Genomic DNA, 72,089 nt, shown 5'->3' on the forward strand with positions numbered 1-72,089 from the left:
GCTACTATGATATTGTTGGTTTTTCATCCCAAAAGAAAAAAAACCTAGCACACTTTTTGGTTATTTAACTAATTTACTGAATAATAATAGCATGTTCTTGTATAGCGCTGCTAGTTTTACGTAGCGCTTTACAGAGTCATTTTGCAAACACAGTCCATGCCCCGTGCAGCTTACAATCCATGTTGTTGGTGCCTGAGGCACAGGGAGATAAAGTTACTTGCCCAAGGTCACAAGGAGCAGACACAGGGAATTGAACCAGGTTCCCCTGCTTCAAACTCAGTGCCGGTCAGTGTCTTTACTCACTGAGCCACTCTTTCTCCCTATTACTTTTAAAATAATGTTCTTCGTTTCACACCTCCTGATATATAATGGGAAATAAGACTATACGATAGTGCTTTCACTCAGCGTGCCATCTCAAAGTCACAAACTTGCCTGTGTGTACACACGCACACATACACACATGTAGATTACATTTCCTAGTTACTACTTGTGTGGTATTTTGTCCAACTTTAAATAGGTCTTCTGATGTTTACTCAGGTATTTCAAACCATATACTGTACCCGTTTGTCTGTGGCCTTTCCACTCTCTGCTTTATTTGTGAACACCCGCAACTAGAGTATCATTTCTCTACACTGCCCTCCCTGCATGTATCCTCTTTTCTTTTTCATGGTCATATTGGATCTCTTAATCACCCAACCCATGTTTAGAGCACTTTTCTTTTTCTAGCAACATTTGCATTGACTATACAGTTAGGTAACCTATTTTTGAACATTTGTGATATCTCCCTTCTGTGTGATCTATTTTCATGGTGTGATATGTATCAAGCTCCAAATGTGGAGCATTCATTTGAGCTACAGGAGTTTAAAATATCTGCCATACTGGACAGGTAGAGGGCACTAGAGGATTAGAAGTATTTTTTCTGTATTTTCTGAATTTGATTGTTTAGTCTGTACGCTTCTTCTGAGGTTTTTTTTTTTAACATATATTAAATATCAAATTAAACCAGCGGTAATATCTCAGAATTTGGGGGGATTACAAGCAGACTAGACTAACTCACTGAACTCTGTTCATCTTAATATCTGTCAAATGACTGCAATAAAACTGCAGAAGTTTTTTTATTATAAAAAAAAATTAGTATAACCCATATGCCCCCTCCCAATCGCAGATAGGGTGCATGTGAGGAGAATCTATATGTATTACCCGGTGTGGTGCTTTACCTGTTAGGCTCACAGGAGGCCTGAGCCTCCGCCAGTGAGAGCCTTGGGTGTATCCTCTGGAACAATACTATATGGTACAGCGCCTCCACCTGCGATGGCTCCCAGCAGAACGGGAGTTGTTCCTCGCAGGACACATTCAAATGAACACATACACTAGATGTAAAATAGCAACGGTCTGTATTATAAACTCTTATCACTCTATAATAGTAAAGGCACAACTACCCAAAGCGCCAACGCAGAGCGCAATCCTCCACCGTGTCCCCATACCGTGTCCCCATACCATGTCCACTGTCCCACACCCAAACCCAAGTGTGTGGTGACCGCGCAGCCCACATGTATGAGGATGTTATAGATGGTGCACTTGAAATACGATACCTGCCCCAGTGCTCCAGCACCTGGGGCTGCAGACACTTCACAAAGGATCCGCTGCTCTGCGATCTCCTCGGCGACGTCCTGAAGCTCTGCCTGGCGGTGGGTGGCTCCCGCATGGAGTGATCCACGTTTGAAAAGTCTCTTATCTCTGCAGCCGCAGAGAGTGATTCACATTCACAGTAACACCAGGAGATTCTCGCTTCCTGGCTGGGACCCTCACTTGTCTGGGTTCTACAGGACCCTGTCCCAATCTAAGGGGGGTCCCTGTAGTAACCACAAGCTGAGTTGATTGGGGCCTAAGGGGGAATTGTAAAAAAGAAAATGTGAGGCGCTTCTAATAGAGGTGCAATAAAATGTGAATAATAAACCTTATAAAAACCTTTTATAAAAAAGTGCTCTTTAATTATAATGATAAATAATAAAAATATATATTAAAGTGAACTTTGCTGCTCAACCCTCTGTGGAGGAGATCCAATTCCTCCTGTTGTAGATTGTAGGGAGAAGCTTGTGAGGAGCGCAGATGTCACCATATGTGGGGAAAAATACATATACTGTGGTATGTTCTACAAATTCAACAGTCAATTCAAAGAATCACGATTGGGAACTCACATGTTCCCAGTCAGAAATCAGCAGTGGAGATAGTAATGAAGACTTGATCAGTGTGAAGTATCAGTAATCGGCAGCATAATCCCTCAATGTGAAGAGATAACACACTTAGTGCAGCATTGCATGTTCCAGTAAATTATTTATCAGAGGCAATAGGTATTGCACTTACATTAGGCACTATGTGCATAGACACGTAACAATAGTGATTTATTTGCAATTATTGCATTATATTTGTAAAACGCATATAATTTTTTATTTTTTTTTATTATTACAAGCAAAAATAAGGGGGGGAATAGCAGTTTTGTACATCAACAACAATGTATAAAATAAACTACAAATAAGTAATCTCTGTCAAAAAAAATATCTATTCAAGTGCCTGTGATTTTTGCCGGTAAAGATTGAAGTGGTTCAAACAAACTATTTTCATCTCTATTGGTATCTGTACTAGGATGGGACAGTATACTGTACAAGATTTGGTGTGGTTTTATTTTGTTTGTTTGTTTTTTTTCTCCCGTGGGTAAAAGCAGATGGTGCAGATAATTTCCCAATATTTTATTTTAATTGGGTTTAAATGTTATGATTCGATTAAAGTGATTATTTTATATAGAGAGAAGGACTGAGGACCCCTGCTGCTGAGAGAAGATCGTGTATCAGTAAGTCCCCAAATAACATGCACTCTGAAGCCGACACATTAATGCCAAGATGTAACTGCACAGATGCAGCGGTGATCGAATGATGAGCCTGGGGATTTATAATGAGAAATACCCAGAGTCAATATTTGTCCAGAAAATAGTCACGTTAAAATAGATCTTTATTTAAACAAATCATAAAATGAAAGGGGCTGTAATCACACCAATTTTTGTAAATAAAGTCTTTTTTTTTTTTTACCACAATTTCACAAGGAATTGAACTGGTTTCTAAGGGAATTCGTCCTTTTCTTCTCATGGAAAGTTTTTTTTTTTTTTTTTTTTTTTTTTTTTTTTAAAAGCTCTGTTCATTAATAATATAGGTGGAGTCAAAAACTTCCCTGACAGAGCAAAGACCCCCTCACAGCACAGTGCATGGACTAAAGAAAACAGTTCTTTAAAAAATAAAATAAAAAAAAGTAAGAAAAAACTGCTCATTTACTTAAATATACCACATCCACACAATTTAAACAGTATTTTTATGTACCCATGATGATCGTCTCAAAATCCGTTATCTGTGGCAAATTCACCCATCACACAAAAATACAAGAAGCTCTTCCTTCCTCCCTCTCACACACTCTCACATTTCCGCCCACTCTGCTATTACTCAATCACCCCTCTCTCACTAAATCAGCCCCCTCAACCATCCCTCCCCCCTTTCCTCCTGGCCACACACATTTCACCCTCCCTCCCATACCATTTCCTTACACAAACACACAAAATAATACCCTAAACGCTCTCTCTGTCTCTTTCTGTCTCTCTCTCTCTCTCTCTCTCTGTCTGTCTCTCTCTTTCACTCTCATACCCCAACCCCAAAAAATCCAACCAATAATGCACAGAGCCTTATCTTGGTGTGCTTTCAGGCCTCTGGTGTTCGTGGATGCCAAAGCTGAGATTAGCTTCTGTCGCGCTCTCTCCCCCTATCGGCGGCCCTGCCTGTCGGATCTGCAAATTCACTGCATCCTCTAAAATAAACTGAGTAGTATGCAAGTCCAGCATGAAATAGAACATGTCCTGGAAATTCAGCAGCACTGGGGATGGACACAGGCCTAATAAAATTGCTTCTTCTTGCATTATTCTAAAGCTATTTGTCGGCCTTACTTACGTATGACCGTTATGGAAACTTCCCTGGTTACATCTGAATTGAGCATACAGTATTTACTGGTGTCTTATTAACATATTTAACATTAACCAGAAGGCAAAGCAGTACTCTTAAAAACCTGCAAACCACTGAAACTAAGTGAGTTCCTGCCATTTAATAGATTGCAAAATGCAAAGTAAATATCAAATTTCAATGTCAACTTGACATTTGCAAAACCAATTTCAACTTAAAAATATTTACATATACATTAGAAGTCTCTTAAATGTAATTAAGGGTGTGTATTGCTGATGGTCTATTAAATGCTTTGTAAAATAGAACACAGGTAAAATAACTTCTTTGGATGTAAATGAGGTCATATCATACTGCATTTGCATTACTTAGACTAAAATTCTACATCAGTTATTAAAGCACTAATGTAGCCATGGCTGTTCCAGACTATCCTTTCTGCCTTCTGTCACATAAGTCCCAGTAGTTATAGGCAGTGGCAGGCTGTCCTGTGGGGTTTACCCCCCCCCCCCCCCACCACCACCCTCATGCAACTTCATTGAGTGGCAGGAGTGGAGGTGAGGCGTGATCAGCGAGTTACCCAATCTTGGTGCAGTAGTTACCCAAACGGCCAGTAGGAGCTACGCGTTTCGCCGAGACTTCTTGAGCCTGATGAAGCCGAAGTCTCGGCGAAACGTGTAGCTCCTACTGGCCGTTTGTTTTTGTCCAACGGGAGCCTCCGTAGCAGTCACTGGCAGCCGCACGTCATCACCATACTCCCCTGTCCTCCAGTCGTGGCGGCACGGACCTTCGCTGCAGGGCTTGCCACTCTATCACAGGTGCCGACCTGGAAGCTTGTTTTTATTGTGAGTGCATTGTTATTTGTACACCCTACCAATAAATATATCGATTTGTTGTTAACACGTCTGCCTCACCATCTTTATACCATCCCATGCGGGAGCTTGGAAAAGACTGACAGAATGAAGGTCTTCAACGACATATCATTGCCAGCCAGCAATCACGTTTCCCCCGCTGTTTGGATTGGGGAAGGATAGACGGATCATCACAGATACCCCTTGCTGTACCTGTACTTACACTTGGCCGTGTAAGTATTGTTTGATAATATATATATATATATATATATATATATATATATATATTTCCCCTCCTCCCTCCATTGTACCTGACCTCATTGTAGGTTAGGTATGTGTATTCTTTGTGTTATAGAACTCTGATTGTTATTGTTCCTTAAACCCTTGCTCCCCTTGTTCTATATAATGACGTACTGGAGGGGTGCGATCAGGGAATACATATTTGGAACATGAGAAATGAAGGAATCCCTTTTAGATGCACTCAACCTCCACTAGAAAAATAAATACACAGCATCGGGCAAAGCATCGGCCGCAGATCCTCTGCTCTCTCTGGATGGAGAGAAATTATAGGCCAGGAAGGGAGGAGCGTGACAGCCAAACCCTGACAGCCAAACCCTGACAGCTGGATCTTATTTAATAAATATCTGTCTGTCTGTCTGTCTGTCTGTCTGTCTGTGTGTGTATATATCTTAACTGCCCTATACCTACACTGAAATAACCTATACTGCTTTCTTCCAGATCTGACTATCAAGATACGCACGGGAGACATCGGAACCCTCCCCCCCCCCCCACCACTAAACTAGAAGACAGGTAAGGAACACCTCCCGTCCAACATATAAAATTGTGGGAATGGGGGTACCTGGACATTGAGGGACTGCGATCAGGTAAGATCCCTAATTCACTGAATACACCTGTGTTACCAAACTTCTCTTGAGTGCTGTCTCTTATTAGCTGACTTCGGAATGGTATCGTATACATATATTATTTATATGGGACAGGCACCTGCATTACAAGTGTGCCTACAGGTTTGCCTACTGCTTCGTTTGACTAATATATATATATGTCAAACGAAGCAGTAGGCAAACCTGTAGGCACACTTGTAATGCAGGTGCCTGTCCCATATAAATAATATATGTAATAATATATATATATATATATATATATAATCTTGACAAATCACCAAATATCTACTCGTTGAACCAAAAAATCTACTCGCCCCTATCCCCGCTTTTTAAATAAATTCCTAGTAAGAACTATTAACATTCGTTTTTGACGTAACAGTTTATTGTATTACATTTATACTTCACTACAATTAGTCGTGTGTGTGTGTGTGTGTGTCAGATGACCTCACTAATCTAGAAAAAAAAGCCAGATGTGAATGACTAGTTTCCTGAACCCCTTAACCAATGGGTCTGAATGCCCCCGCTTCACAATTTCTAAAGCAGCAATCTTACCTGATTCGCAGTCCCTCAATGTCCAGGTACCTCATTCCCACAATGTTATATATTGGAGGGGAGATGTTCCCTACCTGTCTTCTGGGTTAGAGGGGATTCCGATGTCTCCCGTGTGAAGCTTCAGTCAGATCTGGAAGAAAGCAGTATAGGTTATTTCGATGTAGGTATAGGACAGGTAAGATATATAGGGTAAATAAGATATCCAAATCAAGAGTGAGAGAGAGAGAGTGTGTGTATGTGTGTGACAGAGAGGGCGTGTGAGACAGAGAGAGCGTGTGAGACAGAGCGTGTGAGACAGAGGAGAGCATGTGAGACAGAGAACGCCAATGATCAACCCCTTGCAGAAGTTAGCATCCCTCCAGCAGCTCCTGAAATCAGCCGCAAAGTCCCCGATCCCCTGGTACTGGCCAGAGGAAAACTTATCCTCCATCTTCAGCAGTGACATGGGTCCTGGCACTGTGTTGTCTTGCCCTTCCACTGGATCTTCCACTCTTATGTCCTCTGCAGCTGGCACTAACGATTGACACCCCGGTACACTTCACCCCTTTTGCATTTGGACCCACACTCTCCCATCAGCAACCAAGTCTGTCTCCCTGATGTATTATTCATCATATAGCAATGGGCCTGCAGCCCCTGTCCTAAACACATCATTTATCAATCCCACATCACCTGCACCCTCCAAACCAGGCATCCCAAAACCTGGGAGAGTGGCGATTTCTGGTAAATCAAAATAATGGATGTAGAGAATAAATAGGCAATAAGATACCCTGTATGAGACGAATATCAAGAGGCAGCACTCCAGTGGATGGTCGAAAAAAAGCTTTGTATTGTTAAGACATCATAACCAATGGTTATGATGTCTTAACAATACAAAGCTTTTTTTGACCATCCACTGGAGTGCTGCCTCTTGATATTCGTCTCATACACGGTATCGTATTGCCTATATATAAAAAGAGAGAGAGAGAGAGAGAGTTTACTCACCATAACTTAACCAACGATATATATATATATATATATATATATTTATACGCACGCACACAGACTTTGCAAATGTGCCAGTATATATGGGATCGGCAGGCTGAGTTCTGAGGAGTCAATCAATTGTAAGGTTTTACAATTCCTTTAAAGTTGAAAATCACTGGTATAGATGGGGATCTCTAGACTAGACTTTCATTTAATCTAATTTATACGGTATGTAGCTAATATAATGTTTCTTCCCTCTAAAGAATTTTCTGTTTGCGGTAACTGTGATATGTTTCACAGCAATGTTACATTTCACAAATCACTGTTCCACACTTGCAAAGAAGATCTAGAGGAGAAACATGACAGGTTATAAAGAGCTCATGGAATTTGCCTGATGAACGGAATTTGAAAGTAAAGTCACAAAAAACTACCAAAAGTATTGTTTTTCATGTTTCCATGATGATATGTATATGCCATTCTACATGGGATTAATCTCACCATTGCTTAGTTAATGTAATGTAAACTTTATATAGCTAGAAATTAAAGGTAATGAGATGTTCTATGTATTTTGCAGTTACATTGTGCACCAATTGTTTTTGTATGTTAACGACTTCTGTCTATTGAGTAGCACTTGTGGACGACTGCTAAAGACGGGGTGCAATTCCAACTGGAGCATGGTCAACACGACTTGCTGGCCCTTTAAGGATTGTTTTTGAGATGCCAAAACATTACGTGTTATTTATCAGTGCTTAACTCCGGTGCCACATAGGTAAAAAATATTGTTGTGACTCCAAAGAAAATATTTAATAGTTAATATTTCAACGTTCTCAAACCGTTATTTCAGAGGTAACATTAAATTGAATCGGTTAACACTACATCATAAGCTCCTCTCTTTATATATTTTAACCATATATGTTATTAGAGATCAGTACATTTTTAATAACATTATTTGGGGGAGGGGGGGTGAAAGGGTAGCTTTGTAAAAAGAACACTTCCTTTGAAGTGGGTGAACCTGACTGAAGCTCAGTATCATCTCTCCATGTGACCTTGGGCAAGTCACTGTGCCTCAAGTACCAACATTATACAGGCAGTCCTCGTTTTACAACGCTTCGTTTTACAACGCTTCGTTTTACAACGAATGGCTTATCCAACGCTATGCAATGCATACCTATGTTCATTTTTACAACGCCAAAACGGCTTATCCAACACTTTGCAAAGTTGTTTGTGTATATAATATATATATTATACTGTATAATATATTATTATATTATATATACTGTATATAATACAGTATATACAGTACACTATATAATTTATGTGTGTGCTGCATATCCTATTGCCTGCGTAAAATATTTGGTGTATTTTAGTGTTAAAAATGCCTTCAGGAATGGAACCTTTCATTTAAACAGTGTTCCTATGGGAAATGTGTTTCGCTTTAAAACGTTTTCGCTATCCAACGCCATTTTGAGTAACGCATTTTGTCGGATAACCGAGGACTGCCTGTATGTTAAGCTCTTGTGGACATTGACTTACCCCTTATTGAGGCTTATTAAATCCCTCCCAATGTGCCTGCAAACAATCAATACATAGGTCTATATACATTACCTGTGCTAAGAAACAATTAGCATTATTTCTCCATGGAGACATGAGAGACCAGAATTTAACCCAGAGATTAAGGCACCAGAGAGGGCAAAGCAGTACAATAACGAATTTGTATCACAGCAGGAGCCAGCAAGCACAGTACACACACACAATACAATCAGAGCTATACTCATTAAAACAGGGGCATATGGGGGGGAATCCTTGCTGGGTAGGTGCTGAGCGCCACATAGAAGGCTTACCCAGGGTTTGCTTCCACACTCCATAGGGGTAAGAGGGTCCAGACCTCTGTGGTGAAATTCGCGGCAGAGAACTTTTAAATCTCCTGCTGAAAAGTCCTGGTCTCCGCTTCTCCGGCACAGCTACAGTCCCATACCATAAAGCACTTTTGAATTTTTCCTCTGTCAATGCTCTCAGCTTTGTTTTCGTGTGTCTCCAGCACAGCCTCGGAGCACAATGCTTAGTCTGTCTGAACGTCAGGATCAGAATGAGCTGTGGAGCACCGATCAGGTTCCCTTATCTAGCTTCCTCGCTACCATAGAAAAGCATGATAAAGGAGCTGACGACCAATCACAGCATGGACTTAGCTTATGGACCAAGCAGGAGATGAGGGCTCGCCTGCATTGGCCAATCAGGGCTGGGGGTGGGCTTTGAGGGTTAAAGGGCTTGTGGAGGGAAAAAGAAACGGGCCAATGATAGCAGCGGCTTTCAGAGGGACTTGACAACGACTTCCCCTGGCCGACAGGATATCACCATGCTGTGCTGGTGCTGCTCTGGCTGGGAGAGCAACCATTTACTCCACTTTTTGGGCACATGGCCCCCGGTCTGACCTCCATCCCTGGACACTTTCTTCTTTGTCCCCTGACCCTCTCCTCCAACTCCAGTTCCAGCAGCAGCCATCTTCTCTGAATATGCGGGCTGTACAAAAGGGTTTCTCAGCCCTGCATTTCCAGATATTGTGGCTTCGCTTTATTGTGGGCACTAATACAGATTATTATATTTTATTACTGTAGCCCTCTTCCCCCCCCCCCCCCCAAGTGAGATTGGGGTGGGTAGGTGTATCTGACTACTTCTCAGTGTGGTGCGGTACCTGTTTGGCAACCAGGAGAGCTGAGCTTCCGCCACGGGAAACCTGGGGTATGTACTTACACTCGGTGCAGCGCCTCCACTGATGAGGGATCCCAACGGGGTGGGAGTGTGTCCTCACCAGAACCCACATACAGTAAATACACACCGTGTGAATAAACAGTATTTACTGAGCATGAACTGTAACTCCAATAACACCTCTTTGCATAACATCAAAACAATATATCAATAACAGTGCATCACTCTGAATGCATACCATCCCCTCACCCACATGTCCATCATCACATTCCCCGCAGTCTCTTGAGTATCCACAACAATAAAGACCAGTGTGAGTGTGAGGGATAGCGCTTCCCTGTGTTGGGGCCCGGTGGTGCACTTAATATATACTACCTCCCTGACCAGTCCTGGTCAGTAAAGTCCTTGGAACTCAGCAACACCGCACAGTGATCCCACGGCGTGCTGCGCGGCTCTCTGCAGGAATGGATGCACACGCTGCATCCACAGGAAAGGAATCTCCAGCCGGAATGCTCCTTTAACACAGTCTCTGAACACGCTGTCAGACAGTCAAATACTGTCAGACAGCAACCCTCTTGCTCTCTAAATATGGTGAAGGAGTCCCTGTCCTAAGGCCAACCCTATACCATACATCTTCCTCTGGTGTCATAGGGGACTAACTGGGCCCTGGGGTATACCTCCACCCTAGTCCCTGCATGCATAATAACTCTCCCTGTAACTTCTGTCTGATCCCAGACTCTGGCAGCTCACCATGTGCAACTGACACTGGTGATATAACACACACTGAACAACTAGAAAGCAACCCCCCTTCTTCCTATGAGGGGCCTCTCACTGACACAGCCAAAGCTAACTGCTGTGGCTGCACTTATGGCCACACTGTGTCTTCTAGTCAGAGCACACAGCACGACAGCTATGTCACTGACAAGATTACACACACCTAAGGGCAGGGTCCCTATCTAAGGGGCCTTCCCTAAGAACTTACCCACTAACCTAGTGGGGAGTGGGGAGTGGGACCTGCCTGGGACCTGGGGGTAACCTGGCCTAGTGTAAGGCCTCGGACACGCTTACCGCTGGCGTACTGAGGCGCGCTGAGGCTCAGGGAAAGCGGATGCTTTCCCTGGCCTTGCGGTTGCTTACCGCAAGCGCTCTCAGCAGGCCGTCCGGGGGCGGGCCGTCACTGACCGGGGGCGGGCCAGTGATGTCACGGAGCTGGTTCGCCCTCATTGGGCAAACCGCTCACGTGACCGGCCTGTCTCACCGGCAAGCGGGGGAATTTTAAATTCCCCTAAGACCTGCGCTTCCGCAAGCGCGCGGAAGCGCAGGTGAGCCCCTACTAAAGCCACTCTAATTGCGGCTGTAGGGGCTCAGTGCTGAGCGGGAGTGTGTGTCAGCGCGCTTCCGCCAGCAAGCAAGGAACATGGCCAAGGCCTAAGAGCCTTGCTCCTTACACACCTCCTCCCCCTTCCTGCTCCCAGCTCCAACTGACAAACATGGTCCCCGCAACATTGTAGCCTTCCTCCACAGGAGAAGCTGCAAAACCTTATTTGCTGGCTGGCTGCACATGATGTGGGTGAAAGGGCAATCCCCAGAGGCTGCTGGGAATTGTAGTCCACTCAGGACCTCTGTAGCATTGGAACCACGTGCGCTATCTTTACTGCGCACGCGCGATCCTGTATTGGCTACCGCGGAGGCTGTACGTATGTGCGACCTCACGCCAACCCTAACCTTGCCGCCGGCACTCCTGGCACTGTACAGCGCGTGTGCAACTACACTGCGCAACCGCGAGCTCCTACAAGATGGCGACGCCCTGTAACTAATGTCGCCGGCAGCCCCCGCAGCTCCCCGACATACCACGGGGGTCACCGTTCTCCTGTGGTGGTAAGGGGGGCTAGGGGGAAGCCTGCTACATTACATTTTCACAGCAGGTATAAATGATTCCTAGTGCAGGGTATGAAAGAGGCTACACAGTATATTAAAACTAGGTAGCTCCAGGATTTCATAGCCAGATGAACCCCAGGGAAGGGGGGTCAGGGGTCGGGCTTAACCTTTATTTTACTGGTCCCTGTGCCTCTTTCCGTCCCACTAAGTACAGTATACTGTATTATAATAACATACACTTTATAAATGACTGGATTCTCATGTCTAACTATATTTTAGAATGTATTTTCTGCCATTGTAAGTGTAACAGCAGCATCATATTGGTGAGATTATGAATCAGTGGTGTTTTTACGGTGCTTATCGGTTAAATCCTAAAACTGGAATCCATAATTATAATATACACTGAGAAATAGTTCCTTAACTATATAGGGCGACAAGGAGCTTACCTGTATATTGCAAGACTGCAGAAGGTACTGTCCAGGTTAGTTGGTATAGCGCTTTGTAGTGAATTCCATTCAGTGTAGCATTTCCACAGTAATTCAATGACATGGTAAGAATCGAATATAGAAAATTGCTGCTTACTGCGTAGCTGCTCCCTCATTCTGGCAGAGAATATGCTAGCAAATCTTTTTACCTATGCTGATATAACTACAGTTTTTACATACTATAACACTAACATTGGCTAGTACAACGACCGCAGACAAGAACTTAGCTATAGATCGATAATTTGCTAGGTAGCACTATATAGATTTCAAAGCCATTCAAGTAACATTTTTTTTTAAAGTTTAATATTTCTGATAAAAAATATAAAAACAAACTATATGAATTTTAGCAGCAAATACAATGTCAGAAATATCAGTAAAAAGTGATTTATTTACAATGTCTAATATATATATTTTGCTCTTGCATAGATAACCCCATGTCGCTGGTCTAGCGCTGCCTTTTGTGGTTTATAGTCAAATGTAAAGTTAGAACCATTCAAAATGAATAAAACACAACACATATCTCCAAATACAGAAGAAGTATATGTATAATACAAGCTTTTGGATCCTACCACACAAATTAAGCATCCTCCATACATGGCATAATTTAAATATTTACAAAATGTACATTTTTGGACCAGTAAGAAAAATACTGAACGTCTTTTTACATTTAGAATTTTGTAATTTTCCAGTAGGCTTTTAAAGCCAGTACAAAAGCATTTTTACATGAAAATATAACTTTTTTTTTAATTATTATTTTTATAAATACACAAAAGCTTTTCCAAACAACTGCTTTTTCAGCCAATGCTACTGAAAGGTAAAATGTGTGTGACAATCAATTATTATCTGTATAATGCATTGTTCTTTTGGCTCACAAGTAACCTGCTACACTTGTGAAATTCAGCTGGATACTGGTTTTTAACAAAATACTAAATAGAATCAAGTATGACTATCACAATGCATTAAAAATGAAATAATCACCTCTGGGTATTTTCCTTTACAGTATTTACAGTACTTTAAGGCCTATTCAGGATACAATCTTGTGTTTTATTTTCCATTCAGATGAATATTGCATAGGTCACTATTTTGGTAAAGCTGTTTGCGGCAGGCATACGCTTGTACTGTAAGGCTCCATGATAAAATGGATATGAAGCAAAAGGTGGCACTGTGTGCTCATTTGCATGTCATTTCCCAGAATCCCTTGCTGCAGTGGAAGCACTGTATGCCAGGAGATAGTGGTGAAAAGCAGGGTTGCAGATCTGTCTGAGACATGTGAATGTGCTCACAAGTGATATTTTTATTTGCGGTAATGTGTTTCAAAGTCATGCCCCTACTGGATTACTTGCAAAATGTACCAATGTTAACACTGATTTTGTAGTAGTTACTGTCCAATTTCTTAAATTGAAATGTACCATTTTCATCCATGTTAAAAATCACAGTAAATTCTTATTTTGGTAAATTCCCAGTGATACTAATGTGAATGTCTCTGTCTGATGCGGAAGGTACAAATAATAATTCATTAACCGGTGGGTCCAATGCAAGAGATCACACAGTTTGCTGGCCTATCTGATAGTGAAATCAGTAAATGGCCAAGTGTCATTTACCCTGACAATGAGATTATAAACCTCTGCCTATATAAACTCATTCACTATCAGTGAGGCCATGGTGCTTTTGGAAATGGGTCAGTTCCCTAAGTATTAAAGGATTGTTTGCAGGATCTGAACCCACACTAAAAAAAAAAGTTAACCATATAGCATGGAAGCATATTACAAACATATGACTTTGTTCTGTACAGAAAACATCAACATCTTAGAAACACATGGTGTGCTTTTTTGTAACCAAATATGCCCGCGTTTGACTCCAGGAATAGTAACCCTGCTGTGAACTGCATGTTTAGTTTCTCCATCTGTGTTTTGTTCCTTAGAGGAAACATTATTTGCAGGTGTGGACATCAGTCATGCTCTCACACCGCCTGCAACGCACGTAGCAGCACCACACAAATTTGCACTCGCATCTTTCCACGTGCCTGACCACATGTGTATTGTACCCACGACCGCAGCAGAGAAGATTACAGCCGGCCGGGCCCTCCGAGGTACGGTTGCATTCCCGCCCGTGTGTCCCGGGTATCCCCAGTTTTCGATCCTCTACGCAATAGTTCGCCGATCTGTTGGTGTAGATCAGATCCTCTTTTCGGATGGGAACCTTGCGGTGATACTTCTCCTTCCGCCGCACCTTTCTCTTTAGCCTGTCCGATATCTGGATGCTGTTCTCGTACTTGTCCTTGAGGTAACTGCCAATTTTTTCAAAGGAGGACATTGATTTCCAGCAGGTTTTCACAGCGCATGACCCAGAAACTCCATGGCATCGGCAGTCAACCGTCATCAGTTTAGCCACTGCCTGATGACACAAAAGGAGTGCAATAATTATCAAAGGTAGGTGATGTCATCATGTATGTAGCATCACAAAAGACTGCAGTAATTAAGAGATGAAAGAACCCATATCCATGAATTTGCAAAATGGAAATAACTAGACTCTTTAAAGATGCAGACCAAGCAATATCCTACTTGTGTGTGTTTTTTTTTTTAAATCAGTTCTGTACAATGAGAAAATACTTGTAGCATTTAAAAAAAATTCTTAATGACATTTTGTATGTATTATAATGTAACAAGCATTGTTTGTTTCTATAGCAACCATTTACAAAGTCACATCCCCTTCCTCTTCTGAAACAAGCACTGGCACACCCCTTTTTGAGCCTTGCCCTGTCTAGCAGTGCACCAACTGTATCCAGTGACTGCTTGGTCACATGATCTTCACCACAGAACTTTGTAGAGTATCTTTGCTGCACTGCCACTGCCTTCTGCTGCACTGCCATTTAGTGAACCCCGAGACGAATTTTCACAGATCGATCATAGGAGAACGGATTGATCAGCAACTTAGCTAATTACTTGTCATTGTGTGTATTGTATTCATGCACATATTAAAGGGGGGCGGAATAAACAAACAAAAAAAAAAATCAGCGTGGACTGCTGCTTTAATGCCTGTTTCTATAATATAGTTTTAACAAAAAGTTCTGATGTGTAAATTACAATTCTTCTTAGTAATCACTAATAAAAATGCTCAATCTTTGACTGAGCATCTGATTGAACCACCTGTGCTGAAGCAGGGATATCCTGAAAACCTGACCTGTTGAGGGGCTTGAGGACTGGAGTTGAGCACCCCTGGCCTAACCAGTGAACAGCACTGCTAGATGCAACCACAGTGCCTTGCCCAACCTGTGATTCTAAGCCCTCCAACAGATACATGAGAGAGAGTGTCTGGTTACATTATGTATAGTAAGTAAGAGATGACAGCGGGCACTGAAATCTTTGCAGTAGTGGAGCCAGCAGCCACAGTGGTTAAAAATTGAATATATTCTCTTTGAATGGAAGATTTGAGTACTGTACCCACTTTCATCTATTTTATATTAGACTTAAATTCTCATAGGTACTCACTCCAGGAAACCCATGGACAGCACTGGAGCACCGAAGGTATTCAATGGCCATGTAATTATACACATTTTTTTAGTGCAAAAACTCCTCACATTAAGATTTGAATGGATTATGTATGAGCCTAAATTACCCCCATTGCCTTTCTTGATACTGTATAAAGTAGAAACTAAAACCAAAAATAACTAGCTGCAAGAAGATAAAGACTATTTGTGTATTGTGCGGCCCTCAGAAGGTGTGATTGTGAGCAGTACAAGTATCTGCTTAAATAATTCAAATATAACATTCCAAACTATTTCATTGGGATATACATAGTGGGGAGCACAGCACATTTTTACCACCCTAGAATGGCACGCCTTTACTCTGATTCGTATGAACAGAGCCACAGCCAGCTTTCTCAGGGCCCAGGACTCAACCGGACCCCTAGTGTTGGTGGCTTTATGAGCTCTCCCCTCATACACCTCGCTCTCTCGCCCCTTTCTTTCACTCCACCTTCTCACACTCTCGCCCTCTTATTCTCTCCCTCATCCCACTTACTGTCTCCCTCTGTCTCTCACTTCCTCTTCGAGCACTCCTCTCTCTCCCCTCTCCATCTCTATTACTCTTCCCCCTCTCTTACTCTTATTAGTAACATGATGACCCTGAAAACAAAAACCACATTTAAGCTATTCAGTAGAATTGTATCGTTTAAAAGGGATATGCTGCATTCACTTTTCTTGTCATGTCGTCCCACACCCCATTATGAATCATTCTATTTAATATTGATGAGAAAACTATTTCTCTGCCGGGGCCTGCGTATAAGGATGGTTGCCATTGTTATTTTCTAAAGCAGTCCACAAGAGCCACCAACAGGTCAGGTTTTAAGTATATCCCGGCTTCAGCACAAGTGGCTCAGTCATTGACCACTCCTGTTCTAGAAACTGCTTAATAACTCAGCCTTTATCAGTGTATTTCTGCTGTATTCTTCCCTAAGCTACTGCAGGTACAGTATGAGCTGCATTATTTGCACTTGGCAAACCAGCACATTTTGCATGTTCACATATACATATACATATTTGTACGGCTAATCAACTTCTGTTAAAATGATACCATAACTATCATGTCTATTGTTGGAACTACATACTGTAGCTATTTTAGTATATGCTTCTATGTGGATCTTGCTCCTTTAAGAGGTCAGAAGACACCATTACATGCTCAACAACTGCAATTAAAGTTGCTAATAAGTTGGCTCTGCAACTTTAAGAAGGAGGTAATATGTCATAAGACTTTAACGTCTCTTATAAACGTAGTTAATCCCTAATTCCATGGGCCCTTCAAGTGTTGCATAAAGTTGCAGGCTTCCTAACAAGGGAATACCTTCTACTTGAAACCTCAGCCCAATGGAAATGAAAGAAGCAATCCCAGAAAATAAATAATTTATTTAACACATTTGGAACTAAAGTACCCTAATATTTGTCCAATTGACTTAATTAAACAATAACTATATATATTATATTACTAATAATATCTAATCTAAATAAAAGTTATCATTACTTGCTCTGAAACCCTGGCCTGTTGGCTGCTTTTGTGGAACACTGTCCTAAAATATGGAATTTATGAATATTGATGCTCTAATGGTTATAACAACTTTCCAACTTTTTTTTTCTTTGTATATGTAAACAATCTATAATTCTACATTCTTACCTAAACTGGCAATCGTTTGGTGCTCCTGTTATAAATCTGTCAAAATCCTGATTGTGTGCCTAACATAATGGCTGCTCCAGTTAGTGTAACTCAGCAGCTACAATGTATCCTTATATTACTACGGTAACATTATATATTGTTACAGTTTACAGCACAAACGTCTCGGAATATTTGCAACACATTTGCCCAAACAGGAAACTGCTGCAAAGATCTTGCACTGCGTGCGTGGTGGGTTAAAAACTGCAGTAAAAATTAAAGGATGCTTCAAAACGCATTAAAAATGGCATCAAACAGTTTAATTAAAAAAAAAAAAACAGTCACTGTTATCTAATAGTGCAGAACTTATTTATTTAACAAAAAAAAATATATATATATGTAGATTTCACATGTTTCGCTGCTTTAATAACACCAACACATACCTGTCTTCCAGCTTCATTATTCTGTAAGTGCATTGCTTTAAGTACATCAGACTCTTTTCCTGTTGTGTTTTTATACGTGGCATCAAGGAATTTTCTACTGAACCACATTCCATATTGTAAATCATCAGAGCACCCTCCCCAGTGCCATCCTTCACTGGCGGAGCCCCCATTCTGCAGGCTCGTGTCACAGGAACACTCCGTCATATTCCCGGCACTGCATGATCTTGTCACAGAATGAATGAGACCCGCTGCTGTCACAGCAGAAATAAATGCTGTTTCCTTGGTGCCTGGAATAACAAGTGGGGAATTTACATTAAAAAAATGCTCTGTAACCTTTATCATTGATTCAAGCCATTCCTGTTGATATACAGTACTGTACAGATACCCAACAGAAACTCATCCTGGATAATTCTATGGACTCCATTCTATATGGGGAGAAGGAGGTTAAAGTAGTTAATTATATATTGACTCCCATTCACAATGATGAGAGCAAAGTTAATGCGCTGTTAATGATTCATGCATTGCTATTCAAGTAAACTTGCTACTGCATTGTTTACGGTGTATTACACTGCTTCTCACAACATTAAATAGGGACAGAATAGAGAAATCTTATTTTAGTCCTTTTACTTGCTCAAGTCAAAGTGACAGCTACATGTCCCAAGATGTGTTTGTAGAGTCACGCCTGGAGCAAAAACTCCTCATGGGAAATGGCCAGTGTTTAGTTTATATATCAAATGTCAGATTACATATCTCCCCTGAGAATACCTGACAGGATCTTACCGTGATGTAACGTCATGACTACACATAATGACATTTTTACAATATTTGTCCACTAATCAGCACTGGGCCACAGTGTGACTGTCTGCATCAATATTACATTCTGTTCAACATTTATTTAGCAATGAAGCAGATCCAGGATTTTATTTACACCCCATACACAGTATAATGATAGTGATTATTTCATTTAGATTCCGTTATTTGTACAACTCATCTACTGTATCTGCATTTAAAGCAACAATTCTGTCTGTCTTGTCTTTTTTGCCACCCCATGTTTTATTTTTTTTACAACATTTTATTGCATTCCTGGAAATGAAAGTCTCTATCTTCAGGTCTTGGGACCCTCCAGGTTACAGCGATACTCCATACTAGGTGTTAGCAGCTGCTCCAGCTGAGCTAGCTGTATTTTAAAGTTTAAAGCTCCCGCATTACGTGGGCCAATAGGAAGCTGAACTGGATGATGTCACGGCTTCCTATTGGCCCGTAAAGTGCGGGAGCTTTCAAACGCCGCCATTACATGAACCCTGATAGCCGATTGGAGCGGCGACTGGCATCCACTACGGAGGTGAAAGCAGGGGGTCCAATCAGCTGAAATGAATGCTGTTCAGCTCCGGAAACCCCCTGCTTCAATCAAATGTAAAAAAAAAAAAAAAAATGACAACAAGAAATGTCTTCGATTCTGCTTTAAAAGAGAAAATAATATCTATCTTAAATTATGCACATTAAAAACAAACATGATAGCCACTTCCAAAGCATTAAAGGCAATTATGCAGTCCCTGATAGCCCCAAGGTCAACACACCCATAACAGTGACACGCGTCACAGGTTACATTTTGGAGACTGATGCTTTAACCTTTACAGTGCCATAATGATATACCTGGTATGACAGTGGGCACTTGCTAATTTTTAAGTGTTTCATCGTTCTGACTGCTCCGCAAAGCTGCCAGCCCGATCCAAATGGAAGTGGAGCCTGTTCCACTTCTATTCCCAGCATCAGGGGTTTGGGCACGTCATGTGACTGCTCCTGAGGCAATCACATGACTGAAGTTTCCGAGATCTGGGGGCATTCTGCTTCCACCAGACACCCCCCAACCCACTATAAAGGTTAAAAACAATGCTGCGTTTCTTTCCAAATAACATTATAAGGATGTTACACAGAAACTGGTGAGGGTGAATTTCACTTCCGTTAGCTATTCTTATTTGTGTGTTTTCACTGTCTGTTGTCACTGTGTATTGAGCAAGACTTGCTTACTCCTGTCTCTTTCTCCTTTTCCAGTCTGGTCCAATGATCAGGGCGACAGCTTGCCGTGCATATGTTAAATTCATCATGGGTGCTGGAACAATCAGTTCACTGTCCCCAATGAGAACAAAACCTTACTTACTTTTCATGGAAAGTATGAGAGCACAACTTTACTGCTAAGGACGTTATATTTGTTTAAAGAAAGCAAGTACATTGGTACTGTATGTTGTGTACAAATGCTTTGTTGGGCAAGTAAAACCGCACTGTAAAGGGTTACATGATTTTGGACATAAAGTGGAATACTATTTTAATCTAGTATTTTTAATGTAGGTGTTGCACATTTTTTTTTTTACAAAGAGACACGTATGAAATGTTCTATTGCGGAGAAAACTGTTTTTCTTGAAAAGTGATGTTAAATGTATTTTTGTGCTTTATCCATTTTTCATTTCTTACTTACTGTAACTGTCATTACTTTTAGGATAAAACCAAAACTTTCAATAAAATGTAATGTGAGTGCTTCTTTAACGTTACTAAATGCTTAAATCATGTTCTATGTTAAATATCACAGCAAATTTAATTAAATAAATAATTTCTATTTCTCCAGGAGAGTTTTCAGAGCTTGCGTTCATGTCGCAATTAGGTCACATTGAGATTTGCTCAAAGCAAGCAGTATTTGTATTAGAATAACACGCTAGTTCATGCATTTTGATTATATGTAAAAGTCCTCAAAAATACTTTTTTAGGAAAACCACAGTGCATTAGTGTTAAGTTAGTAAATACAAAAAAAACCTTCGCTATCGTATTAAATAAAAAAGAATATTAATGACTTTTTCAGGAAACTGCAACATCTTAATAATTCAATGGTGTAGTTAAACTGCCACGGTCTATTGGATATGTGGTATGAAACTATAAGATTAGATTTTCCTGACAAGCTTTGAATTATTTTTAACACGATATCAACTGCTTTACAAATAAAACATTAATTCAATACGTGTTTGTGATGGTGAGGAGGTAACCAAGCTCTCAAATAAAGGTTAAGCCCGTTTGGTTACCTCTGATCCATGTTTTGGGGTTCAAGAGTGTCAGCTCTTGAGCCTAACTGTTGTATTTGCATAAACTGTATTTATGCAACAATGAAGAATGTTTGTGTTTTTGCCTTTCCAGGGGTGCCAGCAAGCAGGGATTGCTAGGGTGTGAGTTTTAAAGGGGGTTTTGCGGAGAAAGTGTTGTCAGAATGTGTCTAGGTAGTCGGGGTCCAGAGTTGCTGGATACCCCAAAAATGTACCCGAGAATCATGCTTGATTCCCAGATACATATAGGCACATTGTTCCGGCAATATCTCTCCTTGAAAACGCTTGTGCAACTCACCGCTAGGTTTCCCTGCTTCAGCCCAGCCCAGAAAGGTAAATGGTGCAAAGGGATGAAAAGTGTCCCTGTAACTATTAGGGGTCCCTGGGTTAAGGGATATACCCAGTTACTGCCCAGGTCACCCAGAACCTATATAGGGGTTCATGGGTTAGTTCCCTGCTTCAGCACAGCCCAGAAAGATAAATGGGGCATAGGGATGCAAAGTATCCCTGTAACTATGATGGGTCCCTAGGTTATGGGGGATACCCAGTTAATGCCCAGGTCACCCAGAACCTATATGGGTGTTAATGGGTCCTCCAACCATATCTAAGTTTGTGAGGGGATTTTTAAAGTCCACTCCAAGTCCATTGTATAGTGTGGGGAATATAGGCTAATAGAAAATAAAGTGCAGTTTTTTATTCTATTCCCCATACCCAGAGACTTAGGACATGTAAAAGTACATTTTATTAACAGTTGTGTTTGGTATAAAATGTATTGTTGTGCATGGTATTATGAGCTGAGACTTTCAGAACCAATATTCTGAGTGAGCCACTGGGCTACCAACTTGGTGCCAGTGAGTCTACTCGGACATGAAAGCCACAGAGGGTGCCTCAGGTGTGAAGACCATTTCGGCAGGAGGGAAGGGCTCAAGTACCCATGTCCTGATTGGCTGTAGTATTTTGTGAATTAACTCCAAAATACTATAAGAAAGTTCTCAGCCAATCAACCGAGAGATTCTCAAGCGCCAAAACAGCGACGGGGATTTTGAATGTGTAAAAAAGATGCCCCTGCGCGAATAGCAGAGCCAAGTTCTGAGAATTGAACGTAGCGGTCGCTGGAATTTCAAGCCGATTTTAGCTCCACAACGTTTGGAGCTAAGTCCCGGTCAAAGAAAAGCAAGTCCTCCGGAGAGAAGGGAGCGGTGGCGTCTGGAACTTCATGCCAATTTGGGTTCCAGGACATTCGGGCTAAGTCCCGGTCAACTAAAGATTCTTGTTTTAAGTACCATATATAAAACAAAGAACAAAAAAGCCCAATGCCACTTCCAATATGACAAAAATACACAGTAAAATACTTATATATTCTCTTGAAAAATGGTCATTTAGTTTAACCCTTTGGCCAAAGCGTCGTAAGCCGGTGAGCCATATCAAGGCAGACCCTCCTCACAGGTCCTAACACTACCAGATAAAATACTAATACACCTATATTAGAATTAAAATTCTCATTTACCTCTATTAGGTGGGAGAAGGACCAACATTGGATCCATATCCAGTAAAATGAAAGAGACCTGCTAACTAGGGCAGTGGGGAGGGGTGAGCTTGACACCTGGGGGGGAGGGGCCACTAACCTACAACAGCTGAGACCAGCTGACAATAAAGTGTGTTGTTTAAGAACCATATAGCAAGGAAAGTCTAGTTTTTTTTACCCCAGTTCCCAAGTAAGTGTGTCTCTTCTTATGTAGTTTGTGTATCATTGTGTGTATGCCTTTTCCTGGTAATAAATGTACAATTTATTTCACTTTACCTGTTTTGCTCAATGTATGATCCTGGTAAAAAAGGTGTAAATGCCTGGTCTCCCGGGACAGTGCTAGCAGGATTGCAGCCTAGAATAGGCTGCATTGATTTATCTGTAGGCATGTAAATACACATATTCCATATTCCATATTCCATATTCAATCGCATGCATTTTTGGGAACTGACAGTTACTGTATGTGTCAATGCATGTAAAATAACTAGAATAGTTTTTTTTTTTTAAGCTAAGGACAGCAGAGTGAGTACAGTGATTTTTTTGTTGTTATTAGGAACAACTAGTATTGTTTAACACTTTCTTGGAGGACCACTTATACTAAAATAAAAAATCAGTAACTGAAGTAAAAAATTTAGGATTGTTTTCAATTTACAATTTTAAGCTCTTCATTCTGAAAAGTTTTAATAATGTAAATATTACTTATTCTTTATATTGATAAAGGCTAGACCCAATATAGATCCGAAAGCCTAAACTACCTTTTTCCAAGTTGTCATACAGTTGTTATACATTCTTGAATACTGTTTATTGTAATATACTTTCAGCATGTGCTGCTACTGAGTAACTTAGATTTAATTCTTCATGTAGCCAATTTTTTTTGCAACTTTTAAGACATTTCTACTTGGGGTTCATTGGGTGTTGAAAGCACGTTAAAATGAATGAAATATATATTGTTATGCTACAGTATTTGGTGCACCTCACCTGGATTTGGGCAAATTGATTTTAATAAGTCTAAATCAATCAGCAACTTCATAAATCAGCACGGAGGAAGTATAATGTGAAAAACAATGTGGGGATTCCATATGGCTGCTCAATTATTTTATTAATTCTAGATCAATCTTCTGATCCATTTGAGAAATATCCTTGAGAAGAAAAGGAACGCCTGCTCCTACAGTGGCGGCCGCCTTTATCCTCGTGCGGCCGTATCGGCGCAACTCTGAAAACCGCGGGCAGATGCAGTATTTGATGCGGTATGTTCTGGTATTTTAGCCGCGGCCGCCTTTATCCTAGTGCATTGTATTAGCGCTGTCTCGGCATGAATGTGGCATGAACGCGGTGAAGTGCGTTCCATTCGGAAAAAATACCCAAACAAAATCGGAGATGTTGGAGAATAAAAGGGGCCGTGACATATCTCCCAACTTAACTGAAACAAAAGCAAAATGAAAATAATGCATATAATTGCTGCCAAGGTTTTACATTCTTATTTTGACATACAGTATCACCACCCTTTTATCTGGCTGCTACTCTTCTAAGGTTGACTTGCTCAATAAAATTCCTTCTTGATATCATGGAACCACTCGATGATGACATAGACCTGCCCCTTGCAGCACCTCCTGATACCATGGGCCCAGCTGTTTGTGTCACTGATACCCTTTGGTGATGCTGAATCCATGGGCACGCACACCTGTGATTCTTCACCTCTACTCTTTGTTTACTGGCAGTGGGGAACACTGGATACACCATTTTAATATGTTTATTTGTGTATCTCCTCCCCTCCACTAACTCCTCTTGCTGCTTCATACAACCCATCCTAAAGCTGGGATACAAGCAAGATAAAACGCAGAGCACGGTATTTTTGTATACTGAAGTGAGGCAACATATGATTTAAATGAATACTTGAAATTACATATTTCAAATAATTACACATTCATTTTCTACTAAATTAATGGAAGGCTATAAACCAAAGACTATGTTGAATTAAAATATGTGTGTATGTATATCTTTATTTGTATAGAGTCATCCATGTGCATAGGACTTTACAGCAGCAATACACATGACAAATTAATACGAGACATAATGGGAATAAGCGCTTCAGACATAAACGTAAACAGGAAAAGGAGTCCGAGTCCCAAAGAGCTTACAATCTAAGTGGTAACTAGGCAGAACATACAGAGACAGTAGGAGGTGTTCTGGTAAGTGTGTCTGCAAGGGGCCAAGGTAAATGCATGAGATATATAGCACTAGGAAAGGTAGCTACCCACATGCTTCCTTAAAGTGTATACTAGGATTGTATCTACAGATGTACCAGTCTTCATTGTTTCCTTTCATTATGATGTGGTGTGCTGTAATATTCCGCACCAACACTGCCACTTAATTCTATGGAAAATGCGTGTTAATCTGCATTTTAAGGGGATATGTAGTATTATTGGTGGGGGACAATACAGCCTGCTACATCTGTGTATCTTATTCCCCATTTCATCATCCTTCTGTTATGATCTTTGATACATTTTAGAACTTTTTTTTAAAACCAACATTAATATTTTATATGCTTCATACAGTTTATGAATTAGCTGACAATAGTTCACCTCCTTGTTTGTTTATGTGTATACATAATAATTGCTAAATAAAACTAAAAATGTTCTCATCACAGTGCTTCTCTCCAAGTTTGACCAATCAAGCCACTGTTCATAGTCCTTTGACAGGCTGGATTGGTTTCCCACTTTTCTAAATTTGTTTGCTATGGGCAGGAGTACTCAACTCCAGTCCTCAAGCCCCCCAAACAGGTCAAGTTTGCAGGATATCCCTGCTTCAGCACAGGTGGATCAATCAGTTCCTGCTTCAGCACAGGTGGCTCAATCAGAGGCTCAGTCAGAGACTGAGCGACCTGTGCTGAAGCTGGGATATCCTAAAAACCTGACCGTGGTGCTGGGGTGGGGAGCTTGAGGACTGGAGTTGAGCACCCCTGTGCTAGAGAACTAACACAATATAGCGGGGGACATTTTTAGTACTGACTTACCACTGTTCAGCTCATAGCCAAAGATCGAATGAGCTGATGCCAATGAAGAAGATATAGCAGAAAGGGAAAATGATGAACTGGAGGTGTAAATGGTGGGAGAAATGGAGCAGTTCCACCTTTCATGTTTGAATTGGTTCCTGCACTCTTGGATTCCCAGTCTTGCTCCCTCCCGTATGCTAGACAACAAGTATGGTTTCCTCTTACACAAATCCTTTTGGCGGGTGCTCAGTGGAAGATTGGCACAACCTAATTTCTCTGGCACCCCAAAAGATGTGATGCCCAGCCACCTGTAATGACAAAGATTAACCACAGATTAATACTCCTTTGCATACAGCCTAAATTCAATGCCAGTCATCAACACTGTTTTATTCTTTACTTTTGCATTAGAAAAAGGCAGAACCTACTGGTAAGGTTGAAAGTGGAAGAAACTGAATGCACTCCTACTGTAAGATTGTGACCTAAATCTTCCTGTGTTTCAAACAGCAAAAATGAGATTGTATGCTTTTCAACACATAGGGGCTATGCAGCAAAGCAAAAGTGGCACAATTCTGAGGCAACAAATACAGTATGTACCATATATGAAAGGAAAAAAATCTTATTGCTTTTAATTTGTGTAACCTCTGTGTGATGAGCTCCACATACACTCACACTGCCCCCTGGCTGGTTCCTCTCCAGTGCTCTCTGGACATGTGACTGTAATGGACATGAAAGCAGCCAATGATAATGGCTGTGGAAGAGGAGGGACTAGGAGGGAGAGGAGCTTTTAAAAAGGGGGCGGCCAAGGTGAGTTGGATCTGTGCTATCAGGTTCAGTCGAGGATTGCAGAAAGAGCAATTTGCCCATTGGGATGAAGAGCAGAGAGAGCTACAGTGCGAGACGTTGATGAGAGTTCAAGCACTATCGGAGGGGACCCTCAATTTGCTATAAAGAGACAGTGGTACTGAAGCACCCGTTGCGAAGTACAGACCTGCAACAGTTAGTACACAATGAGATCCCACGGTGTGCCACCATCACAAGCCACATACCCAGGATTGAGTGGCTAATACACCACTGACACTGATTCACACACACACAGGGTTATTGGGGATTGTGTTGTATTTTTATACTGTGTGTAGTGATCCTCATATAATGAGCACAGGGTACCTAAGTTATTAGTGTATAAGTAAACTTGTTGTATCACCCGTATCCCGTGTCCGTATTATTCTCGCTGTCTGACTGTAGACCACGTGTGGCCCAGTAAGTTATTAATAGAGACTCAGGCGCTCACCTCAGCAATAGTCATAAGTCTGTGAGCTAAAAGAAGAGGGGTTACATTTGATTTTTCTGCTTTTGATACATATTGTATGGTGCTGAATTTTGTGCAGAATTGAATCACTTTTGCCTTGATACATATACAGTAACCCGTAGAGTTGAAACTGTACTACGCAGAGACTCATAGACAAGACAAATACAGCAAATCAGTTCATTAAACAATGTAATTAAAAAAGCACAAAAAAATAAGATCAGATAGCCAACTATCACACTTCACAATCGTTCTAACCTAAAATCTATTTAAAACTACACAGCTACAGTTATCTCAATTTTTTTTAGCTGTCTCTGTTTTTCTACCTTTGAATTCCCCTTACTGTATTCCCATTACATCATGTACAACATGTTCCTCTCGTTACGGGATCAACACTCTCGACCCTTTCTGCTTTAGCTATAATTTTCCTCCACATTTGGGACTCTCCAGGTTCAGTTCTTGAAAACCCCAAAAATCCCAGGTTTTCAAGATTTTGCAATTTAACACTTAGTACACATTTATTACACCTATTGCACAATATTAACACTTTGTTTTCATTTTCACCAACACAACGTGCTTAGGTATATTTTCTTTAAGAGCCTAACCGGTGGGTGGCTCTCGATGAGTGAAAGTGGAGAGCCCTGCTCCAAAATACTGATCTCCTCTTGAGCTTTGAACCACCTGTTTCTACTGCTTTCTCATTTCTCTAACATTTATCTCTTAATGATTTCTACAGGAGCTGCTGTAGTCTCTTCCCCTCGTATTCTCTTCCCCTCAGGCTTGTCTAACTTTCTTATAAATGAATCTAAGAACTCACCTCTTCAATAAAATATTTCAGTAGCTCTATAACATTGCTGCATCACTACATCACTATGCACTCTAAATACTCGTACTCATGCTCTTTAAACCATAGTGATCTCATATTCTCCCACTGTCTCTTAAACAGCCTGATTCCACATTGTCTGAAGTGGTTGATGGCTGTGTGATATACTGAAAACTGTCATTCAAAGTAATGGCAACCTCAGTCGATCACAATGCCATCACCTGCTTCAAGGCATACCGTATTGAGTCAAACCTCCCAAGATACCACTTAGATTGTATAATATTTAAGGCATTGAGTATACCATTCATGGCAGAGACGTTTCTCTCCTAATGTTTATTTTTTATATGTATTTCCCCAATGTTGTATTATATTTACCAGTATAATGTATTGTCTACTATTTTCTAACGCACTGTATACATGATTGGTGCTAGACACATATACACCCACATTATTATTATTATTATTATTATTTAATTCTGAGTCAAAATGGATAACAGTTGTTGGCATGCAAGTTATCAAGGTGAAAGGGGAATACAGTGTAAGGGGTATTGTGGATGATATGAAACAGCTGAAGCAACTGTAACTGCGATATGTATCACAGTCAGTTTTGTATAACAGAGAGGATGATGGAATACTTATATGTGCTGTTCATTTATATTTTACAAGAAGACCTCAATGGATAATGTCTGGTGAACTATATTGAACATAAAGTTCCATACAGTATGGGCCAGCCAATGCAAAAGCTTTGAGACTTGAGTGGATTAAAAGCAAACCATTCATTACATGATGACGACTTTGCAGATGTGCTTAAGAAAAACAATTAGAATGAGAGAGTGCACTTAATGGCTACAATTATTCTGCAATAATATACTATACCAGATAGGTCCGTAGGTACTAAGCAGTCTTCCGCCATAAGACACCTTCCAGTGCTGGAAGACACCACACAGCCCATTGACTTGAATGGACTCTAAGGTGTATTCTGGTGTCAGATGGTACCTTAAAGCAGCAACAAATTAAATGTCCTACATGTGTTTTTTTTAATAAATCAATTTTGTTGTATTAGATAAAACGGTATTTAAAAAATATATTAAAAAAATCAACTCTTAATGCAATTGTTAATGAGTTTTAACATATTGAGCATTCTTTGGTTGCTATAGTAGGTTTTAGCACACATCTCAGCAGTGCAAGATATTTGGCAACAAATTATAACAAGTGTTGCAGTGTTCCCAGCAGCAGACTGTGTCTGAGCTGCAAGCTGTAACAATAGACAATGCTACCTTAGTACTATAAGGTTACATTGTATTCGAAGCATTCCACTGACTGAAGGATCGATTCAGTGTCCGCCATTAGGTGAACCCAGAGAAGATATTCGCTAACCAATCACGGTAGAACACATCAATTGGCAGCTTAGGTCATTCATTTTCATTAAAAGTAATCAAATGCTGCATATACTACAGTATTAAAACAAAACAAATTAAAACATTTTTTTTTAAAGGGCCGCGAATAATGCTGCATTCCTTTGTAAAACATGCCTCATAATCTCTCACTTTATCGACATAACATTACAAAATGAAAAACAAGCACACATCCACAAACTGACATGTATAAAAGAATAAAGAATGCATTATCATTGCCAAACAGTTCTCAGCTGCAAAACGTTACTGAAAATACAAGGAATAGCTTATACTGTATGCAGAGCTTGCCTAGCTCATTCTACAGGTTAGCTCACTAGGGTCCTCATTCCTTACGCCAAGCTCACAGTGGGCAAACGTACACTCTCACATGGCAAATATTGCCCAGATTTAAACTCCATCATATGACACATTCTCTACCATTGTAACATTTAGTAATGTAAGATTACAGTATATTTAATATCTTTGAAACTCAGATGTTTGAAAAGCACAATACAATTCACATTGATGTAGTTAGGGGCTGGATAGGAGCTCAGAGCTAAATCAGGGAAATGCAGTGACCAGGATAGGTTCTAAAGTCATTTTCTGAAAATCTGAACATGGGACCAACATGTTTTATAAGTTAATTTCTCCAAAATATGAAACTCCTGGATAAATGTATATTTGATTAAAGTAAAAGGAGGCAAGCAAATGATATTTTTCCAAACAATTGAAGCACTGCCACAGAGTAAAAGGGCCACATGTTCCCTTCTGGCACAAGAAGGTTTCTTATGGCAGGTCTTAGTCAATATGGCCCCAATCCCTTCACACCTTAATGATAGCATGGGGACCATATACTAAGGAGCAGCAAGAATGACCCACAATGTTTCTAATTCAGTGCTAGTTCACAGAAAGTCCCACATGCCTTAAATGAAAAGGAAAAGCACAAAACAATAAGGAAACATAAGGAAAAATACTTATAGAAGTAAACTGTAAAACTCACTGCAATTGGAAATGGTAATATCATAAGGGACAACAGTACAGCAAATGGAGATGGCTTTTACACTTACACACTGCTCACCCTCTGAGGATGGCAAGGCAACTGGAAATGTAGAAAGCCTATCAACCACATGCACAAAGAAGCTGTTCCGGCAAAGCATATCCAACATGAAATAGTGATCTACTTGTATCCAGGACAAATAGGGCTGCAAGAAATGTATACTACTGTACATATTAGTAGGCAGCTGTAAAAGGCAGCTAATTATTGCTATTATATCAATGTAAACACACACCTGTTATTCTGAGATTCTTGGCAAAAGTTTTATTATATTTCCAAAGATGAGGGAATAGCCACATGGATATAAATTAATGTAATTGATTAATATTACTAATTGTTTCAAGTGTGGCTTTTAATATAGCTGTCCTAAAATCTACAACTTTGCACTGAAATTGGCATTACTGTTGTGGAGGGGAAAAAAAACCCGCACATGACAAGGATTTAGGCTGGTTGTTGTTCACCAGAGAACAGAGGGGAAAAAAGAATTTGACATATAGTGGATCTGAATACAATATTAAGAATAAAAAAAAAGAAGGAATTTCTGCTGGATACATTGAAAATTGTATACAATAAATGACTATTTCAATCATGTTGACGTTTGTAATACGGGCTCAATTCATTTCTGGATAACAAAAAACTTCATAGGAATCTGAAAGAATGGCAAAATCGAAAAGGAATAGATGAAAAGTCTTCCTCTAAAACCCTGGAAATAATGAGCAGTCTGAAAGCATAATGTTTTATTCCATGCAACAGCAAATGTGCCTCTTACAGAACATGCCAAATCTGCAAATCACTTCAAGTAACAAAGGAGATCGCTTTCGAATATTTTGACTAACCAGCAATGAATTACATTAGAATTTGAACTAAATATGTTTAGCATATTTTGCAGCCGCAAGTAAACATGTTTAAGACCTGTCATTTTTTTGTTTGTAGTCTCCAGATGTGCAATGGAAAGAAGGTTTTATTGTTTGGGAAATTGAAGATGGGATACTAGAATATGACACTTTAGTTTATGCTGCTTTATAACTAGTAAGTATAAACAAAGGGATGAGATCTGTTTTCTTTGGGAGATTAGAAGTAATTCTGTAACCACATAGGGTGGAGCAGAAAAGTTTGAACCCAGCACTAATGAGAAAGGGGGCATTTTAGTCCAACATTACAGTCTTTTCTGCTGTTTTACAGCTATCTAGGAAACTTTAATTGACATCGCAGGGTGCACATGGGTTTGCATCCAATAGGTACTGATCAGTTCAGTAAAACGAATGAACAATACTGAAACTATTCAGTATTATTACATAAAACATGTTAAAACATAAGACAAAGCAAAACAAGGAATAGACACAAAAAGAAGATACCTACATCCAGTTTCCCTGGGAACAAGGGACAATTGCCACCAGTGCAGTCAAAAGGACACATAAATGAGACAATCCAAAAGGAGCCCCCTTCTCCATCTCCAGCACATTTATGCCTAGAGTCACAGTGGATTTGGGTTTTATGGCCTCTGGAGGGGAGCAGGTACTTCAGAACCCAAGGATCCCTGTGAGTATCATTTCTTTATCTGCAATCATTTCTGGATTGGATCATCTATAGACATTCAGAGTTAGGAGATCAAAGATGTCTGTGATGGGATGTTGCTGGAGACAAGGAGGTTCCCTCTGCCTTAGGTGAGAACTTTCTCTTTGATTATATCTCCCTTCTCTAGTTCCCCACTAAGTCTGTTCCTTTACAATCGAATTCCTGTTGTGATTGGCCAAGAGTCTAATGAATAACAATGTATCCATCAGGATAGCTCCTATTGGTCGGGGCACTCAACTGGGGGTGGGAGGGTGCAGAGGTCTACTGCTGGTTGACAGTTACAGTATCTGCTGTTTGAGTTATGTGCTGCCAGGAAAATCCAACCCTGGAACACATTTACACACTCTAAAAAAGAACACCAGCATCAATTGTTTGAATGGGATAAAGAACGAAAGAATATACAGTATTCTGTAGTACAGAGCAATTATAAGCACCATAGTTTTTCTTTCTTTCTCTTTTTTTTTAAAGATTCTTTTAAGTACAATTATTATTACTTATAATACTTTTTTTTACACTCGAAATTATATTTCCTGTTTATTATGTTAATGACATGTTCTATGTTTTCTGCAGCAATTTCGGTGATTAAGTAGAATTGGTGCAAACGTGACATTTCTGTAAGTGTTGTCAGCAATAATACAAAGTATGAACATATATACTAAATAATAAGATGACAAAATCGGGTGTCATCTTTCATTCGTTGCCTTTTTGTAAAATTGCTCAAGCTAAAAAAGAAAATACTAGATCCATAGAATAAGAAATGTTATTTTTAAGGGCTCTGTGATACAAACAAGGGCGGGCACCGATTTATAACAATAGAAAGGTATGCACGGACATTACAGTGCAATGTGTTGCAGACCCTTCAAACAGCACAGGACCTAACTGCTACTTTGTAGATCCATGTACAGTATGTGCTCTTTCAGCAGAGACCCATGGCATAGGCACCCACCTTCCCTGGGAGAAGGGAGGACATTATTATCATTGCACTGACCTTTGCACTGACCTTGAATAAATCCGTTTCTATCGTTGTGTCCCATACACTAGAACGTAGACTGCAAACTCTGCAGGACATATTATGAGGAATGATTTGTCTGGTATTTTGTTAAAGACATGTGAGGCACTGGTCATTTAAATAGAAAGTCAGCGCTATGACAGAGGATTAGCTTTTCAAGGAACATCTTTGCTTTATTCCATTAGCCACTTGAATAGGAGTGGGAGCATATTAAAGAGTTTGGTGTAACTCAAAGCATATGTTGGGCATTCTCTGAAGGCTGCATCATGTCCCCTGGCTCTTTAGCAAATTGTTTTTAATTCACTGCCCACACTGGACTGCTGCTGAAGTGACTTACACTTTCATTGAGGGGTAAGGAAGGTAATTTATTAAAGTCTGCCGGCTGCAAAACTGGTGCAAAAACACTGCACCAGATTTATCAAACAAGAGAATCCCATTGGTTTCAGTGGGAATGTTTATCGTTGATAAATCTAGTCCAATCTTTTTGCCCCAGTTTTGCAGCCCGGAGGCAGATCCATTGCGATCTGGATCAGGTATGATAACCCGTGTCTGTGCTTCATGAATCTGCCCATAGAGTCTCAAGACCGTTTAGTTTTCAATTCTCATAAAGAAGATGCCTCTCTTTGCGTCAGTGCATCGCACCATTCACCTTATGGACCAATTTGTAAACGAGATGAGTAAGAGAGCGGGTATATATTATGTCATTCTTTGTCTGGGGCTCCCTCATTTCAGGGTCAAAACCGCTGCCACATTTGACAAGACAAACACCTTGTTGGCTCATTGTTCAATGTATCCAGTAGGGGCAAGCAAGTGAAAAATTGAGTTTACAGTAGTTTGTTCTCAAAGTCTCTGCCAGAAAACTGTTGCATTGCTGGCTTCATGTGTTATTCCCCTTCGTACTGTACATGTAATTCAGCTGTTTTTGCTGCAGTTTTGGACTAGACAAATGGTCATACATACTGTATTAGCACCCCTCATCTTATCCTTACTCTGGAAGTTCCCAGTGAACTCCAACATACTGTATATAACACTTTTGTTTATGTTAGAAACACACAGACATCCTATTACCGTACTTATTATCATAGCCCAGCACTTAGAAAAGCGTTAGCAGATCAGCCATTCCAGTTATTCTCAGTGCCCTGTTATTATTTGAACATGTTTTGTGTTTGTTATCCATTTAACATGCACAGTACTGTAGTGCCACTCTTTGCAGCTCCTGTCCTTTGCACCTTGTGCACTTTGATTCATCCCCTCTCCACTATGTATCCTGACTTCAAGCTATTCTGCTTGCTCAATTGACTCTGTTAATTTCCTACTACTGAATAACTTCCTCACTTGTATTTTCCTGTCAATTATGTGTGTTCATTTAAAACCTTTAAAAGCCTTCTCAACTTCTTCATAGAGAAGGTTCCCAGATATATCTCAGTGTAAATTTCTTGGTAAAAACTTTAGAAATAAATGCTCATGTTCAGTAAAGTTTGTTCAGATTAAAGCAGGATGCACACCACATTCATTTCTAGGGTCATACAAAGTACCTAATATCATCATTTACAACACAACACACAAAACATGGTTCAAATGATGCACTCAGGAATAGAGAACTGCAAAATGTTCAGTCAACTTTGCGACCCTGGCGAAATGTTCTCTATGTTTTTGAATAAAAAAAAATAAAAAAAATGCCATGTTTAATAAATCAATGTGCAGGTAAAATGACCCTTTATATATTGCCATTTTGTTAAATTCTAGCAACATTATAATTTGTTGAAATTGTCGCAAAATGTTTGACAATTTAGCAAAACACTTTTGTGAACCACGTTTGAATAGATTCACAGATTTCTACTCAGGAATTCATAGTAATATCCAGAGATATATTTTATTGTAAGATCCAGTTTACCAGCCTTAAAGAGGCAATTCATTGTTGTTTTCTTTTAATATATGCAGCTTTTGATCGTCTTTATGGAAAACTAATTACCTACATTGCCAATCGATTAGTTCTTCCGTGATGAAGCAGCATAGATACTGTTTCCATGGGTTCACTAAATGGCTGCCTTTCATTTTCAATGAATCCTTCAGTCAGTGCAATTCAGTAGCTACAATGTATTATTATACTGTACTACTAAGGTAACGTTATCTGTTGTTACAGTTTGCTGCTGAAACTGCTGGGAATATTGGCAACAAATTATCACAAACGTGAAAGTGTTGCAAAGATCTTGCTCTGCTGAGGAGGTGGGCTAAAACCTGCTATAAAAATTAAAAGATGCTCAGTGTATTAAAACTAATTAAAAATGGTATTAAGAGTTTAATTTTGTTTTACTACTTATCAAACACTACAGAACTGAAATAAATAAATATATACAGCTTTGAGCACAGCCAGGGTTAAGGTGCAAACCCAGAAAACCACCAACAGACAGCTGTTTCGACCTTAATGGGTCTCATCAGTGTGGGGTTGATTAACTGGGTATGCAAAGAAGCTATGGGATAGGGTATACCATAATACTATATATATATATTATGGTATACCCTATCCCATAGCTTCTTTGCATACCCAGTTAATCAACCCCACACTGATGAGACCCATTAAGGTCGAAACAGCTGTCTGTTGGTGGTTTTCTGGGTATGCACCTTAACCCTGGCTGTGCTCAAAGCTGTGACCATGCAGCAAGCTTAAGCCTATAGGGAACCATGTTAAAAATGGTTTTTGAAGCAAAAAGTGGCACTGCGTGCTCATTTGCATGTCATTTCCCAGAATCCCTTGCTGCAGTGGAAGTGCTGTATGCTAGGTGATAATGGTGAAAGGTGGGGTTGCAGACCTGCCTAAGACATGCAGATGAGCAAACAGTTGTATTTGCATATATATAGCAGGAAAAAAAAAGCTCGTAGGAAATATCCATGTTTAAAACTAACAGTAAACAAGTATGTGACATTCAGTCTGCTTATCTTCATGTAATGATTTGAATCCTCATTTTAAATGTAATGATTGTATTTCATGTGGTAATGGAGTGGGCCATTTTTGAGGGATCTGTAAAATATGTTAATGCCCCTTTGAGTATCATAATGATGTAACAAAAATGTCATAATATTACATCATACTTACAAAAGAGACACAACATTAATGCATGAATTGGGCAGGGGTGTCCGCCTTCAGTGCTTCATGTCAGAGAATTAGCGTTTAGACCAGGGGTGAGCATCTCCAGTCCTCAAGGGCAACCAACACCTCAGGATACCCCTACTTCACTGCAGGTAGCTCAATCAGTGGCCCTTGAGGACTGGAGTTGCCCACCCCTGGTCAAGAGATTTGAAAAATGTTCGCACAACTTCACAAATCATGCAAAACATGCCCCTTTTGAGTCACAAAAAAAGCAGCACCTGAGTCAGAGATCTTAAGCGACTCGTCAAGTTTTGAGCCAATGGTTTAATTTAATATGCTAATTTACTTCATTCTCTAAAACCATTAGATTCGCTTGTGAAATTCTCCAAAGTCGCCAGGTTTGCTTAATGCTGAGAATATTATTGGGGAGCACAAAAATTTCCATTTGTGGTCTGGTGATAGTTAGCTGAAATGTACTAATTTGGAGACATTAATAGCTCCTTGAGGCTTGCGCGTCGTTTAGAAAGGAATCAATTTTTTTTGGGGGAAAAAAAAAGCTTAAAATTTAGCATATGCATTTTGGAAATCTCTATAAGTGTATACACAAGAAAGATGTTCATTTTTTTCTATTTTAATAGTACATGTTTAACATAATCCAACATTTAGCTTCATAACAAATTTTTCTTGAACCCGTTAGTGATACCTTAGACCAGGGGTGGGGAACCTTTTTTCTGCCAAGGGCCATTTGGATATTTATAACATCGTTCGCGGGCCATACAGACACAGGCAGGCAGGCACGCGGCAGGCACACAGCAGGCATGTAGGCACACAGAACCCCGCCCCCCTACCTCTGGTAGTTGCTGCTGCTGCTGCTGGGGGGATCGTGTAGGGCGGATGCTGGGGTAAGTGCGGGGGGAACAGCTGGAGAAGCATGGGGGAAGTGCGGGGAATGCTGCGGGGACTGCCGCGGGGGAAGTACGGTGGCTGCTGGGGGATTGCTGGGGCTAGTACGGTGGCTGCTGTGGATCGTGTAGGGCTGCTGGCGCCTCACACCACCTCCTCCCTCCTCCCGATTGGGCTTGCGGCGGCCATTTTTTTTTAAATTAGCGCAACTCCGGTTATAGCAGTTTCTTTAGCAGGGCCAGACCAAATGATTTCGAGGGCCTTATACAGCCCTCGGGCCTGACGTTCCCCACCCCTGCCTTAGACAGTAAAATTCTGTACATACTCTGAATGCTAGCTGATTCATTGACCTAAAATATTACATAGGTCATTATAAGTAAAAGAAAAAAAATTATAGGTTTAATCTCCGACGTTCAATGTTCAGAAAAAAACAAAGAAAGCCAAGTAATCTGTAAAGTATTGAGAACACAATTTTTTTTGTCTACAGTTTCTACATGGAGCTCTTATAATAGACATTTAATTCAAACCAGTATTTCTCATGGAGGAAATAGAACAAATCTTCTCAGTTTCATAAAATCTACAAATGACAAGCAGATCTGTAGCTAATGTTATTGTAGCCATTGTCATGTGGTAAGGCAGTCAATTGCGAGATTTGACTTGCAAACTGCACCATTTGGCAACTAGTAGTTCCATTGTATTAAAGTACAAATCGCACAATGAAGCGTTGAAACGCACCAGTGGAAAAGTGTTACCGTGCGCTAAGGGGTGCTGGCTCCATCTGTATCAGTGACGTGCTCCATTATAAAACAAGAGAAGATATACAGTAATTATTGTACTAAGCTTAAAGCAATGTAGAGTCACTATGGTTGCACTTTATGTATAACTATTTGTAAAGTTTTTAAGCACATATACTTTCATATAGTGATATCCTCCTGTATTTATTTATAAAATGTTTTAACAGGAAGTAATACATTGAGAGTTACCTCTGGTTTTCAAGTATGTCCTGGGCACAGAGTTATAACAGTTATAATAATACCTGGTTAAATTAAATGAACAGGTTTATACAACGAATTCACAGACATTTAATGAAGTTTGGCCACGATGATAGTCCGGGCTTCAGCACGTCCGCACGCTCATCGAATCGCAGGCGCCTCTCGTCCGAGTGATGTGTGATCTAGGCTGCAGGAGATTGGGGAGGCAAATGTTTTGTCTTTTCAAAACGCGGTCCCGCCATTGCGCTCCGTCATGCGCGTGCTCGTACAAGGGGCGGCCACATAGGGATGAAACATTTATGTTTGTCGCGCGTGCGCCAGCACCATCGCATTGAGTTTAATCTCAGCCTAAGGCTACTATACCAGTGTCAGTCTCCACATCACCCTCCATTGAAAAGTAGGTCAATGTATATGGCTGACAGAAAGAAATGTGTAAGTTTTATTATATTCACACCAGGGAATTTGTGCACCCACAGTTTACCTCTATAGTAAGGTAACGATGATACTGGCTTTGGCCAGTTTTTAATTGCACTACTCACAGAAGCATATGCTTTATTTAAACCCTTCAGGGCTTTCACACATTTTTTCACCAGTCCATGGGACAATAATTACATATATTCAGTGTTGGTACCTGCAAAAGGTGGTTATGCCTTGACGTGGCTTGCAGGCTTACAGTATAAAGCTTTGGCCAATGGGTTTAACAAAATAACCCTTATTCAAGAGAACACTATTTTATTTTAGCTTAATTGGTAGGAGCGCAGCAATCGTTCTTTTAGTTTTTCTATATGTTAGGCCTATCTTTTTACCAGCAGCAAACTTCTATAGGGAGGAGCACAGAAATATGTACAGTCTCTCACAAATATTAGGCCAATCATTTCCCTTGCTGCATACTCTATAAGGGCATTTTAATATAGTATCACTGAAACGTCATAGGGGTAGGTTTATTGGCTCATTTGCTCTTCATAGCAGTTACAGAGCCCCTACCAATTTTCCTATTAGTGCAGGTAAAATCCACCCCAGTGTCAGTCTGCACATCACCCTCCATTGAAGAGTAGGTGAATGTATAAGGATGACAGAGAGAAATATGTGTAAGTTTTATTATATTCACACCAGGGAATTTGTCCACCCACAATTTACCTCTACAGTAAGGTAACAATGTTTCTGGCTTGGCCATATTTTAATTGCACTACTCACATAAGCAAATGCTTTATTTAACCCCCCCAGGACTTTCACACATTTGCACTGGTTCATGGGACAATAATTACATATATTCAGTGTAGGTACCTGCAAAATGTGGTTATGCCTTGACATGGTTTGCAAGCTTATAAAGCTTTGGCCAAAGGGTTTAATAACAAAATAACCCCTTATTCAAGAGATCACTATTTTATTTTAGCCTAATTGGTAGGAGCGCAGGAATCGTTCTTTTTGTTTTTGTATATGTAAGGCCTATCTTTTTACTTGCAGCAAACTTCTATAGGAAGGCGCGCGGTAATATGTACAGTCTCTTACGATTATATCAGCTCTGGCTTGGTGTGCGCTCGATCTCGTGATGTCATCGTAGCAATGCGTCCGAGCGGCATGTGCACTGAAGGCAGGAGGCAGCCGGAGGAGACAGGGAGGCGTGGCAGGGGCGTGGCATTGAGCAGTTCACCCTCATTGGCTGAACCGCTCACGTGATGAGGGCATCGCCTGCTGGAAACAAAATCCCAGGTCTGTTCTCCTGTCTTCCGCCCTGCAGTTTGTGTCTGGCGCGGTATGGAAGCATACATTGCATTTTTGCAAATTGTTTATGAGCCGCGCGGCAGTGCGCAGGGTTGCGTGGTCTGCAGTTTCTGGTATAAGCTTGGCCATACGAGTTGGAAAATTGGGTGCAGGGGATAAAAGGGTTGGAGTTTTGAATTTGATTCCAGGACCCTGTGATATGACTTGTTTTTAAATGATAAAGCAAAATATGGACAAAGTTGGAGCATTGAAACACAATCTCCCTTTATTCCAATGAGGAACTTCATACAGAAAGCCCCATTCAAATCAATGAGTCTTTCCTGTTTCCGGAAAAAGTGCCTCTGACTTTTTTTTCTGGTACCACTTTAATATTCTGTGAATCTGTCTTCCTCACTTGGGACCTTTTCATCTCCATATATCTAGCAGAGTACGGGGAACACTGCTTCACAGCATATTGCTCCAGTGAATACTCGTTAGATTAACTCAAAAGTGATGAGCTTATTGGGAAAACTGTAGCTAAAGAATAATATGATATCTGAATAGTGTTCTGGAAGATTTCATTTCAGAAGAATAACATCCTTTCTTTTGTTTCGCTCAATGCTTTCCATCTGTTGGCTGGTGCTATTACCAAGATTTTTTAAAAAGATGTACCACAAGATTGAAACAAAAAAGATATAACAATATATTTTCTAGCATGCTTAAATTATCAGGGAATATCCCAGACCTGAAAATGCACTCACATTTCACAGTGATCTTGGAAATACAATGAATCCCAAGGAACATCATTTTCCTTGTACTACACGGTAGATTAATGTCATATAATCAAGCAAATGTAAGTCCTAAAAGGTCAGTCATTCAGTAGGTACAATTGTATGTATAACTTTGTTTATATAGCACCATCGATGTACATAGCGCTTCACAGCAGTAATAATAGTGACATAATAATTTAACATATAATAGGAGTAAGCATTCCAGACATAAGTAACAATAGGAAAAGGAGACCTTTCCCCAAAGAGCTTGCAGTCTAAGTGGTAAGTGGTGAGTACTTACATAGATAGTAGGAGGATGTTCTAGTAAGTGCATCTGCAAGGGTCCAAGGTCAGTGCACATGAGATGTATAGTAGCAGCCAGTGGAGCTACCCCATATGCTTCGTAAAAGAGGTGTGTTTTAATATGGGTCTTAAAGGTGGAGAGAGGGGGTGCTAGTCAGATATTGAGGGGAAGGGCATTCTAGATATGTGAGCCAGTGAGTGAGAGGTTTTAGGTGGGATTGGGCTTTAGATATACAGTGTAAACAGAAAACATCCTTAAGCAGAACTTGGGTCGGGCAGGTGTATAGTGAGAAATTAGGGCTGAAATGTAGAAGGGGCAGAAGAGTGTATACAATATACTTAAAGAGAGATGGAGAATTTTGTAAGTAATACGGAATTTAATAGGAATCCAGGAGACAGATTTCAGCAGGAGAGATGCCGAGGCAGATTTAGTAGAGAGTAGAGTGATTGTAGTAGCAGTGTTTAGGATAGATTGTAGGGGAGAAAAATGAGAGGCCGGACAGTAGAATGTTACAGAATTCACGATGGGAGAGAATGCATAGAGTTTTAGCAGTAGAGAGACAGAGGAAATGTTACAGGGAAAAAAATATCAGATTTTAGCTAATTGTGAATGTGAGAGGAAAATGTAGGGAAGGAGTCAAATGTGATTGCTAGGCAGCGTGCTTGTGATATTTGGTGTATGATAGTGTTGCCAGCAGTAATGTAGAAGGGGCAATAGGGCCAGGCTTCAGAAGTATTAGGAGCTCCATCTTTGACATGTTAAATTTGAGTTGGTAGAGGGTCATCCAGGATGATAAAACCAAGATAGAGCTCTGTTACAGATACCAAGAGTATGGACAATGTTAAGGAGAAGAAGGTGGTCCACAGAGTCAAAGGCTGCAGAGAAGTCGAGTAATATATGCAGAGTGTAATGACTTGTGTCTTTGGCAGCATGGAGGTCATTAGTTATTTTGACGAAGGCTATTTCAGTGGAGTGAGCAGTGCGGAAGCCAGCTTGTAGTGAATGTATGAGAAAAAGAGAGAAAGCAAACAGCACACTAGGGATCAGTATGAAAATAAACTGTATTTAATATATATATATATATATATATATATATATATATATATATATATATATATATATGTAACCCATATTCCCCCCCAATCGCAGATAGGGTGCATATGAGGAGAATCTATATGTATTACCAGGTGTGGTGCTTTACCTGTTAGGCTCACAGGAGGCCTGAGCCTCCGCCAAGTGAATCCTCTGGAACAATGTATCCTCTGGATGTATCCTCTGGAACATGTAGGGTGTATCCTCTGGAACAATACTATATGGTACAGCGCCTCCACCTGCGATGGCTCCCAGCAGAGCGGGAGTTGTTCTTCGCAGGACACATTCAAAGGAACACATACACTAGATATATATATATCTGTTTACTATATGGGTAAAACAATAACATCACATAAAATAATAGCAACACAGCCGTGTCACCCTCTGCCACTAGCTGGCAGCTATAACCTTGCCCCTAACTGGGCTATATACCCTTACACCTTACTCCTCCCCCAACACAATGTACCCAGAGTCCCACGAGTCCTCTAAGAAACCCAAAAAACCTATAGGCGGGATCAGCGCCTGATGTACCGGTAGGTTGGTGCACTTAAAATACGATACCTGCCCCAGTGCTCGGGCCTCTAGGGCTGCAGACACTTCACAAAGGATACGCCGCTCTGCGATCTCCTCAGCGATGTCCTGTAACTCTGCCTGGCGGTGGGTGGCTCCCGCATGGAGTGATCCACCTTTAGAAAGTCTCTTATCTCTGCAGCCGCAGAGAGTGATTCACATTCACAGCAATACCAGGAGATCCACGCTTCCTGGTTGTACCCTCACTTGTCTGGGTTCTACAAGACCAAGTCAATATCTAAGGGGAGTCCCTGTAGTAACCACAAGCTGAGGTGTTTGGGGCCTAGCTGGGGCCTAAGGGGGGGAATGTCTGGCCTAGTGTATGAGCCACTTGCTCTCTACACTTACCCACCCTCTCCTGTCTGTTTCCCAGCTTCTTCTGCTTCCTCACTGCAGCACACAACAATGTATCTTTCCTCTCAGGGAAAGCTGTAAGCCTTATTGGCTCCCTGGTGTCAGGGGGCCTGTCTGCCTCTAAGCATTCTGGGTACTGTAGTCCTCCATGGCCCTCTTTTCTATTGGGGCCACGTGCGCAATCTGTAATGGCCGCCGCTACTCTCTGCTGAGCCTGCGCCACCTTGTAATGGCCGCTGCATCACCCTAACTGCGCATGCGCGACTGTGGGCCGTCCCTGCGCTACGGAGCGCCTCTGCTGCCACTTCTCCGTTACCAAAATGGCTGCCGCGTCGCTACTGCGCATGCGCAAACCTCCGTGACACAACCAAGATGGCGACACCCTGCCTCCAACACTGCCGGGAGTCCCCGCAGCAGCGAGGGAAAGGGGGACCGGGGGGACCATGCTACATGTATATATATAAATAAAATAATCACACATTCATATATAAGAATGCATGTAAAAACTTACAATGAATATAAACACAAGTAGCCAGCAGGTTGCACAGGTAACATGGGGAGATGGCCAACTGGATGTGTGGTTGTTAATCTTCGGAATCAATTACCGTCAGCACAAGATGTAAGACTCTCCAGAAATCAGCCGAGCTTCCTAATGCTGCTGCTGCTTGAAGGCACATTGCGTAACCTCACGTGACTATGTGTTTCAAACAAGCATGCTTCATCATGGATCATATTCAGATGTTACAGATTCACATTAAATACCCCTTTTAGCCAATCTGAATTGACCATACTGTAGGTAAGTCATCTCAGCTGATTGCCACAATGAATAAACATACAATCGTACATTTTTAAAGACACATATTTAACAAGCAGACACTGGTGAAACCATGGATACATTCCCCTATATTTGTCACCATGTAAGTCACCATATGCATAATTTGATGCATTAAAGATATTAGATTGATGCACAAAAAGTTGGAACATGGCTACCTTCAACAACCTCACCAATCTTCAATAATATATCATATATTTTCTTTATTGCATAAAATTAAAAAGTAGCTAACATATAGACGTATACAACATGCACAATATACCTTTACTGCATAAAATTAAAGACGTATGTGACATGTATATGTGGTGACCGAGGTCCAGCTTCACCTAGTGGCCTCTGCATGGGCTTTCCATAGGATAGTCCTGAGACCACCCTACCCAGAGTTTTGTATGCACTCTCTTTTTCTCTGTTTACATGCCTGCTCTGTAGTTTTGATAATCTGTCCCTTCAGTCTTGTAACAGTCTCTGCCCAACTGTCCTTACCGGATCTTAACAGCAAAAAAATCTTTGTAGGTTCTAAACACCCTTTATATATTACTAACAGCATGTGCCCAATATGCTCTCTTCTGCCATGTCCAGGGGGATCATCATGGGTGCGACCAATCTTGTTTTCTGTCCCCAGAAACAACATCCTGCACACCTCTAGTTCTGGATTGGAACGTGTGTGGTTTCTCCTGGTGATGTGTAATTGCTCGTCCCTCCCAACTTCCTTCTGTGTTCAACTCTGCAGTCCCTCTCCTGTGAGCCCAGACTTCTAAAGGTGGGAAAAACGCCACATATATATTCAGGGCATTACGTATATGTTATATAGATTTGAATTTTGTGCAATAAAGATGATAATATCTATAATATCCAGTCCAGATCTTGGTTAAACATGACAAGTTACACTCCAGGGAATATCTTGCACTGGAAGGGGAGGGGTATATAAAGCATTGATCATGTTAAATGTTTTTTTTTTATCCAAATGTACTGTTATCCAGCATAGGCTCAGATGCACTAAGCTCCATTAGGCTACTTACCATGATGTTAACCTAAGTAATCATCAGGTTAATAGTAACGCGGTATTCACTATAGAAAATAACATAACGTTAACCGATTCTTACTTCTGTAAAAAAAACATAGTGTTAATTATAACAGCTGCGAAAATGATATACAAATGAAATGCAACTGAACCGAAAAACACAAGCAAACCAAGCTCTAAGCACTAAACTCTGTTAAGGTTTAATGCTGGAAAATAGAAAGAGGTGAAGTCGTATCTAACTTTGGCATTAGGTATATATGTTTTAAGAGAAAGTGAATACCAATAATAGATGATAAAAGTTATTCAAATTAACTTTTAATATATATTAACCCCTTAGTAACCCAAGTGGCTGTGAGTCATTGGCAATCCATGGCCAGTTGGTCACTCCATGCTACAACTCCCCCGAGGGTCTTAACCACGCTCCCCGGGGCACCTAACTACTTAATCAGATACAAACCCCAGAAATCAGTGAGGTGGTTTGCACATTTTCATAACCTTGTTGCATTTCATTTAAGACATATTTGCATTAAAGAAAATAGGAACAATCTGAAACATGCATATATTAACCTCTGGGGTGCAATTTTTTGCATCAAATATATATTAAAAAAATATAGTATTTCACTGGGGAAATATATTTCATAGCCAGTGATGAAAGATGTTGAAGACTTTGCTTTGCTGTAATGGAATTAGGCCTGGTAGATGGCCCTTTAGGGTATTAAAAAAAAAAAAAAAAAAAAATCATGAATAAAATATCTTGGCAGATGCCTGGGACTGCCATGCAAGCAGTAATGTTGTTAGGAGCTGAGGTGGACCTTGATCATTAACATACTAACTCTTGATGAATTTGGCAGTGATTGTGCATGCTGATGCAGGAATCATTCCATGCCAGCACCAAGGGAACATAAGCAGTGCCCAGTCATCGGAATACAGCAGGACACTTTTAACCTTGGAGGTTGCATTCCATTAAAAGGTCATCGACATTTTCTAAACTACTATTAGAACGGCAAATCTAAATAATGGGGATTTTGACATTCAAAAGGAAAGGAGACACTCCACTTGCATTTCTAAAATATAATAATTACGGGAAAAAACAAAAAAATTAGTGATGCATCACAAGATACCAATTTATTTTGGATTATTATGAATATTACTACCTAATTCCCGTAGATATACTTGTTACCAGTCCAGATATTTTTTACTTAAAAATTACTTTGAATTTTATAGAGAACAAAGAGAACTACCAAACAGATGAGCAGATAGGAAACTTTAGGTGACTCTGTTGAATGCTGTGCACCTTGTCAGAAAGAGACGTGAAGCAGTTTAATTGGATTCAATATTTGGAAGAACTGGCAGTTTAGTATTTCATTGTATTATCCAAGGACAGACAGGTCAAGAATAAAATATTGCATTAAACATTAAGGGAAATATTGCCAATGAAAATGGTAAAGGTATGGGTATCAAATTCTGCAGTCATAATTAAGTATTTAACAATCTTGTTAACATATTACTTTTTCTCCATGCTTTAATAAAACCAAAATATGCTGTTAATGATTTTTTAAATAGGGGAAATGGAGAGATGCTTACAAAATGTTATATGAAGCTTCTGTATGCAATAGGGAAGATGCCATAACATTAAGGATAGGCAGTCATATATTTTTTGTATGTATAAATGGGGTAATTCTATCTAGTCTGAAGCTGCCGTTCAGGCACTGTTTGGCTGAAAATCCCCATTGACCGACCGCTTCGGAATATATAGAATAATACCCTTGAAAACCTCAGTGTTGTTTTACTCCATTTCCAAATTAGAGAAGCTTTAATAAAATGCATTTAACACACATAATAAAATGGACATATTAATGGGATTTGCCCATTAGTAATTATATGTTGATGAGATTTTACCTTACGTAGTCTTACTGGTTTTCTTACATTCAGAGGGACAATGTAAATCAACCAACAAACTGTCTTGAAATATTGAATAGATTATTGTCATTTCTTTGAATACAACAATTTAAAGTAATTATAAGCAAGTACCCAATATTTAAGACAAATTAATAATTACAAAATAAAAGAATATTGTCAGTACTATTAATGTCCATAAATTGGGTGTAAAAAATGGAGACACGAAATTAGCCCAAAAATAATATGGTATTTTATTTCTAAAAAATATATAAATGTAAAAGTCAGATTTGAAGCCATGCTCTAAGGAATCAGCATTTTCCAGAGTGAAATAAGGGGTAGATAATTAATACGGATTGACCAATTTTCCTGTCTTAATTTTACTATTTGAATGCTATCCATATAACCCTCAGAGAAAACTACTGTACGTGTAATCTAAACAGCATATGGTCTTATTTCCAGTATTGAACTGTACATTTTTATCTTACTTTGCTTGCATATCTACAAGAAGATGAAAAACGTGTACTGTTAGTATTGCAAAACAGGGCGGAAAAAACATTCCTATGAAATGTACTCTTTGCTAAATCAGATGCAATTCTTCCCCCCTTTCTTGAAGATATCTATTGCATCTGCTATCACAGTCTCCATGGGTGATGAATTCCATATTTTAACTGCCATTACTATAAAGAACCCTTTCCTTCAAGCAAATGTATAGGTTTGTCGAACACTGGTTATCGTATTCCCTCTTAGAAGCCTCTTTTCTAATATAAACAAATCTAATTTAGCGAGCCTCTCCTCATACATCAGATTTTCCATCCCTTTTATTAATCTGGTGGCTCTTCTCTGCACTTTTTCAAATTCCAATATGTCTTTTTTTTAAGTGATGCAAACAACAGTACTCCATATTTAAAAGTGTGGTATACTAATGCTTTATACAACAGAAAAAAGGCAGCGCTAATCAAAAAGCTGGCCAGCAGCCTGTGATATAACTCTGACCCCCCAGGTCAGATCTAGAAGCAGGAAAAAACGTTATATCTACGGCGCTAAGCCAACGGCAGTACTATGTGTAAAATATATTAACATATAATAATAAATATATTATACAACCAGATGAGGGGTGTTATCCGCTGGATCTCTTCCCATGAAGACGATAGATCATGTAATAGAAACAAAAACAAACATAGTGTGATACAGTAACTACAAAGACACACAACACTACTCACAGACAAGAGACAAACAATTGCTGAGACAACTGACTGATATATAAAAAATATAACATTTAATACGATAAGTAAAAACACTAACATGAAGGGTCACATATGCACTGCAACCACAGTAGAACTGGCCGCTTACCAGACACTCTAAATAAGAAGGCGGTGGATAAATCTGAGAGTATCCCCTCTCTGATGGGCCAAAAACGTATCCTGACGTCTTGAGTGATGAACAGGAACTTTGGAGGGGAGCCCTCCCTGCCTTCCACACCACTATATAGGTAGCTACAATTAGTGTTTATTTTATACCAAGTTTATGTAATTACTCGTACTTTTTGTAATGTTGCTGAGACTTGTGGTTAAGCATTTGAACCATTGCGCATGTCCACTCTCATATTGGGTGAATATACCTTTAATTTGGGACTATATATCCGGGGTTAAATGGACCCCCGAGTGTGACCAAGCCTTCCACGACCTGAAGCAGAGCCTGATGGCTGCTCCGGTCTTGGCCTACGCCAACCTCGATCAACCCTACCTCCTGCACATGGATGCCAGCCTGAGCGGCTTAGGAGCCGTGTTGCATTAGAAATATCCTCAGGGGTTACGGCCCATAGCGTACATCAGCCGCAGTCTCACCCCCAGTGAACAGAACTATCCGGTTCACAAGCTCGAATTCTTGGCCCTTAAGTGGGCCATAGTGGATAAACTGCGGGACTATCTGAACGGGGTGACGTTCGAAGTACGTACCGACAATAATCCTCTAACCTACATCATGACCTCCGCCAAACTGGATGCAACCGGACATCGTTGGTTGGCCGTGCTTTTCAATTACAACTTCACTTTAAAATACAAACCTCGGCCTTTAAATATTGAGGCAGACGCCTTTGTCGAGACGACCAGGGTTGGTCCCTACCAACGACGAAGATCAGTGGGAAAAGATCCCCGGACCGGGAATAAGAGCCCTCTGCGGCACGGCAGCCATCATAGATGAGCAAGTAGCCTTTTCGGAGTTACGGGTGGCTGACTCCCTAGGGTGTGCACCCACCGCTATACCGGCAGCCTATCGAGACCCAAGTGGAATGTATGTCGCCCCCGATCAGATCATTGCTTGGGAAGATATGGTACGTTATCAAGAACAGGATCCGGTCACAGGAACTATCCGGGAGGCCCTTCGACAAAAGCGACGGAACTGCTTCGCCAGGCTCCAAGGGATGTAGGAGGTATACTAATGCGGGAGGCGGACAAATTTGAAATTCAAGATTGGTTGTTATACCGAGTAGTGAAGTATCATGACCACCCAGATCGTCGCCAACTAGTGTTGCCAAAACGACTACAATACTTAGTGCTGAAAGCTCTCCATGATGAACACGGACATTTGGGGGTGGACAAGACTTTCGGACTAGTAAGAGATAGATTTTTTTTGGCCAAAAATGAGAGAATCCGTAGAGCATCACTGTCGTAGGTGTGTGCGGTGTATCCAACGCAAGACTCTGCCCACCCGAGCTGCCCCCATGGGTCATCTAAAGAGTATGGGACCTATGGATTTAGTCTGCATGGACTTCTTGTGCATCGAACCCGACACCCATGGTATAGGGAACGTGTTGGTCATCACTGATCATTATACCCGCTACGCCCAAGCCTTTCCGACCAAGGATCAAAAAGCTATTACAGTGGCTAAGGTCCTCTGGGAGAAATATTTCATGCATTATGGGCTACCTCAACGTCTGCATTCCGACCCGGGCCGGGACTTTGAAAGTAGACTAATAAAAGAATTGCTGAACCTCCTGCACATTAACAAGTCCCGTACTACTCCATACCATCCAGAAGGGGATGCTTTGCCTGAACGTTTCAATCGCACTCTGCTGGACATGCTGGGCACACTAACAGGTGTCGAGAAGACTAAGTTGAGTCGCCATGTGGAAACTCTAGTCCATGCTTACAATTGCACCCGGCACGAATCTACCGGGATCTCCCCCTACTTTCTTATGTTTGGCCGTGAAGCCCGCTTGCCAGTGGATATACAGTTAAGAGTCTCCACCGATGGGGTGCCCAATTCCAGCCATTTTCGCTACGTACAAAGATTACAAGAGAATTTGCAGAAGGCCTATGGGCAAGCCGAAAGATCCACTGAAAAGTTGAATGCCGGGAACAAAAGGCGCTATGATCACAAAGTAAAACATAGAGACATTAAAACTGGTGATGCCGTACTACTGCGCAACCTGGGAGTACCGGGAAAGCATAAATTGGCTGACCGCTGGCGAGAAGGGGTATACGAAGTGGTTTCTCAAATGCCAGTCTACCGGATAAAAGACTCAGAGGGTCGGATAAAGACGTGGCATCGAAATCATCTGCTCCCCATTCCCCAACTAGAAGAAGGAGTGTTAGAGTGGCCTACATCTCCCCTGAGTGGGGAATTGTCATCAGGACATGAAAGTCTGGACGATCCACAGGAAGGAACCTCTCAAAGGGGCCTTCCGGCCACGGGGGCATCTCCCGAAGGAGCTACGGGCAAAGAGCCCCTTGGCCCCATGACTGAGACACTGACTCCAGTGAGTCCGCCACTAAATCCCCAGAGCCCGTGCTTTGTATCACAATGAGACTTTACAAATCTACCCCGCCCCTCAAGGGCCGAGTTGGAGACTCCCGATGAGTCCTGCTACTCCACCAAGGAGGTAGCTGAAGAGCCAATTCGCAGAAGCCAAAGAGCCGGCCAACCTCCCACGAGGTTGGCTTATGATCAGTTCAGGGCACCTCATTACGAGTCTCAGCAGTGGGCTCGCAGCCGGGTGCAATCAGTGATTATCATGTTCAGTGAAATGTACAAGTTGATAGAGGAACCCCTGTATTAGTGTTTTTCATTATATAATGGCTGTGTTGTTATCGTTTTCCAAGCGGGACGTTGGAATCCACAGGGGGGAGGATGTAGCAGTGACCCCTGATTCACCCCGAGGAATGGGAGGTTGCGCTTGCAAAGAGTAGTTGCAAAGCCCGCGAAGGAGGAGAGTACATTTGGCGGGAGAAGAGCAGTCCCTTGACCCAGCAGCCCTACGGGAAGGGTCAAGTGAGAGCGTTTAGCCTATGGGAGGAGGAGTTGCCAGGCATATAGGCAGGGATTGCGCGCACGTGGAGTTAGAGCATCGTGGAGAAACGAGGAGATGGAGATACTGCGCTGGGAGGTTGTACCCCCAGGCGCAGGCAAGGTGCCCCCGGCCCAGTTAGCCCTGAGTCACCGTAGAGACAAGCTGAGCTAGGGACACCCTTAGTAAGGGCTTTACCCCCCTAACTATTGCAGTGTTCGGGACTACCCTGTCAAGGAGAAGCGCCCCAGATCAGAGCGTTGGACCCTCAGAGACTCTTTTCGAAGAACCGTATCAGTTCCGAGCACCGGAGTGCTCGGCAGGTATTTCATCAAGTGCACCAACTTTACCCTTTCAATCACCTAAGACCTACTGGCTGCGCAGTCACCCATACACATACACACGGCGGTTGGGAATGAGAGAACTGATTAGCGTATTTGGACACGGGGTGGGAACACCCGGTGGCGGGATTGGGGGAAAGTACTGTTGGCGTCCACCGAGGCGCAAGTTATTGTTGGCGTCCGCCGAGGCGCATAGATGTGGACGTCCTCCGTGGTGTGTTAAATGTTGTGTACCAGCATACCGGAATGTGATGGCATGTGATGGCATGTAATGTAATGTATCGTAAGGTTGACCTATCAGTAAACGAGATTGGTTTTATAACATGGTCGATGGTCGTGTAAGAGAAATTCTTGTATAGATGCACCGAACATATATATATATATATATATATATATTGTATGCACCCCGGGCTCTCCGTGGCAGAGGCTCAGGCCCTGTGAGTCAGCAGGTAACACAGCACAGAGTAACAGCTTGCCAAGTGATAGGAAGCAGGGTTACATTTGTTTTGCTTCAAGTCATGTATTTAAAAGAGTCTTTTATCAGCAATAATACTTGGTTTATCAGAAAGGAAGCACAAATGAACAAATGCAAAACCCGCCCAATGTCCAGTCACAGTGCAGCTAAAAGTGTATTTTAAGGCAGTGCATGAATGATGTGTAAGCCTGGAGCAACTACTGCTGCGGCCGAGTTTATTCGAGCATTTGCCCGTTCTCGGCCGCAGCAGTAACCTGGCGCGCGCCGGAGGGTGCCGGGCGCGCGCCGAAGCAGCGGAGGAGCGCCCTCCGATCGGGGCTTTCTTCCTCCCGCTGCCGGGTCCGCCGGGTCCCCCGGAACCCCCTGCCGTCGTCCCCCACATCGCGGGACACCAGGGCTCCCTCGGGGAGACCTGGACGCGCGTGCAGGGGGCGCAGGCACCCGATGACACGTGACCGCGCATCGGTGATGCGCGGCACGCCGAGGGGATGCCACTAGCAAGCCGGGAAATCTCCCGGCTTGCGGAACTGGCCGCACTGCAATAAAACGTGTCGCCAGTGTAGGTATTTTTGTGCCTGGAGAAAGTTCCACCAACTGTGCTTCCCTCTCCACAAATTACAGAACCAAGACAAAAGTCCTGTAATTTTTAAGTATACAGTATTTGTGAATCTTTTTAATGTTGATGGGACTTGCCCCGGCCTGATACAACCCCCTCTCTCCCCACACACACTTACCTATTCTCTCTCTCCCTCGCTCCATACACTCCCCCATTCTCTAGCAACCCATTATCCCCCCCTGCATCCATTTTTTGCTCCCCCTCCTCCATCCATTTCTTTCTCTCCCCACCATCCATGTCTTGTTCTCCTCACCCCTCCTCCATCCATTTATTTCTCCCCCCTCCTCCTCCATGAATTTCTTGCTCTCCCTTCCATGCATTTCTTGCTCCCCCCTCCTCCTCCATCCATTTCTTGCTCTCCCCCGACCTCCTCCTCCCCATCCATTTCATGCTCCCCCCCTCCCCATGCCCTCAGCTAGAATTCCCCAATCCATACCTGTTGGAGGCAGAAGAGCCAGTCCTGGTGGCAGACACCAGAAGTTATGACTACAGTAACTTCCAGGCTGACCACTCAGGGCAAGCTCAGTTATCTGCACCCATCCTCCCCCGCACCCCTCTCTTACATTTCCCCACATTGGTGCTATACTTTTCATTCTTATTCAGTATATAGAACTTAGCTTAGTAAACTGTGTAATCCTGCGCTAATTCTTTGTGTAAAGCAAGTGCAGATAAAAGTGCATTTTAAGGCAGTACATGAGTAATATCTGTACGTTTTGTAACAGAGCTTTTGCTAATATAGGTCATTGGATACAGTATATAAGTGATACAAGAGGAGTAATCAGTGCGCAACCATAAACAGTGCTGTGAAGGGTGTGAAAGTGCACTAAAATAATATTAGTGATAACAAATATACAAAATTATACGTGTACTGGTTACAGAGCGTCTGCAGCTGAATGAGGGGTGGCTCAACACCACCAGGAGCTAAAACAGAGAAACAAAAAGAAACCAGCGCACAACGCTCATAGTGAAGTAAATCAAGGATAAAAATGTATTAAATATCCAAGGATAGGTAATGTGCGTACATCAGGGAAATAGTAAAACAGCATTTCATGGGACAAGTTACCCATACACCACACCAACATGAAGATCTGGACAATCACGGATCATCAGTCATCAGGCTCCACAGGTAAGGACAATCACAGTTCACCACAGTGAAGAAGCTGGTCCACAGGTGGGGTGGGGTGAGGGCAGCAATCCCTGATGAAGAGGCCTTTAGAGCCTTGAAACATGTTGGAATTAGCTTTTTATTCAAGATACGGAGTTTACATCTAGTCCCCCAAGCTCCTATCATTCCACCCTGCTCCCCTTTGTGGATCCATCAATTTCGGAGCGACGCCCCTTAGGGACGTCACTCGAGCGCCGACGGAAGCCCCAGAGCTACACGTGGAGTCAGTTTGCCGTGGTAGAGATGGCTCGAGACTTGCCTCTGGGGGACTTTGATATTTGGGACTTGATTGCTGCCCTCACTGCACCCCACCTGTGGACCAGCTTCATCACTGTGGTGACCTGTGATTGTCCTTACCTGTGGAGCCTGATGACTGATGATCAGTGATTGTCCAGATCTTCATGTTGGTGTGGTGTATGGGTAACTTGTCCCATGAAATGCTGTTTTACTATTTCCCTGATGTACGCACATTACCTATCCTTGGATATTTAATACATTTTTATCCTTGATTTACTTCACTATGAGCATTGTGCACTGTTTTCTTTTTGTTTAATTGAATATCAAGCCTTAATAATGATCAAGTACATATACTGTAGAATAACTCATCTCATCTTACACTTTTTGAGACAAAACCTTTTAAAATAAATTATGCATTGTATCATACATTTTACAGTTATTGCTTTTTTGCCAATGGTAATTTCAAGACTGCTAATCTAATATGTATATTTATATATATATGACTCCAACTGCCCCCTGTCACTCCAACTACACCCCCCCCCCTCTGTCACACCAACTGCGCCCCGTCAACCCCAACTGCCTCCCCTGTCAACCCCAACTGCCTCCCTTGTCACTCCAATTACCCCTGTCACTCCAACTGCCTCCCCATCTCCCCTGTCTCCCCATCCCACTTGTACTCTGTGTCAGGTTATGCCCTGTGTCATTGTGTAGTGCCGATGGCTACATACTCTGTCAGTGTATAGTGCCATCAATTTATGCGCCAGGTGTGGACATAGAGTATGTAGCCAGCGGCACTACACAGTGACATAGAGCATAACCTGACTGTGTCAGTGTATAGTCCCATCAGGTTATGCTTTGTGTCAGTGTATACAGGTATTCATGTGATTTTATTTTTATTGTGGCCCTTTGCCGATGCCACTGGTAAATTCTGGCTACAATTACCAGTCAGATTGGCCCCCTCTGTACTATCGATTATATTTATCAGTATGGTGCAAGTATGTATCAAATGTATGGGACAATTGTAGATCAAAACAACTCCTCCAAACATAGCAAAGGAAGCATCCCATTCAATGCAATATGATTTTTTCTTTAAATACATGCACTGTAGTGACATTTTTTGTCCCCTATTTTCACCACTTTTGCCTTAATACATACACCCCGATGCGTCTTAGAACAATTCTGTAAATCTAGAAACTATTAGACTAAAGGTTGTAAACTAAATGTTAATGAACATCACTGAGACATGGTTTTGCAGAACAAACTAGAAGAGTTTTATCTGACGAGGAATACAACTTTCCTTAGGTACCCAAGCATTTTAAATGGCTTGCAATATTAGGTCCTTTACTTACTCATTTGGAAGACAAAAACTCACATATCTTCATACTGTAGATATTATAGAATACTCAGTGTGTACTGGAACAGTATCAGGATGTTTTCCCTTTGAAGACTTTAAGAGCAGAAGCTTAAAATTGCAGAGGTGCTTTGTCACAGTATAATCACAAAACAGAACCCGGTGAAGAGGGAGATAGCAAAGTACATAATACATAAAGAGGCTATGATGTTATTTATCAAAGTTTTCTGAGTGCAAAAATTAATCCAAACAGCACCACATTTATCAAAGAAAAATATAACACTCAGTTGTATTTATGTAGATTTTGTTGTTTGATATACAGTATTTGGGCTGTGTTTTGCACACCTTTCTGCCCCAGTTTTGTATCCTAAATTATCTGATAAACCACCATCCAATGTCTCAAAATATCTTTGGCACATAACACCTACATTAATGGATATTTTTATTTGCTTCATAAATGAGTTGGGTCACTTTGCACAAGAATAACACCAAGAATATGTTGATATGGGGTCCCTAATTACACCAGAAAAACACTGGTGCAAAAATAAGGCTATACACGCATACCTCGCATTAACGTACGCAATGGGACCAGAGCATGTATGTAAAGCGAAAATGTACTTAAAGTGAAGCACTACCCTTTTTCCACTTATCGATGCATGTACTGTACTGCAATCGTCATATACGTGCATAACTGATGTAAATAACGCATTTGTAACAGGCTCTATAGTCTCCCCGCTTGCGCACGGCTTCGGTACAGCTAGGGAGCTGGTATTGCTGTTCAGGACGTGATGACAGGCGCATGCGTGAAATGCCGTTTGCCTATTGAGCGATATGTCCTTACTCGCGAGTGTACTTAAAGTGAGTGTCCTTAAACCGGGGTATGCCTGTATGCTGTATTTATCAAAGAAAACAATTCCATATGGTTGCAGCCAAGATACATGGTTAAATAACTCCCATTTTATTTGAGGAGTGAGAGTGAAAAGATTTGTTAAGTTTTTAGTGCCAATTGCATGATACACTTTAATGCTACATTGTACTGTACATTTACAAAGCTGGATAATGTAAATATCAACATATCATCAACATCTGGCGCCAGCTTGTTACAGGAGCTGGTTGTGGCTACGAATTTATCAGGTGCACCCTGTAGACTCTTCACCCCCCCACCCCTGTTGATGTCTTCACATAGAGATTTCTCTCCCACGTATGGTTTCTTTTTATAATCCTGTATGTGCATTTCCTATGGGCTACAGATTTTAATAAATGCACTCATTTGTTTAAAGAGTTACATGCTGTGGAGCTTGCGCTTCTGTTTGTGCTTTTCTCTTAGATTCCTAGTGGTTGGCTATACCACTTATATCTGAAGCAGCAATATACTCCCTGGATCTTCTTTTGGACTTATCTCTCTGGATTTTTTTACAAGTGGAACATTCTTTTGGACTTATCACTTAATCACTGATCACATTATGGTTTGTTGCAATGTATAGTTTAGTTTAATATTCATTATTAATTAATTATTTTTATTAGTATTTTTTATTATCACACATATTCCACCTAAGCGCTACATAATTTTGTGTTGTTCTTTTTGTTTTTTATTTATATATATATATATATATATATATATATATATATATATATATATATATATATATATATATATATATATATATATATATAATATATATATATACAGTGTTCGACAATCCTATACATTTACTCGCCTGGGGCGGGTGGATTTAACCCCCGGGCGAGTAACTATTGGCCCAAGCAGCACACGTGTTTTGTTTTTTAAATTTTCCCCGCTCGCGCTGAAATTTCCCTGCTCGCGCTGAAATTTCCCTGCTCGCGCTGGCTGAAGAAAAAAAAAAACTCCCCCTACCTGACAGATGATTGGCGCGCGCTCCCAGGCTTTGTGGGCGCGCGGCCAGGCTCTATATGAGCCAGCCCCCAACGAGCGGCCATTTTTTTCCCATGGAGGATGGAGGACACAGTAAGTATTATCTGTGCCTTCCTCCACCTCCCTCCCCTCCCCGGTGCTCCTGCTGCCCGCAGTTATGGTGATGGGAGCGGGGGATGCCCCCTCATGTCCCCGGTTCCCCCCGGTCCCGTGTCAGAGAGCGCGCCGGGTGATGTGAGCGGGGGATGTCCCCGCTTCCCCCCCCCCCCCCGCTTCCCCCCGGTCCCGTGTCAGAGAGCGTGCTGGGTGATGGGAGCGGGGGATGCCCCCTCATGTCCCCGCTTCCCCCCCCGCTTCCGCCCGGTCCCGCGTCAGAGAGCGCGCCGGGTGATGGGAGCGGGGGATGCCCCCTCATGTCCCCGCTTCCCCCCCGCTTCCCCCCGGTCCCGCGTCAGAGAGCACGCCGGGTGATGGGAGCAGGGGATGCCCCCTCATGTCCCCGCTTCCCCCCCCCCCCGCTTCCCCCCGGTCCCGCGTCAGAGAGCGCGCCGGGTGATGGGAGCGGGGGATGCCCCCTATGTCCCCGCTTCCCCCCGGTCCCGCGTCAGAGAGCGCGCCGGGTGATGGGAGCGGGGGAAGCCCCCTCATGTGGGAGCGGAGCAGGAGATGGGCGGGGGAGCGTGGTGGTGCTTGTCGCGGCCTGTGTGTGTGTATATAGGTGTGTATATATGTGTGTGTGTGTGTGTGTGTATATGTGTGTGTGTGTGTTGTATGTGTGTGGGAGTGTGTGTATGTATGTGGGAGTGTGTGTATGTATGTGGGAGTGTGTGTGCAGTATGTATGTGGGAGTGTGTGTATGTATGTGGGAGTGTGTGTATGTATGTGGGAGTGTGTGTATGTATGTGGGAGTGTGTGTATGTACGTGGGAGTGTGTGTATGTATGTGGGAGTGTGTGTATATATGTGGGAGTGTGTGTATGTATGTGGGAGTGTGTGTATGTATGTGGGAGTGTGTGTATGTATGTGGGAGTGTGTGTATGTATGTGGGAGTGTGTGTATGTATGTGGGAGTGTGTGTATGTATGTGGGAGTGTGTACAGTATGTATGTGTGTGTGTGTGTATGTATATATATATAGGAGAATGTGTATGGGAGTATGTGTGACACCAGAGGTACCTCCCCCCCCCCAATCAGTCAGTCACCCCTGCCCCCCTCTCTCTGGTCTCCCCCGTCTCCCCTCTCTCTGTTCTCCCCCCTCTCTGGTCTCCCCCCGTCTCCCCCCTCTCTGGTCTCCCCCCGTCTCCCCCCTCTCTGGTCTCCACCCGTCTCCCCCCTCTCTGGTCTCCCCCCGTCTCCCCCCTCTCTGGTCTCCCCCCGTCTCCCCCCGTCTCCCCCCTCTCTGGTCTCCCCCCGTCTCCCCCCTCTCTGGTCTCCCCCCGTCTCCCCCCTCTCTGGTCTCCCCCCGTCTCCCCCCTCTCTGGTCTCCCCCCGTCTCCCCCCTCTCTGGTCTCCCCCCGTCTCCCCCCGTCTCCGGTCTCCCCCCGTCTCCCCCCTCTCTGGTCTCCCCCCGTCTCCCCCCTCTCTGGTCTCCCCCCGTCTCCCCCCGTCTCCCCCGTCTCCGGTCTCCCCCCGTCTCCCCCCTCTCTGGTCTCCCCCCGTCTCCCCCCTCTCTGGTCTCCCCCCGTCTCCCCCATCTCTGGTCTCCCCCTGTCTCCCCCCTCTCTGGTCTCCCCCCGTCTCCCCCCTCTCTGGTCTCCCCCCGTCTCCCCCCTCTCTGGTCTCCCCTGGTCTCCCCCCTTTCTTCCAGATCTGACTCAAGCTTCACACGGAAGACATCGGAATCCCCTCTAACCCAGAAGACAGGTAAGGAACACATCCCCTCCAACTTATAACATTGCGGGAATGAGGTACCTGGACATTGAGGGACTGCGGATCAGGTAAGATCCCAGGTGGGATTGCTGCTTTAGATATTGTGAAGCGGGGACGTCCAGACACTGGTTAAGTGGTTCAGGAAACTAGTCATCCACACCTGGCTTTTATTTCTAGATCCGACACTTACACACACACACACACACACACTAAATACATTTGTCAAAAACGAATGTTGTTCTGACTAGGAATTTATTAAATGTATTTTAATTTTAATTATATATTTTATTTTAAAGCGGGGTTGGGGGCGGGACTAGGGGCGGGTTGGGGGCGGGACTAGGGGCGGGGTTGGGGGCGGGACTAGGTGGCGAGTAGATTTTTTGGTTGGGCGAGTAGATTTTTGGGTGATTTGTCGAACACTGTATATATATATATATATATATATATATATATATATATATATACACACACACAGTGGTGTGAAAAAGAAAGTACACCCTCTTTGAATTCCATGGTTCTACATATCAGGACATGATAACAATCATCTGTTCCTTAGCAGGTCTTACAATTAGGTAAATACAACCTCAGATGAACAACAACACATGACATATTACACTGTGTCATGATTTATTTAACAAAAATAAAGCCAAAATGCAGAAGCCAAGTGTGAGAAACGAAATGGTCCTGAAGCCCCCTTTTATTAGGCCCAAGGTGTTCCAGTGGCGCTTAAACTAGTCGCTTTTTAATCAGACGGGGATCGAGGAACAGATAGGGAATATTTTGGTAGATTTCTTTAAGTTAAACCAAGGCTCAGTTGAAAGCTCCGTCCATCCTCTGGGAGGCCCATAAAGCCTCCATTAGAGGTCAATTTATTTCAATAGCTTCATATAGGAAAAGTGCTAAAAAATGTAATCAGGGAAACTTACGGCAATAATACTGTCCCGGCACAGCTTATTCTAACAAAAGCCGTCGGTTCACCGGGGCTTACTCCGGCTGGCGCTGAGACTAGACCGCGCGCCAGCCGCAACTTCTCCGTGCACCCCCTCTGCTCGCATGTCATTTTGCTGCCCCTTCCCGACCCCCTAGCTGCTCCTGCTGTGCCCCTCTGCTTCCCCGTACCCCCGCTTACCTCACTTCAAACTTCAGGGGTGTCGGGGAAGCCGGGGAAGCCGGGCACGCACGTGACAGTGATGTCACAGTGACGCGCGGACAGGCCACGTCACCACGCATCCCGCTGTGCGGGAAATGTGAGAATAAGCTGTGTCGCCACTGTAATTGAACTAGAACAGGAACATAAATCACGCCCATGCAGGAAGATATATAAGCTTCTTTGCCAGACCAGAGACGAATTACATATATTAAGATTGGACACAGAGAAAGCATTAAAATGGAATTGTCAGACCTATTATGATAAGGGTAATAAAGCAGATAAGATGCTCGCTAGTAAGATAAGAGGTGTTAAATCTAAATAGCAAGTCTCAGCGATAAGACAGGGTAACGGGGAAATCATATATATCCCTTTCCAAATTGCTGAGGAATTTTCTAAATACTATAATAATTTGTATAATCTGGTCTCATCAGATCCCAACTTCAATGAAACATCCAGTGAACAAATAGATAGCTATTTACAGGCATGTGAACTACCTAAGCTGTCTGCAGAAGAATATTTCAGAGTTAGAAGAGGTTATTAAAGGTCTGCAACCCTCAAAAGCCCCAGGCCCGGATGGATGTTCAAATCTATACTTTAAAAAATATTGGGATTTTTAGAACCATAGCTTTTGGATATGTTCAATAGTTTTTTATCGGGTTCCAAGATTCCCATGCAAATGTCAAAAGCAAATGTAGTAGTGATACCTAAGGAAGGAAAAGACCCAATGAGTTGCGCAAGCTACAGGCCAATTTCACTTCTTAATACAGATTTTAAATTTTATAGTAACATTTTGGCGAATAGATTAAACCTATCCTGCCCTGCCTAATTCATAATGATCAAGTAAGTTTAATAAGCAAGCGTCAAGCCTTGGACAATACATGTAAGGTAATCAATATAATAGATTATATATAGTCTTCTAAACCCAAGTATATGTTGAGTTTAGAAGCTGAAAAAGCGTTCGATAGAATTACATAGAATTTTCTGGATAGAACTATGCAAGAGTTTGTTTTTTCTGGTCCATTTTTAAAGGGGGTCCAATCCCTACATGACACCCCAACAGCTTCTTTAAAATTGCCGGGAGGTGGGGAGTTAAACCAAATTAAAATCAGCAATGGCACTAGGCAGGGTTGCCCATTATCTCCCCTGCTTTTTGCGTTAACAAATGAGCCGCTTGCAATTAAAATCAGGAAAAATTCTAATATAATGTACAGGGTATCAAGATAGGACAGAAAAATGTCAAATTATCTTTGTTTACAGACGATATTATTTTGACAATTTCTAAACCCCTGACTTCTCTTCTCAATTTACAAGAAGAGCTTTTGGCCAAGTCAGAGGCACTACATTTAACTTTATCAGATAATGAGGTAAAAGTAATCAAGTTAAATTTCAATTATCCATCTATATATATATTTCTCAAACCGTTGTATGTATGTCTGCCTGTCTGTACTGTGTCTCCCTGTGTCTAGGGGCAATCACATTGGACCTTTGGCCCGTCACTCTGCCTCAGGCCAATGAGATGGCTCCCTTGGCCCGCCTGCCCCCGCACACCTCTCATTGGCCGGTCACACACAGACACACAGACACACAGACACACAGACCCGCTCTGGCCCTCCTCAACGGCTGCCCGCCCTTGCCCACCCACCCTCGCCCATCCACCCTCTTACCCCTCCGCCCTTCCCGGTACTGGCCCGCAACAATGGAACCACCCCCTATCACCACTCCGCGGGACCTTACAAAGATCACCCTCTCCCCCGGCACTTACCCTCTCCCTCGGCGCTCACCCTCTCCCCCCGGTGCTCACCCTCTCCCCCGGTGCTCCCTCCCACAGACCGCTCCCACTTCCCCCCCCCCAAGAGCATGCTCTCTCCACTCTCACCTAAAGGCCTAGAGGCCGCGCCCCCAGCTCACCATCCCTGAGAGCGTTCCTCCGGCTCTCTCACTCGGGAGCTGTACGGGCCGGCTGTCCACACCACCTCCTCATCTGAGCATCTCAGCTCCGCCTCGCCGGGGGGAACGGAGACCGCCGAGGAACCTGAGGAGGGCGGCCGGTACCCGGAGGAAGAGGAGGAGCGCGGCCCGGTGCGAGGTAAGTAAACGCAGGGGAAGGGATCTTTCATCTAATATCCCGGCCCTGCCATTCACGCAACATCCCGGCCCTGCCTTTCACCCCCACCCCGGCCCTGCCTTTCACCCCCCCGGCCCTGCCTTTCACCCCCCCCCGGCCCTGCCCTTCACCCCCCCGGCCCTGCCTTTCACCCCCCCGGCCCTGACCTTCACCCCACCCCAGCCCTGCCCTTCACCCCACCCCCCCGGTCCTGCCCTTCACCCCCCCCCTGGCCCTGCCCTTCACCCCCCCTGGCCCTGCTCTTCACCCCCCCCGGCCCTGCCCTTCACCCCCTCCGGCCCTGCCCTTCACCTCCACCCCCACCCTCCCTGCCCTTCACCCCCACCCTCCCTGCCCTTCACCACCACCACCCTGCCCTTCACCCAAACCCCCCCTGCCCTTCACGCCCACCCCCACCCTCCCTGCCCTTCACCCCCACCCTCCCTGACCTTCACCCCCACCCTCCCTGCCCTTCACCCCCACCCTACCCTTTGCCCCCTCCCTGCCCTTCACCCCCTCCCTGCACTTCGCCCCCTCCCTGCCCCTCGCCCCCTCCCTGCCCCTCGCCCCCTCCCTGCCCCTCGCCCCCTCCCTGCCCTTCGCCCCCTCCCTGCCCTTCGCTCCCTCCCTGCCCTCCCTTCCCTTCGCCCCCTCCCTGCACTCCCTGCCCTTCGCCCCCTCCCTGCCCTTCGCCCCATCCCTGCCCTTCTCCCCCTCCCTGCCCTTAGGCCCTTCGCTCCTTCCCTGCCCTTCACCCCCTCCCTCCCTGCCCTTCAGCCCTTCGCCCCTTCCCTGCCCTTCGCCCCCTCCCTGCCCTTCGCCCCTTCACCCCCTCCCTGCCTTTCGCTCCTTCGCCCCTTCGCCCCCTCCCTGTCTTTTGCCCCTTCACCCCCTCCCTGCCTTTCGCCCCTTCACCCCCTCCCTGCATTTCGCCCCTTTGCCCCCTCCCTGTCTTTTGCCCCTTCGCCCCTCCCTGCCCCTCCCCCTCCCTGCCCCTCCCTGCCCGTCTCCCGCCTCCCTGCCCTTCGCCCCCTCTCCCCCCTCCCTGCCCTTTGCCCCCTCGCCCCCCTCCCTGCCCTTCACCCCCTCCCCTGCCCTTCGCCCCCTCCCTGCCCTTCGCCCCCTCGCCCCCCTCCCTGCCTTTCGCCCCTTTACCCCCTCCCTGCATTTCGCCCCTTTGCCCCCTCCCTGTCTTTCGCCCCTTCGCCCCTCCCTGCCCCTCCCTCTCCCTGCCCCTCCCTGCCCTTCGCCCCCTCTCCCCCCTCCCTGCCCTTCGCCCCCTCTCCCCCCTCCCTGCCCTTCGCCCCCTCGCCCTCCTCCCTGCCCTTCGCCCCCTCGCCCCCCTCCCTGCCCTTCACCCCCTCGCCCCCCTCCCTGCCCTTCGCCCCCTCGCCCCCCTCCCTACTCTTCGCCCTCTCCCTGCCCTACCCCGCCCCTCCACGCCCCCCGCCCCAGCAATCACGGGCAACGCCGGTTATGTCAGCTAGTAGAATAATGAAAGATTTAAATATTTAGGCATCTTTCTCACAAAAAACTATCAATCTCTTTATAAATATAATTACCCAGAGCTTTTCACAAGACTTAAACAGGATCTTTTATTATGGAATGGTCACCAAATCCCTGGATGGGCCATATTATATCAAGATGAATGTCCTCCCGAAACTGCTTTCAGACTACGCTATCCCGATAACATATATAAGGGATTTACAGAATAAAATCATGCAGTTTATATGGGGCAACAAAATACCAAGAGTGTCGAGATCAGTTATGCTCGCACCGAGAGAAAGAGGGGGTCTGGTGGTCCCTGATATTAGGAAATATTATTTAGCTTTCCATTTGGAACAGATCATTTTTTGGCACTCTCAGGAAAATCAATATAGGCGGGTAGATTTAGATAATATATTTAATAGTTTTGCAGCTGTCCCGACCCTTCTGTGGAATATAAAGCAAACCAAATGTTTAAGATTAGACTTTTTTGATTCGGCTGTAATAACATTTTCTCTTAAGATTTGTCATTGGGTCAAAATTTATTATCAACCATTTTCAGCTCCCTCAAGATGTATCCCTATTTTTGACAACCCTGGTTCAGGTTGGTTCACGGGTACTTTTGATTTATGGAAGGCTAAGATGTGGGAGATATGCTATTGAATGGTAAATAGTTAAATTTCAACGATTTTTGTCAGAAATACTCTTTCACGGGTGTTGAGTTGTTCAGATTTTTACAAGTTTCCCATTATCTTAGGCAGTTGTCTCTGGGTGGGTCTTTTCCAGAGTTTTCTGTACTCAAAGAATAATGTAGAAAAATAAACAGTGGGATCCTATCTCAACATTGTACCTAGTTTTTATTTCTCAGGAATGTAATGCTCCCTGCACACCATTATATGGATCAATGGGCCCATGATTTTCAAGCAAAGATTCTTGGGAAGATTGGCAAGAAATTTGGGTCAATGCAACGAATACATCATTATGCACAATATCTAAAGAGACTATCAATAAAGTTATGTTCAGATGGTATCTGACGCCTCAGAGGTTTAGGCAGATTTATCCAAGGACCACGAATCTTTGCTGGAGAGGTTGCGGTGGTGTTGGGGATATGGCCCATATCTCGGGGTTTTGCCCCAAAATACAGAGATTTTGGGGAATAGTGCAGAGTTTGCTACGAGAAACTATTGGGATAAGAATCCCCATAGACCCGCTTATAATGGTCCTGGGTAAGCCGCTAGATAATTTAAACAAAAATATATCTAAATTATTGTTACACATTCTGACCGCGTCGAGATGTGCAATCGCGGGGGCCTGGAAAAAGTCCCAACCCCCATCCAGGAGAGAGATTATCTCAAGAATGAATGAGGTGCAATCTATGGAAAGACTAACAGCTTATGTGAGACATAACTCAAGAAAATTACAAAAAGTTTGGGAGCCCTGGTGCTCTAGGGGGACTTTGACAAAGTGCATAGACTGCACGAAACGCGTCAGAAGTTCCCTTCAAGATTCTTGTTTTTACCCAGTATGTTGCTATACGTTCAAAAAAACTTTTTTTGATACCGTGAACCAGCATCCGCCGCACTTCCTTCATTTGGAACGCACCATCCATCATTTGATACGCAGTGCACCGCCATTACCCTTCCCACGCTGGGAGGAATTCCCACGCTGGGAGGAATCGTTCTTTCTTTCTTTACTCTAAGGGAATATGTGAATTTTTGAGTTACTGTGGACAAGGGCTGTATTTTCTCTCAGAGAGTTGGTTACTCTGTGTAATGTGTGGAGATGTGGTTGCCTAGCGTCGTTATGTTTTTGTTTTTTTGATACCTGTGTTAAAATTGTGGTACCTTTCCCCCTCCCTCCTTTCTATTTCTGTATCCCTTTCCCTATGTTTTCCTAAAAACTCTAATAAAAAAAAATAAGTTACAAAACGACTTATTCCACAAAGAAATAGAAAGCACAGGAAAAAGATGAGAACTGGAGGCAGGATCATAATGAAATAGAGAAACATTATCTCTGAATAAAAAATGTGTATAAAATGTTATGCTATAGAAAATGAAAATTAATATACTGTTGTAATCGCACCCCAAAAAAATGATCATTAAATAACATTTGTTGCATTCAGTTAGAACTGCAAATTTAAAATGACATTTTGGGTCATAGTATTTGTGGAGCCTCGGGGGCCCTTGGAATGTTTGGGGGCCTGGGCTATTGGCCAGTTATCCCATGCCTTAAGATGAATACTGAGTCCTGGGCCCCAGGAAAGCTGTTGGTGGCCCTGTATAAATATCTTTATATACATACTGCATAGTATAGATATATTTCTGTAAATACCTGTATATTGAGATGTAAATATTGTACCTGTATTTTGAGATGTGAAAAAGAAAAAATGTGAACAAGCGCTAAAGATTAAAACACCAATGTGACAAGTTACAAATAAAAAAGGCTGCCTAGTAATACTGTTAGTACTAACAGAAAATACTTAAAAAAGAAAAAAACCTGGCGCCAAAAGTTCAATGGAAAATCCTGTACTCCTCAGGGGATCAGCACACTTGCTTGACAGACCATATATTGGAAAAAACACAAACAGACACAGATCATAGTGCAACTCTGCAGGGTTAAAACAGTTCTACACTACACATACAACATAGAGACTCCTAGTGACTATAAAAATACTATTTATTAAATAAAAAGAACTATGCCATAAAATGTAGGACAAATTAAAACACCGCTGGTCATCCGAGGTGGAAAAATCAGAGCCCTACTTACAAGCAGCAAGGCATAAACTCATGATGTAACATAGAGTCCTCTTGGTGCTGATGATATCTTGGCAGAGATGTTTTCCTACTGCGCCGCGACTCTCGTGCAGACCCTCCCTTCAGGGGTTACCCGGAACAGTGGCAGTGACGGAGGCCCGCTCGTGGGGCACACAGCTCTACACCACGTGAGGCCACTCTCCTCACTTCCGCCTCCGGTTCCACAAGCTGTCTCTGCGTGCCCGCGCACGAGTGTGCCCGTGCCTTTAAAGGGACAGTACGTGCGTCCTGTATGCCAAGGGCTGACAACTGCAATGAGGTTCCAATTCGAACCAAGTGTCCTGTGGCAGGACGGCCTGTAGCCGAGGTCAGGGAACAGTCCACACGTATAGTTTCAGGATAAATAAAAACGTTCAGTGGCTTTATTTCTCTACAGTAACATAACATGCGGGTACACTGTCCCTTTAACAAAATAAATCCTGCTCCACTTTGGGAGAAAAACTGACTAATAACACAGCAGACCTATCTAGCAGGCTGGCTGGCTAAACCAGAACCAAACCATAAGGGTACTTTAAGCAGTCAGTAAACAAATGAATAATCCTTACTTTAGTTGAAGTAGTCTTTGGTGAAATCCCTCTGGCTAAGGGCTCACGCAGCAGTGTGCTTCTCTCTCTCTCTCTCTCTCTCTCTCTGGCAGCTACTGCCAGTCACATGATCCTTATCTACCTTGCTGGCTCTCAGGTGTCAGCTAAAGAGTTCTCATTTCCTAACTTCCACCTGAGTTAACCCTTATGAGTGCTGGATGAAGCACTCAGACATATGTCTCCCAGGCGTAACTGATAGGAGTTGACTTCACTCTGTCACATGTCCCAAAATAGTCCAGTACCAAACACAAAGTGACTGTGTCACCTGCCCTACGCGTTTCGTAGACGTTACTCCCTCAGGGCTACAAAGACTGATATTAGGTGACACATAAATATACCCTAACCAATTAAAAATTAATTGACCAATTAAAGCTATATAGCCTGCATGTCATTAATATCAAATCACTATGTCTCTTACTACTTAATACACATAAAATACATAAAAAACATACAAATAACAACACATAACCATATACCCTAAATTTAGCCCATAGCCCCCTTGCCAGTGACACCACGGACATCTATCACTCTGAATTAGTTACCCTTTTAGATACGGGACTTGCCAATCAAGCTATCACACGGGATGAGTTTGACTTTTTGAACAATTTGCACCCACGTATACCTTTTTTTTATTTTATCCCTAAGATTCATAAGGATCTTACACCCCCCCCTGGTCGTCCTATTATTTCTGGAATACAATCACTTACGTCTAATTTATCTCAATTTATTGATTATTATTTACAGCCACTAGTAGCTAAGTTGGATTCACATTTAAAGGATACTACACAAGTCTTGCAAATCCTGCGTGAGATTGATTGGAAATCAAGTTATGTATGGGTAACAGGAGATGTAACATCCCTGTATACAATAATAGACCATTAACTGGGATGTGAGGCCATTCGAAGGGAGTTCGAGGAAGATAACACCTTATTTTCTGCCCTTAAGGCCTTCTTGATGGGATTAGATTTATATTAACCCACAATTATTTTTGTTATAATTTACAGTACTATTTGCAGATATGTGGTACCGCCATGGGCACGAGATTTGCACCAAGTTATGCGAACCTCTTCATGGGGCAATGGGAGAAGGAGGCCATTTGGAACAACTGCCCATTCGGTGCAAACCTTGTGCTCTGGCGGCGCTGCATTGATGACGTTATTTTTATTTGGGATGGGGAACTGGAATGATTAGATGAATTCATTTTGTACCTTAATGACAACCATAGAAATTTGAAACTAATATGCCAATATGATAAAACAACTATTAACTTTTTGGATTTAAATATTAGTATTGTCGATGACCACATTCACACACAAACATTTTTTAAGCCCGTACAGGCCAACAATTATGTTATGGCTAACAGCCATCATAATCCACAATGGATTCGGAATATTCCGAAAGGACAGTTCATCCGTCTCTGGCGCAATTGTTCCAGTTTGGAGTCTTTTGCAGAACAGGCGGATGAACTCAAGAATAAGTTTATAGAACGGAATTATCCAATAGACGAACTAGAGAATACTATTTCTTTAGTTCAAAACATGGACAGGAACAAACTCCTGGAATATAAGGATAACGGGGAAGGCCAAGGGAAAAATAATATCTCCTTTATAACACAATATAATGCTATGGCCCCCAAAATAAGGAATATTTTTGCCAAACATTGGCCAATATTGTTGCAGGATGCAACTCTATCACAGATACTAACATCACAGCCATCTATTGTTTTTAAAAAAAGCCAGTAAATTCAGGAACAAATTGTCACCTAGTTATCCTTTAAATCAAGGGGAAATAAAAATGACCAACATTCTGGTTAAAAATGGGTTAAGACCATGTAGTAAATGCGTGAGTATAGTTGTTGCAGTACAGAATTCAAATCTAAAGTTACTGCTAAAAGCAAGTATAGTTGTTGCAGTACAGAATTCAAATCTAAAGTTACTGCTAAAAGCTACAAAATCATGACACACATTACAGTACATGCAAGTCAGAGTTTGTTATTTATATGTTGCAGTGCCCTTGTGGCCTGCAATATGTGGGTCGCACTGGTCGTACGTTCCAAAGACGTATATATGAACATGTCTACAATATTAAAAAGGGTTTCACATCACACAGTGTGTCCCACCATTTTTTGGTTCATCATGGTAAAAATCCAAAGGGCCTTGTCGGTCAACCTATTGAATTGTGTACACCCAATTGGAGAGGTGGTAACAATATTCAACACATCAATAGGAGGGAGGCCTTTTGGATTTATGAACTTAAGACTCTATCCCCAAACGGGCTTAATATTGATTTTGAGCTGGGTTCCTTTTTGGGTAGATGAAAAGGTTAAAATAAGCATCAATGATGTGATCCTAATGTGATACGAATTAGTACTAAGTGCAACCATAGTCTAATGGATAGCACTTTACCTATTTGATTCTGTCCAATTATATGCACTGGCAATTGCACATTTAGTGGTTTAAGAATGTTTGTTTATCCTTTGGCCACAATCCGGTATTTTTGGTATACATACATGGAGTTATGATATTCGAATGGGCTAAATTTAGGGTATATGGTTATGTGTTGTTATTTGTATGTTTTTTTATGTATTTTATGTGTATTAAGTAGTTAGAGACATAGTGATTTGATATTAATGACATGCAGGCTATATAGCTTTAATTGGTCAATTAATTTAATTGGTTAGGGTATATTTATGTGTCACCTAATATCAGTCTTTGTATCCCCTGAGGAAGTAGAGTAACGTCTACGAAACGCGTAGGGCAGGTGACACAGTCACTTTGTGTTTGGTACTGGACTATTTTGGGACACTTGGTTCGAATTGGAGCCTCATTGCAGTTGTCAGCCCTTGGCATACAGGACGCACGTACTGTCCCTTTAAGGGCACGGGCACACTCGCGCGCGGGCACGCAGAGACAGCTTGTGGAACCGGAGGAGGAAGTGAGGAGAGCGGCCTCACGTGGTGTAGAGCTGTGTGCCCCACGAGCGGGCCTCCGTCACTACCACTGTTCCTGGTAACCTGAAGGGAGGGTCTGCACGAGAGTCGCGGCGCAGTAGGAAAACATCTCTGCCAAGATATCATCAGCACCAAGAGGACTCTATGTTACATCGCGAGTTTATGCCTTGCTGCTTGTAAGTAGGGCTCTGATTTTTCCACCTCGGATGACCAGCGGTGTTCTAATTTGTCCTACAGTACCATTTTATGGCATAGTTCTTTTTATTTAATAAATAGTATTTTTATAGTCACTAGGAGTCTCTATGTTGTATGTGTAGTGTAGAACTGTTTTAACCCTGCAGAGTTGCACTATGATCTGTGTCTGTTTGTGTTTTTTCCTATACATGGCCTGTCAAGCAAGTGTGCTGATCCCCTGAGGAGTACAGGATTTTCCATTGAACTTTTGGCGCCAGGTTGTATTTTGAGATGTACATACTGCACAGATGTAGCTAGACTTACAGCATTTGTGCCCGTGAATGTTTGCAAGGGCTGAAAAGTGACCGGGGCTCTATCGTGGCCCAGAAAACAGTATAGAAATATAAAAATAAGAAAACCCATTGGATTGCTGTAAGATCTGCTCAGGAAGACGCAAAGAGCGAGACTGCTTCTCTCTAGGACTCCTCTGAGTAGTTCTTACAGACGCGGGGCTGGCTAGGTAGGATTAACGCTGCAGTGGTCCCAATCAGAAACAGGGACCCGCTGAGTTAATCCTCTCGGGCTGCTTACTGTTTTCTTGGCCACAATTGATGGCCATGATCCTATTCCCTTTAGGGAAACTAACTAACATTACTGTAGTCCTTACTAACGGGGCTGCAGCTATGCTGCAATACACCAGTCCAACAAGAAATATACAGTCCTTATGTAAAAGAAAGATATATAAAGTTATTATCTGGCTTTCTAGGGGATTCCCTTCCTGTGTAGCTCCTTCAGCAAGCCAGGAACGCGATTCCGGTGAACAGGCTGTCTCTAGCCTACAGTAATCTTAATCCTGGGTGGGAGACCCAGCTGGACACCGCAGGCCTGCTTCCTGCAGTCCTATGGTCCAGAACAACCAGGGTACCTCCTGGTTTGGAGAAGCCTCTCTACCCTTCTGGAGTAAACTTAACTCACTGTCTCTGGCAACTTACTGCCTTTTATCCCTGCTCAATCAGGAGTTAATTATATCCACCTCCCAGCTCAGGTAGGAAACCCAACACCAGTGCAGTTTCCTGCTCTGTAAAGGGAGTTTAATTCCTTGAGTTCCTTACACCGATTCACTACACAGGCGAATAATTAGGATTGCTGGTGCTCACACTACATTTCTGCAATCAATTAAAGGTAAGATTGCATTTATAAAGTGCAAGATAAATTAGGGACAAACGCAGTGATTAGGTTATTTAAGTAAAAAGCATGAGTCAGCAGAGGTGTGAATACTAAAAAACTATTTAAGTAAATAGCTCCCATAGCTTTTTGTTTGAAATTAAGTTTCATGCGCTGCACCATGTTGAATACCTGAACTATACTTTTTAGGATTTATGCCAGGCTCAATATGGTGGATGATATATTTTTTAGTACATTTACACCTGTGCGTCATGCTCGTCACCTTTATGTGCACTGTTATACTTGACTAAAACAATTTGAAGCTGGGCGTGCACATTGAGAGAAAATTAAATTAGAATGTAGGAGCATGCAAGAGCAAAATAATTTGTGATTTCCTTGCGTCAATTTTAGGACATAAATGTAATTTGTGGCGCTTAGTACATAGATTCCAAAATCTTTTCATGATTCTAACGTTGTCAGATTAATACCTCATTCTATTCTCAATGGAATGATATTCGTGCCATATTAGAAGAAACATTGGCACACATTATTAAACAATGAGGATCTAAAAACTTGTATGGGCTCAAGGGTTAATATGACTGAAAAATGTTCCAAGAATTACGTGATCAATGTGTATACAGTCATTTTGAGCCCGATAGAGACATTGAAGCCAGATGTACTGCAATTATGGGCTCAAATTATTGTGCCTCCTGTAAGGCATGGCCATTTTTGAAGAAAACGAAAGTATTTTGTGCCCGTTCAAATGCTACAGCATTTCCCATTTGTTGTTTCAATACACGTGTAACAAGAAGAATGATATATGTTTTGATGTGCCTCCCTGGCTACACCTCTATACTCGTCTCCTACAGTGCCCATTCGGGGAGGACTTTGAGGGTGTTGGAACATGCCTGAAACATTCAAAACACGAAGAGGGATCTTATGAATGGTACAAAGATAACCAGTGTAGCCAATAATTATTTACACAACATAATGGAAGATCTGATGGCATGACAGCATTTGAGATAAACACTTTGAGTGCCAGCGGGGGTCGCTAACCAGAGTGCCAGGCCCCTCCAGCTCTTGCCATTACATAATTTTCCCGTCACTGGTGACAGAATAGGAGTTCTCCCGATCTGACCCGATATCCCCTAGAAAAATGGGTGGACATTTTATGATATAGCTACTACGTTATTGGTCCCCTGGAGTGCCAACACATCCAGCTGGATGTTTGGTGGGCCTGGTGC

General features: G+C 42.5%; 1 protein-coding gene across 1 annotated transcript; it reads right to left on the minus strand.

Annotated features, from left to right (window-relative positions):
* Nucleotides 1–12,609: 12,609 nt before the first annotated feature.
* On the minus strand, nucleotides 12,610–31,804 carry WNT16 (Wnt family member 16). The gene is made up of 4 exons (XM_075599936.1): nucleotides 31,441–31,804; nucleotides 25,529–25,815; nucleotides 17,905–18,191; nucleotides 12,610–14,714 (listed from the first exon to the last, which is right to left on the minus strand). The coding sequence occupies exons 1-4, from the start codon at nucleotides 31,530–31,532 to the stop codon at nucleotides 14,250–14,252; spliced, it is 1,131 nt and encodes a 376-aa protein (XP_075456051.1). The 5' UTR covers nucleotides 31,533–31,804; the 3' UTR covers nucleotides 12,610–14,249.
* Nucleotides 31,805–72,089: the final 40,285 nt, after the last annotated feature.

Source organism: Ascaphus truei, chromosome 5 (genome assembly GCF_040206685.1).
Source record: "Ascaphus truei isolate aAscTru1 chromosome 5, aAscTru1.hap1, whole genome shotgun sequence".
In the NCBI taxonomy this organism is placed as follows: domain Eukaryota; kingdom Metazoa; phylum Chordata; class Amphibia; order Anura; family Ascaphidae; genus Ascaphus; species Ascaphus truei.

Excerpts from the sequence above, each read along its gene's own strand:
- WNT16 (XM_075599936.1), bottom strand. The coding sequence starts at position 31,532 with ATGGAGAAGGGGGCTCCTTTTGGATTGTCTCATTTATGTGTCCTTTTG. Across the intron at positions 18,192-25,528 it reads TGGCTATGAGCTGAACAGTG|GCACCAAGGAAACAGCATTT; the intron begins GTAAGTCAGTAC and ends TTGTTATTCCAG. Across the intron at positions 14,715-17,904 it reads ATAATGAAGCTGGAAGACAG|GCAGTGGCTAAACTGATGAC; the intron begins GTATGTGTTGGT and ends TTGTGTCATCAG.